Below are 60,948 nucleotides of genomic sequence, written 5' to 3'. Positions count from 1 at the left end.
TTCTCTCTATTCCATCTTTCTAAAGAGGTTAGTTCCCTCAAAGAACCATTGCTTTTTCATTAAGAACCAAGCAAGTTCTTAATAATTTATTTGGCAAGACTCTTGGCATCCTTTGGGGCCCATTTATGAGAAGTTTGGGCAAAGGCTTTATATGATTTGGTTATTGGTATTAATTTTACGAGTTTCAGAGTTAAAGTAGAATGGCTTATGTAAGGATACTTGGGAGATGCTAGGAGTCTGATGCTCTCATCCGAATTCTGAATTGCTTGTTCATAGGGATGTCTGCTATATTTGCAGAAGCAAGATTGAACATAGGATTCACCTCCTCTTTGAGTTCACCTTCCCTAGTCAAGTGTGGAGGAAGATTTCAGGTGATTGCCTAGCTGATACTTGTATCAAATGTAGGGATGGGATGTTGGTTTGGATTATTGGTTTGAATGGTGAAGGTTTCTGAATTATTCTCAGTTTTTTAGCTAGGGATGTCTCTATCTATTATCTTTGGTTGGAGAGGAATGCTAGTGTTTGGCAAAGTGAAAGGAATGAGGAAGCACTGATCCACAAGATTAAAAAGGCTGTGAGGTTTAAGTTGGCTGTCTAGCTCAAAGAAAGTCCCCTGTTCTGCTTTGAATAGAAACCTGTGCTGCTTGTAGAGGCTTCCTAACTTTGTTCATGAGGGGCTTAGTTAAAAAAAAAAAAAAGTGTTTTTTTTTTTTTTGGCTGGGAAATAAACATTTTAGGACTGAATCCAAACTTACTAGGCTACATCTTTCCGTAAGGGCATAAGGCATTTAACAAACCTCAAAGGCTGGTTATATATAGACAAATTATCAGCAAACTTTGACAAAATTGACCCCATTTCAAGCTCATTGGCTGCATTATTTGCAGCTCTTCTTGCCGACTAAAATTGGAAGTTCAAACTCTGATTTTAGCACTTTGATATCTTCAATAATAGTTGCAATCTCCCATTCAGGTTCATGGTTTAGTTCTGTCAAAAGCACCTACGCAATATTTCAAATATCCTTCAATAATTGCTTGCTTATAACCTTCCTGTTTTGTAATGAGTATTGCTAGCCTCACTGCCATTGCATCCAGCAACTTTAGGCTTCCCTGCTTGATCCAAGCTTGACCAAGCAACAACAATAACAGTCTTAGTCCCAATCTTTTTGGGGTTGGCTTATAGTCAGTCACATGTATTCTTTTCTTCCATCCTATCATTTTTAAACATTGCATTGCCATTCAATTTAATCTGGTTGTCTGGTGGTTTGCGCCATCTTTCTTACTGTTGGTTTCTGTTTACAATCAGTGTATGTGTTAAACCTTCTGCGTATATTTTAGTCATCTGCATCGCTTTATGTAGAAGGCTGTCCTAGTGTCCCTGCCTTTTGTTAAAGCAAAATTGATTCATCAACTTCCTTAATTAGGAGGTCTACAACTGTCACAACACTTCTTGAGAACTCTTCTTTTTCCAGTATATCGTCAACAAGCTCTACGTGGGGTTCAGTAACATTCACATTATAAATGTCATAGTGGGGTATGGTATTATGACGTCTGAATGGTTAAAGAAAGACTGGTCTTTTTCATAAAATTTGTTTATACTTTACATCTAGAATGTTTGAAGTTAATGCTGTTGAAGGTCTTTTTCATATACTATTATGTTTAAGGTTAATGCCGCTATTTCCTGCTTTAAGTCTGAAGCATTTGTGGGTTTGGTTATCTTATCTTAATCCGCAATTCCAAAGGAGAAATAATAGTTGCTTCCTGTGAAAGAAAGCATAAAAGAGAACTTTTTTGTAGTCCGCTGCTATGGTGATGAGGAAAACTGTACTTTTCTATCAATTTATGGGATATTCTAAACTCATAAAATGGTGTGCACTTGGGCTGAAATTGGGGTCTCCTCTCTGCAAATCACCTTAAAACATGAAATTTCACTCTTAAAAAAAGAAAGAAAAAAAAAAAGAAAGAAAAAAAAGCCCAAAAACAAAAGTTATTGCAACCAAGGAAGACATTCGGCCATGTCAGCTTCTCTGTAGAAAAAATTCTCAGAGAAAACCTTAAAACTGCTAGATCAAATGACAACACAACTAACAAATAGAGACTGGTAAGTAGTGTTAAGCAATAAACCCAACTTATCCAAAGATTTTAGACAAGAAATTAAAAAGAAGCTGGAAAAACCAAAACAAAGTCGAAGGAGCAAACTCTTAAAAAGTAAATATAATATTTCCTGCGAGGCCAAGAATAATTGTATGAACAATCTACTAGTAGTCTCTAGTGGCCTTCCATGCTCTCTCTCTCTCTCTCTCTCTTAATAGTTAATAAGATAGTATTATAGGTATAAGTCCCAAGGCAATTTTGATTTCCCAATTGAATTCAACTCATGACTGTTTGATCGATAACCAAAAAGAGTTGTATATTTTTCAAGGATAAATAAATAAATAAAACTATATGGCTAATTACTATTTTTAGAATAATGTAATTCATGTCGAGAGTCTTGTAACTCAATTAGCAGCTCATGGTGATCTAATGAAAAAGTCCGAGATTCAAACCCCCTCCCTTGATGTTATTGAATAATAAAAAATAGAAACAAAAAATAAAAATAAAAAAAGAAGAAGAAGAAGCAACTTAAAGTTTTTAACTTTTAGGTTTAACCTCATAGGAGTATAGGACACCCAAGTCGTGGGCTCTCTAAGTCTAGGATGTGACAGCAATTAGGAAATGCCAATTTCAATTCACCACATCACTTATCTTTGGTATTTTATAGGAAGGTACCATAAAAATTTAGCTAAATGCCAAGATAACACTTCTTTATATATATATATTTTTTTTTTAAAAAAAAAAAAAATATTTTTTTCAAAATAAATGAATGAGATTTTAGAAGGGTTTATTTTATTTTATTTTTTTTATTATAGAGATTTTATAAAGGTTAATGAATTTAAAACTTACCATCTATTGATACCAATTTATTATGACTTATTGTTAGTTATTTTTTGTTCGTTGGTAGAGACTAAAGTCCTTATATACTTTGAAGTCTAAAGAATGAAAGAAAAAAAAAATTAAGGATTTTTTAGAAGAAAAAATTGAGGTTAAAAAAAAAATATAGTTTATAAAAATTGATGCATGTAAGCTTAACTTAAAAAAATAATAATAAAAAATTAAATAAAACTGTACATAAATAAATCAAAGAAAACCATTTGATTCATAGCTTGTGATGAAGCCGAAAATAGTATCACCAGTGAGTCACACGTTCCTCGTACGATCAAACGGCACCTGCACAACGAAAAGGAAGAACCTAGCAGAGAGTACCGGTGTGGTACCGGCCAAACACCCTCCGAAGGTCAAGTTAGAACTATTCTCACTGCTCTAGAGTGCTAGAGAGGGTAAATTATGCGTACCGTGTTTTATAAGGGTGCTTGGGTTTTTATAGTAGTAGATGGTTGACCTCTCTTCCTTGGAGTAGAAGTCTTTTCCTTATAGGAGTCTTCTTGGGCGTATTTTACGGGATTCTTTCCATATAGGAGTCTTTAGGTTCCTTGAAACGCGGAGAGCAAGTTATTTTACTTATATATGTAAACGGGCAGTTCAATCAACTTGTAGACCCACGCCGTCAGTTTAGGATAACCCCGTCTGCCCAAGTTTACTCCCGTCTGCCTAATTACTCCTGTCAGTCTAATTTTACTTCCGTCAGCTTCAGGATGCCCGGTTACATGTGTGCTCTTCCTTTACTCCCCTGTCAGCCTTGAAGACTTGCTGACGGTACAGTTCCCTCTCGTCAGCTTTGTCAAGCTTGCCCGTCACCCTTATCTAACTAGTTTTATCCTCATCATCTACTAAATTTATATTATGGATATATCCTGCACTGGTAGATTCAGATTCACAGCTTATTATTCTCTCTTTTTTGTAGGTCTGAGGCAAAATGTATCAAAGTCATTGTGAAAGAGATATTAAATAAATTGAGTAATACATTCTCAGCAGATACTGTTGGACTAGTAGGAATAAAAACCCGAGTTGAGAAATTGAAGTCACGCTTAGCTATGGAGTCAAATGATGTTCGCATTATGGGAATTTGGGGGACAGGAGGAATGGGTAAGACAACTCTTGCTAGAGTTGTTTATGGTATGATTTCCAATAAATTTGAAGCTTGTAGTTTTATCGCTAATATTAGGGAAGAATCTAAAAAATGTGGTTTACATAAGATACAACAAATACTTTTGAGGGAACTTTTGAATGATAGAGATTTGAAGGTACACAATGATCATAATGGAGTTCTCATGATAAAAAGTAGGTTACGTAACAAAAAGATCCTTCTTGTTCTTGATGATGTAACTGAATTAGACCAATTGAAGAAGTTAGCTGGGGAGAATTGTTGGTTTGGTTCAGGTAGTAGAGTTATGATAACAACAAGAGATAAGCATTTGTTGGTGTCGCATGAAGTAAAAGAAATATATGAGGCTGAAGTCTTGAATCATGAGGAAGCTCTTCAACTTTTTAGTTTGAAAGCTTTGAAAATGGACCATCCACCTGCAGATTATGGAAACCTATCTCAAGCTTTTGTAAATTATTCTAAGGGTCTTCCTTTGGCCCTTGAAGTTTTGGGTTCTTTCTTGTTCGGAAAAAACATTGATGAATGGAAAAATGGATTGGATAGGCTCAATGAATTTCCTGAAAGAAGAATTCTTGATGTGCTTCAAATAAGTTTTGATGGACTACGATCAACAGAAAAGGAAATTTTCTTAAATATTGCATGTTTTTTTAATCACATGTATCCAGATTTTGTCATAAAAAGACTAGACTATCTTGGGCTTTATCCTAAAATTGGATTAAAGGTTCTCATTGATAAATCTCTAGTTAAATTGCATAATAATCAATTGTGGATGCATGATTTACTACAAGAAATGGGGCGAGATATAGTTCATCAACAGTGCCCTAATGACCCCGGGAAACGTAGTAGATTATGGTTGTTTGAAGATATTGACAATGTGTTGACAAAAAATACGGTAATGGGTTATTGAAAGAAACTAAGCATATATCTTATTTTATTATTCAACATAATTTTTTTTTATAAAGAATGATATGGAGTTTAAATTATATTAGTCTAGTAATAATATAATACATTTTATACTAATCCCTCTTATTCTTATTAATAGGGAACAGAGGCAATTCAAGGCATGGTACTAAAGTTGCATGAACCAAAAAATGTATATTGGAATCCTGAAGCCTTTTCAAAGATGCAAGATCTAAAATTGCTTGAAATTTGTGGTGTTTAACTTATGCATGGTCTCAGACATCTTCCTAATAGTTTAAAAATTCTTGATTGGAGAGGGTACCCTTCAAAATCGTTGACATCAAGTTTCCAATCAAAGGTAATTTAGGTACCCTTATACTACTTTTTTTATAATAAGCTTGTTTGTAGAAGCTAATTATTTTACTCTTTTTTCTTTTTCTTTTTCCTTTTTGGCTTTTAACAGAGTTTTGAGAATTTGAAATTCATTGAGCTAAGTGAATCTCAAAAACTTATTGAAGCCCCAGACATCATTAAAGTCCCAAATCTTGAGAGTTTGGTTCTTGAAGGTTGTATAAATTTACCTAAGATTCACCCATCAATTGGAATTCATAAAAAGCTTATCATTCTTAATTTACAAGGATGCAAGAATCTCACAAGTCTTCCAAGCAAGTTTGAAATGGAGTGTCTTACGGACCTTAATCTTCATGGTTGCTAAAAAATAACAAGAATTCCAGAATTTGGGAGAAACATGAAACATTTACAAAGTCTTCTATCGAGTGCTACTGCAATTACAGCACTACCTAAGTCAATTGAGCATTTGACTGACCTTGTTAGTTTGAATCTAAGTGAGAGCAAAAATCTTGTGTGTTTACCTCATACAATTTTTAATTTTAAGTTTATTAGATTCATCATTCTTGCGAGATGCTCAAAACTAGATAGACTGCCAGAGAACCTAGGGAATGCCGAAAGTCTACAGCGGTTGGATTTGAGAGGAACTGCTATAAGATAGGTCCCTTCTTCCATTGGTCTCTTAAAAAAACTTAAATGGCTATCTATCTGTGGATGTAAGGGGTTATCATCATCTAATAAATTGTGGTATGAGGTCCTCCCGTTTTATTCAATGCCAACAAGTCCTCATCCCATGGACTTGCTATTCTCTTCTCTATCTCTATCACCTGCATCTTGTTTGACCGAATTGGATTTAAGTGGCTGCAATCTCAAGGCAATCTCCAATGATATTGGTTCCTTATTCTCTTTATATGGGTTGGAACTAAGTGGAAATGATTTTGTTTGCCTTCCGGAAAGCATCATTCGACTTTCGAAATTGAAACGGATGAGGTTGAATAATTGCACAAGTCTTCGATCATTGCCAAAGCTTCCATTGAATATTGCCGAAGTTGAGGCAGAAGGTTGTATCTCACTGGAAATGTTAGCAGATCCATTAAAACAAAGTGATTCATTGGAGCCATCTCTCTATCTTCATAATTGCTTTAAATTGGCTGACAATCAAAGCTGCATAGACTGGTTTATCTCAGGGATAAAAAAGTCCCTCAAGCTCTCTTCCTCTCTCCCTCTCTCATTCCTAGAAAAGAAATATAACATTGTTATTCCCGGAAGTGAAATTCCTGAGTGGTTTAGCCACCAAAGAGTGGGGAATGAAGTGAAAATAAAACTACCTTCTCATTTGTATAAGAAGGTGGGAATTGCTATTTGCGCTGCGTTTAGTACGCATTATGTTGTTCCAGATCTAATCTACTCTCTTCCCTGTTCATTGACAGTCAAAGGAAAAACACTGCTTGCTAGTAGCTGTTCCTTAATTGATAAGGTTTTATCAGATCACCTTTGGCTAGGCTATGTGACTCCTCAATTCTTAGACGAGAACTTTAATAAATTATTGTCGGAAGGTGATGCGAATGGATTCAGTCAGATTAGAATTGAATTTGAAACCTATGACTCAATCTGGGAGGTAAAAAAATGCGGGTTGCGTGTGATTTACAAGAAAGACATAGAAGATCTTGACCAAACAATGGTCCAGTGTAGCAACAGCAGCATCACTCCTTATGGGGACTTGGATGTTTTCCATCATAATTTCAACAATTCGGCAATGGTAGTGGAATGTCACAAAGTCAAGCGCAGTCATGATGATTGTGACGGGGCTGGAGCCAGTGGAGAAGGAAGCTCTAATGACATACCAAACCCAAAAAGGATTAAAAGGCACACAGAAACCCATGGTAACTCTGATTGTGAGGAGTCAAGTGAGTACAAGGAATGTGATGAAGAGTTAAGCGACTGTGATGCTTAATCAACGTTTCAGTAAGTCACTATCTTTCCTCTGTTGGTTTATGCATTTTCTTTTTCTTTTAGTGTTCAGTTTTTAAGGGATTGCCCACCACATGTTTGACTAGAGTTGTCAATGAGACTCCTAGCTATTTGACAACAAAGAATGGCAAGAAAATGCTTCTGTTGGTGTTTTAAAAGCAGAAGAAATAATGTGATTAAAGTGAGTAAACATCAAAACTAGAAGTTTTTGCTGCCAAATCTCATCTTAAAAAGTCATCTTTTTCCTTTGCATTTTCTTAGCTAGACTTTTTCTTTACTTTTCTTTTCTTTTTCCCTATTCTATTTTTTCCTCCCCAGACATTTAGGAGCTTAACAGAATATATATAATGTCAAGTTCGACTGGAAAGGGTGCTATAGCCTATCACATGCATTGCCTCCTTCATCTATAATATAATTACCTCATTGATCTATGATATTAATACTTCAAAACTCATTTTATAATTGCTCTTTACTTATGGAAGTATTTGACATATGATTATTGTTCTTTGGCTCTTGATGTTCTTGAAATTTTCCAGGCCCATTTCAAATCATGACCAAGGCCAACCACCCATGCCCATTTCACATGTTCATATTTATAGTAATCAGACCCATGCAGGCAAGCAAGTATTTAACAAGATTGAAAATGGGATAAGGTAGTATGCTTAGATTTGTAAACCTTGCTTTACTTGTTATTTTTGTTTTGATGCATTACGCCTACAATTATATACCTTTATAGTAAATTGATAATATACCTTTATAGACATCCAAGTATGTACATATGGTTCCAATTTTTTTGCATGTCAACAAAGGGGTGTCTTATGAAACTGTTTAGGCTCTGTTAATGTTGTGGCAGATGTGCTAGTCAAAGATACTTTTAGCCCAGATGGATGTGCAGGGTAACTAACAATTCAAAAAACAAACAAAAGCCTAAACAGCCAAGATAAGCAAATCTAGACCTTTAGAGAGGGTTCAACTGCAACCGATCCTATTGGAGGAGAGCTGCAAGGATAGGGGATGGAAATAGTGGGGATCCAATTTCTTTTTTTAAAATAGAGAATGTGCATGTTCATAGCTGCTTGTGAGCAGTCAAGTGAGTGATTAGTGACCTGAGATTTTTTCATTGGAAGGAATTTTGCGATGTGACCCAGAAGGTTAATCAACTTTTTTCTCTCTATCACCAGTAAGTCACCATCCTTCTTAATTTGAGTTTTGTTGATTGATGCATCATCACTTTTTGGGTTAATTTTAACTGCAAAATAGTTTCTTGCTAGCTGTACCTTAGTTAATTATTGGGACTTATTCAAACTCCCATCTGGCTTGTTTCCTTAATCAAAAAACACGAAGCAATACTCCTAGCTAATTTAATATGCATATAAAAAACATGGTCTTATGAAATAAACAATGATTAGGGTCATCTTGGTTTAGTGATTGTGTTACTTGTTTGTGCTGGTTGCCCCCTCGATGTTGGATTATTGGACTATTTCATGAGGTGAAACTGTCACATGGCTAAGAGACAAAAAGATAAGTGCAGTCTTTTGTATGCTTTTTACTCTCTCATCATTGTTATAAAAAATTTCAAGGTGCAAAAACAATATATGCATGCCACTACAAACATTACAATCAAAATTAATTTTATCTCGATACATATTATATATGTGAAGTCATGCATAGATCGCAATCAGAATGATTAGTCTAGCTAGGGGTAGCATCTAGCTGCCTCCCTAGTTGAAAGTCCTCTAGAGTTGTGTACTAACCTTCAATCAAAGATAATGCTTTTTTTTTTTTTTTTTCTGTTTAAGAGAATAGCTGAGTTTTTTGTTCTAGTTCTTGTTCCTTTTATTTTTGTTTTGCTCTAAAAAATCTTATTATTTTAAAGTATGACAACAATTATATAACTTTTCCCCACCCCACTTGCTATATAGCTAAGATAGTCAGGATTCCAATTCTAAAATGTACAAACTTTAAAATCAAATGTAGTTATAAAATTTAAAATCTTCAGCAATGAGGAACTTGATAATAACTTTTATGAGGAATTAATTTGGATATTTAAAATTTCTGTAAAGAACAAATCATTAAAACAAGTTCTTGATTCATCCAAATATCAACATTACTGACAATTGATCGCTTCAGAATAATTAAGTCTTCCTAGAGGTTGTGTTTAGCTTCCTCCCTTGTTGATGGTTTTTTAGGGTTGCTAACTAACCTGAAACCAAAGCAGATGCTCTTTTTCTGATTAAGAGAATAACTGCTTTTTCTATTCTTTTCTTTTTATTTTTTGCTTTTGCTTTTCTCTGAATTTTTTATTATTTAAAAGTAGGACAACAATCATAAAGTTACTAAAATGATTTTTATTAGCAAGTTTGAGGACATTGTTATTGCAATTCTCATAATGCAACAAACTTTAGAATCAAATCATGGTTAGTGATTGTTCAAAATTTTCAACCATGAGGAGCTTGATCATAACTTACCTTAATGGGGAATTAATTTTGATATGCAAAATTTATTCAATGACCAAATCATTACCATGTTCTCAATATATCCAAATATTGTCATGTTGTTGACAATTAATCAGCAGTAATATTCTTGGTGAACTGCTTAAACTATCAGCGTTGGGAACCTAAGCTTGTAACTATATGTTAATAGATTTTCCATCACCAACTAATTGAGATGCTCTCACAGGAGACAATCTTCAAAGTTAAAAGCATTTAGTCCAATTTTATGTGTCACCAAAACAATGTTTTGAATGACTGCATATTACTCAATTGTTAGATCTGTCTTGTCAGATCTGTGATTTACCATAAGAGAAGTGTGTTTGGATCTATTATTAAATGGCCTTAGCCATCTGATGCCTTTATTTTACAATGTTGGGAAACTATCAAAGACTTCATCTTCGCATGTAATGCTTGTGAAGAAGAATTGGTGAGACCTTTATAATATTTGAATTTCATTTTTAAAGTGTCATATCTTTCTTCCTTTGATTTCTTTTTTAGATAATTCTTTCGTTCATTCTTTCTTCTCCTTCCTCTTTTAACTCCAGAGATTTAGGAGTTTAATAGGTGCCCTGTGACTTATTTTCTCTATTGTGCTTTCTTACATATATAATTTAGTAGACAGGTATGACCACATGTAAGTGCCCCGTTACTTTTTAATAGTAATAGTTTAAAATTCTTTTCATACGTAGTACTGCTCTTTAATTGTTTAAGCTTTTACCAAATGAATTTTTCGCTATTTCCTCTTGATGTTCTTGAAGTTTTCTAACTTTAATACCTTTAACTCTGAATGAAATTATTGACTGAAATTTGCACTTACCCATTTCAGATCGTGACCAGGGCAAAACTGTTCATGCTCATTTCACAGGATAAAACAAAGCAGAAGACTTATCTCCATGGGTAACTTAGCTTGGTTACCCTATCAAAGTGACTCAACTAGAATTAGAATCAAAGGATAACAGAAGTTAAACCTGAGCGTACGACAAACTTAGCCATAAATTACTAACCTAATTCTCTGGTGCATATTCAATTCGGCAAGCAACTGTGCAGAAAAGGTTGAAAAATACAGAAGGTATCCTGCTTTGATTGGTAAGCCCTGCTCTAGATGTATCTTTGTTTTTGGCTTGGTTTTGTCTTTTTAGTCTGATGTTTGTATTTTGTAGTGGAAAGATCCTACAGTTTTATTTTGATGTGTTTTGTCCAGAATTTAAGTTTAGTCATGTATGTGTGTGTCAATGTTTTTCAGTAGTACAAAAAATATATTTTTCTAGGTTATAAGAACCATACTTTGGCTTGAAAACAGGACCTGAATAGAGAGCTGTACTCACCAGAAGTGGCTGCTCAAATTTTAGCTATCTCTATCTCAAGCTGTGGAGTTACTGATAAGCTGCTATGGCCTTATACAACACAACATAGTGAGTGAAACCAAGTGTCTTATGCAATGAGGAAGACAACTTGGATCATTTATTCCTGAAGCACAGTCTTGCTTGGACTGTATAACCTCAACACAGTGATATTTGAGGGTGCAAAAAAGTGTACTTATCAGCTAATGCTCAGTAAAGCTTTGTTTTGTAGGTATGCACAAGCCTATGATGCACAACATGTTGATTAGAGTAACTACTGGAGAGTACCAAGGCGAGTGTGTCCAGTCGTGGAGGGATGGCAAGTGTTGCTGACAGTTGAGGGGCACTGGCAGAGCAGATGCAAATGGGGTTGTTTTGCCTATGAAGCTAAATCATGGGCTGGCAGATAATTTTTCAGGCTGTTCCAGTAATGCCGTATGCAAACGAGCGGAAGCTTACTGTTTGAGAAGCATATTTTCCAGGTTTGTTTTGGTTAGTGGAAGATTGGAGAACCTGTGGAAAAGAAGAAGGTTCCTTGGCAACTTGCTATGTTGATTGAAGAACACAAGTGCAAGGAAGTTGGAGAACAGTGGTGTACATTTGCTATGCATGGGAGTCACTAATGAGGCTAGAGCCCTGGTTACTCTTGCTTCTAACTCTTTTATGAACATTTTTTGGGCTTGTAACTCTATCACTGGAGAGTTAACTTTAGCAGTCTAGATAATATATAGCCAATTTGTTTCAATAGTGGGACTTTAGAGTTACTTTCAGCAAAATTGTTCATGTTTAGTTGATATTCATCACATGTTAATAGATAGTCAAAATTGCCAATGAGCTGGGTAGCTCAAATTGTATTTTCGTCCCTCCAAATTATGTACCAAAAAGTAATCATGAGGCTCAAAGGTAATTTACGCACCTGACACATTTTTTATTTTTTTATTTTTAAGTTCCATTAAACTGTTAGGTTTTGTTGAATCTTTTTTTTTTTTTTTTAATAGTTATTTCAGAGGTTAAAATCCATCCAATTAAGCAAGCCTCTAAAACTTACGGAAACCCGTGTCTTCACTCAAGTCCCAGTCCTTGAGAAATTGGTTCTTGAAGATTGTTAAAATTTATCCAGGTTGCACCCATCAATTAAAGTTCATAACAAGCTAACTCTTCTTAGTCTAAAAGGCTGTAAAAACTTAAAAACTCTTCCAAACAAGTTGGAAATGGAGTCTCTTGAAACTCTTATTCTTTCTGGATACTCTAAAATTAAAAAGAATCCAGAATTTGTGGAAAAGATGCAATGTGTATAGAAAGTTTACTTGGATGGAATTGCTATTACAAAACAACCCACATCAATTGGGCATTTGACCGGCCTCGCTTTATTGAATGTAAGAGATTGCAATAGTCTTGCATGTCTACCAAGCACACTCTTTAATTTAAAGTTGCTTAAAGACATAAATATTTCTAGATGCTCAAAACTTAACAGACTGCCTAAGAATGTGGGGAACGCTGAAAGTATAGAGAAGTTGGATGTGAGTAGAACTGCTATAAGAGATGTGCCTTCTTCCATTAGCCATTTAACTAGCCTTGCTTTATTGAGTATAAGAGATTGCAAAAGTCTTACGTGTCTAGCAAGCACACTTTTTAATTTGAAGTTGCTTAATGAAGTGTATATTTCTGGATGTTCAAAACTTGAGAGACTACCTGAGAATGTGGGGAACGCTGAAAGTGTAGAGGAGCTGGATGTGAGTGGAACTGCTACAAGAGAGGTGCCTTCTTCCATTGGCCTCTTCAGAAATCTTAAAGTGCTATCTTTTTGTGGATGTAAGGGGTTATCATCATTTCAATCAACATCTTGGTATGATCTCCTCCCTTTTTCTACAAGGCCAAAAAGTCTAGATTCAGTGGGATTGTCCCCTCTATCAGGTTTGTGTTCTTTGACCAATTTGAATCTAAGTAATTGCAATCTCAAGGCAATCCCCGATGATATTGGTTGCTTATTCTCTTTAAAAGATATAGAGTTAAGGGGAAATAGTTTTGTTTGCCTTCCTGACAGCATCGATTGACTATGTAAGTTGAGATACATGGATTTGGATAATTGCACGAGCCTTTGATCATTGCCAAAGCTTCCATTAAGTACTGTAAAAATTTTGGGACATGGTTGTAGCTCACTGGAAATGGTACCAGATCTCTTAAAACCTAATTCTTTATGTGAGGTAGAGCTTTTTCTTTCAAATTGCAGTAAACTGGTTGACAATCAAGGTGTCACTGACATGTTTTTTGCAATGACAAGAAAGCACCTTCAGGTCTCTCTCTCTAAAGAACTTGCTTTGTATGTTTCAGGGACTCTCTCTTGACAATAGATATGACGAAGAAGATTGGGATGGGAGTTATGAAATCATTATTCTAGGAAGTGTGATTCCGAAGTGGTTTAGGCATCAAAGTATATGGACTGAAGCGAATACAAAAGAACCTTCTTCTCTTTTGTGTGATGAGTGGATGGGGATTGCTATTTGCGTTGTATTTTGTTCTCTTCCACGTCACCAAATCAGCCACGCTAGTCCACTTTCCTATAAGTTGATAGCGAATGGAAAAAAAGTGTCTACTACACTAGGTATTAAGAAAAAGGTTCCTTTATTTGATCATATGTGGCTAACTTTTTTGATTCATCGATACTACAAAGAGGACATAAAATTACTGAAGGAATGTGAAGCAAATGAATTCAGTCAGATTAGCTTAAAAATTGAAAACTGTGATTCATGCTTGGAGGTGAAGAAATGTGGGTTTCATATGGTATTCAAGAAACACATGGAAGATCTCAACAAAACTATGGCTTAGAGTAGCAACACCAGCATCATTCCTTATGAGGACTTTGGTGTTCTCCATCATAATTTCGTCAATTCAGCAGTGGCAGTGGAACGTAACAATGCAAAGCGAACCCATGACAATTATGATGGGGCTGGACCTAGTGGAGAAGGAAGCTTTAATGATCTACCAAACCCAAAAAGGATTGAAAGGGTCACAGAAATTATGACCCATGGTGACTCTGATTGTAAGGAGTACATAGAATGTGGGGAGGAGCTCAGTGAATGGCAGGAATCTAGTGAAAGTAAATTGGAAGGTTGATGGAATTTAAAAAGTTCAAATACTCTGTAAGTCAATGAATCCAAACTAATTCCTATATTTTCTCTTGATTACCTGTAAGTCATTGTCTTTTTTCCTTTCCTTTGGCATATACCTTGTTTGATTTTATTTTAAATTTTTAAAAGTATATTGCGAGCTGCAGCTTAGCTTTGCTATTGGCACTTATTCCAACAACAACATCATTGAAGATTGTTGAACTCTTTTTTCTCTATATTACCTGTAAGGTCATTGCTTTTCTTCTCAATTAAAGCTTTTCATTGGTTGCTCTGCATTATCTTCTCTCTTCTTCCTTTTTCCCTTCCATTGGACGCAATTACTTAATTAATGTTAACTTCATAATATAATTTTGCTATTTGTGTTTTAGCTTCATTTTTGGCACTTATTCCTACTCTCATCTGGTCTGTTTCCTTGATCAAATAACACAAATTTGTAAACCTAGCTAATTAATGCATATTATTAAATTTTATGGATTGATACAATTGATAAAAAAAAAAAAAAAAGCACCCCCTTTCTTGAAGCTACTCATATAATATAAAAGTAAAAGTAAATAATAAAAAAACACATTTTTATAAAATAAACAATGATTAGAGTAATTTTGGCTCATTGATTGTGTTAGTTGTTTGTTTTGGTTGCCCCCTTGATGTAGGATTATTGGACTTGTTCATGAGAAGAAACTGTCATATGGCCAAGAGACAAGAAGGCAAGTGCAGTCCATTATATGCTTCTCATTTTCACTCGCCGTAATAGATTGCAAGGTAAAATCTGTACTCTTGTTGCCTATATAGTTCATCATTTTTAAAAATTTTCAAAGTGCAAAAACAATATAGCAAACATTATAATCTGAATTAATCATTATGTCATTTCTTATCATATATGTTAACTCAACTATAGATCGCAATCAGAATGATTCAAGCTAGATGTAGCATCTAGCTTTCTCGTTGAAGGTTTTCTATGGTTGTGTACCCACCTTCAACCAAAGAAAGTGCACTTTTTCTGTTTAAGAGAATGACTGGTTTTTCTATTCTTGTGTTTTTTCTTTTTCTTTTTGGTTTTGCTTTGATATTTTTCTTATTTTAATATAGGATAACAATTATAGATGTTATAAAAATTATTTGTATTAGCATGTTTGAGGACATTGGTAATGTAACTCTCATAACTCTCATATGTTTAAATTTTCAAACATTCAGAGTTTGACCATAACTCTCATTGGCATGAATGTTAAGAAAGTATAGAACATGTAATTTAACAGTAGGATTTTCAAAATATGAATTCTATAAAATGTTATTGGGTGGAACATGTAATTTAACAGTAGGATTTTCAAAATATGAATTCTATAAAAAGTTATTGGGTGGTGTAACATTAATTAAAATTATACCATGTGTAACTTGAACCCAGCTTATATATATATATTTGATCTCAGTCGAGTTTAAAAGAAAATGGGTGCTATGACACGAATTTTCTTGATAATTTGTAATATTAACAGTTTTAAACTCTTTTTAATATGAAGCAGCTCTAAATTTTGTAAGTTTTTAGCACAAGACTTCTGTGCTTTTGCCTATTGAAAGTTTTCTACCTTTCTAAAACTTTCACTTTGAAACAAATTATTGACTGAATGTTGTCCTACCCATGTCAAATAATGACCAAGCAGAGCTGAAACAAACCAAAAGCTCTATCTCCAAATCGTAACTTAATTAGGTTATACCTTGTTAAAGAGACTCGACTAGAATTAGAATTAAAGGACAGTAGTAGACATGAGAGAAACCCAACCATACAACAAACTTGATTATATATTACTAACCATATCATCTGAGCCATATTTGTCCTTACAGTAATTAGACTTAAGCAAGCAAGCAATTGTGTAGACAAGGTTGAAAATTGGAGAAGGTAGCCTACTTGGATTGGTAAGCACTCCTGTTCTAGTTGCTATCGTTGTTGTACTATATCTAGAATTTAAGTTTTCTCACTTTATTCCCATGGGGTTTGTTATTTTAGCAGGGTGTATTCTACTTTATACTAGAAAAAGATGCCACACTTTGATAATCAATGTCATTAATTTTTTAGAATTTTATATTTTTTTTAGGGTAGTCAAAACAATCTACATCTGTTAATAGGTATTTAAAGTTATCTTTACACTTTGACTTGGAAACAAGACCTGGTTAGGGAGCAATACTCTCCTGAAGTAGTGAAGTGATTGCTCAAATTTTAGCCACCCCTATCTCAAGGTGAGGAGCTACTTATAAGCAAATATGGCCTCAGTGTAACACGTGGTTGATATCAAAATTAAGCTACCATTGAAAGTAGGGTGAACTCAGGTAAAGGATTCTCATTGGAGGGTCATAGCTCTTAGATGGACATATATGTGGGAATTGAAGCTTCCTTTGAAGTTAATAATTGTTATGTGGAAGTTTGTCATGAGGACTTGCTGATTAAAACAGGATAGTGAAATTAAACATGGTGAGTGATAGTAATTGTGTGAGGAAGAGGAAAACTTAGTTAATTTATTCCGGTAGTGCAATCTTGCTTGGGTTGTATTGTTTGGATAGATTTGACCCTTAGAACTGAGTTCATTTCTCCTTGCTCTTTGAAGCGGTGGTTGGCTCAGTGGATGGAGGATCCAAATTTTCAAAAACAGGAATATATTATGTCCTCTAGATTGATGTTTAAGGGTTCAAAATAGCTTCTAAAGAAGTGCAAATGCTTTGTTTTGCAGGTCTGCACAAGTCTCTAATGCACAACAAGCGGATCAAAGTAACTATAGGAAAGTACCAAGGCAAGTGTGTCAAGTTGTGGAGGGTTGTAGGTGTTGCTGACAATTTAGGGACACTAGCAGAGATAGTGTGAACGGGGTGGTTTTGGCTTTGTAGCCAAATCAAGTGCTGGCAGGCTGTTGCAGTTCTTCCATATGCAACCAAATGGCATGCAGCTAGATGCCCCTCTGTTCGGAAAGCATTAACTAAGGCTATACAGCCTGAATTTTTAGATTACATTTTCAATCTTCAGATATTATAAATTCTCCAAAAAAGAAATCTTTCAAATATTAAAAATAATTTGAAATAGTTACATCTTAAATCAGCAATAAGTCTTCAACTGCCTTTTAAATCCCAACCCCCCCCCCCCTCTCTTCCCCCGGCCCTCCTTCCTTTTCCTTTTTTTTTAATCTTTTTTTCAAAAAACGCGGCGAGATTTCTCTTCTTGGCCTATCCCTAACGATTTTTGGGCATTTGCTATACCTTCTGGATTTGCAATACAACAAATCATATAAACTACATTACACATCAAAAATCAACTATTCTGTAACAATCATCAATGCATTAATGGAAGGGAAACATGTCGTCAAAGGTTTGATCGCATGACACAAATTTTTTTTTTTTTTTTTTTTTGACTTTCAAAGAACTTGAGTGCAATCATGAGACCAAGATTAGCATTTTTTTTTTTTTTTTTTATAATAAGCATGAGACAAAGTTAGCGATTGTTTGAAAAGATCAAACCAAAATATAGAATCAAGAGAAATGTCTACCAATTCTAAGTTTAAAAGTTTTGCAATTTAAATTACTTGATTGGACATTGAAAATCTCTCTAAACCAGTTGTATTCCTTGAATTTATATTTCTTAGTACTTCTAAAAGATGTAGGAGTCAAGCCCATTGTAACTTCCAGTGAAGTTATAGACTTGATAGCCCCAAATGCATTGAAAAAAAGTTCAGACCTTCCACAAGCATATTCATTATGCTGCAGAAATTGCACAACTCTAGGTTCAGTGAAAGAAATAGATTACTAGAAAAAAGAGAAATAAAAGAGAGAAAAAAGAGCCGGGGGGAGCAGAAACAGAAGCCGCAAAGGAAGACTAGGAAAAAGAACCCTCAAAAGTAATTAAGAGTGACATCGTTATCTTGTTCGATAGAATTTGTAATATATCCCATCTTCTCTGCTACCTATAAATGGCACAAAGAAATCAATACTCACCAAAGAACTGAGTGAAAATGCGCGTAAAGAAGTTCAAGTTGCGGGAAACATTGTAGGCCATGGCAGGCGGAAGAGGTTTCACAATGGTGTCAATGCTGAATACTCATTGAAGAAACTGCATACACAAAACTCAAAAGAAGTACCATATCACAAACTCAATTATGAACGGATTTAGATGCAAAATTATACAAAGGAAGCAGATGGAAGAAGAAAAGAGGAGTAAAGATATTATTGAGAGCCAAACAAACATAGATGTAAATTGTATAATTCCAAGCAATAAGTGATGGATAGGCTATAAAAGTGTCAATCGACAGAAAAACAGAACATGACAAAAAAGACTATCAATTAATTGATACGCATCCTACAGACATGCCCTTGCCCATAATAACAATGTGGATATTGATGGCATTCACACACACAAAAAAACCCTCAAATCAATTTCAGTGATCTACATCTTAGATGGCACAAATATGTAACTTCACTTCATAAATTGAGCCTTCAACCATATTAAGAATCAACTATATGAAGCCTCAATAATAAGAGGCTTCAACCTCATGTTAATTGCATTACCACTTATAACAAAAACTTAAACTATTAAGAAATAGTAGATTTAATCATATGACCATTATTACAACACTTTCTCTCACGTGTGGGTCTATACTCCCCTTTAATAAGTAGAGCCCAACAGATTTAATTTTGAACTTTTTCTAATTGAGAGGGTGGAACAAATATTGGGTTCGAACTCAAGACCACCTACTTTGATACTATAATAAACTATCAGATGTTCCCAAAACTTAAACTGTTAGAAAATAGTGAGCTTAATCATTAAACCATTATTCTAAGTGTTTGAAACAAAATGACCTACCATGGTCTATCAACTTGAAACTATATAGGGTAAAAGTTCTCATCCGCTACAAGAATACATTTCTTCTTTCTTTCCTTCTATTTTCAGTTTTCTTTGCTGGCTAGAAGTTATCAACCACTACTACAATGGGTTATCCCCAGTTGTATTTCTAATTTGGTTTATTATAGTAATACTGAGGTTTTGAGTAGTTTAACCCAGAGATATCATAGAGTTGCAACACATTGGCCAACTGGTAGGAGCTCACATCCCCAAATTATCCTTAAAAAAATTAACACTCTCTCATATAACACACAACTCAAATCTATTAAAACACAATTGAGAACAACTAGGAATCCCCCAACACTGCAAAAGGGTACACTACTAATGACAAAGACATGAACTTTAAACAACCAATAGCAAGTAATCAAGAAACTAAGAATTGGGTAAGCAAAGATACACAAATTTAACCAAGTAATCCAGAATTTTCTCAACTGGGTAACCAAAGAAACAAAATTTAAAGCAAGAAATCAAGAATTCTCTCAACTGGGTAAGCAAAACAAAACCAAGAAACAAAAATGAAAATCACGACAATAGAGACCTGGTAGTTACGTTGAAAGCTGTAGCGAAGTTGGGGGTCAATCTTGACGAGGGAATCATCATCGTAACCGTCATGGTCGTGATGAAGGTGCATCACTGACTCGGCTTCAGGCTGCTGCTTTGTGACTTTGAGCTTCGCATCTTGGATCTCTTCGGCGGCTTCCACTTCACCCCTCCATGGCCCCGATGACTCAGAGGCTGTTTGGATTGCTAATTTTGGTAACTCAATTCTCAGTTTCTATAACTCATAACTCAAAAATGGTGGGACCCATAACTCAATATCCGTTTGGCAAACGATAACTCTGTTTCCATAACTCTGTTTCCATCACTCAATTCTCTGATTTTTGAGTTATGAGTTATGGAAACTGAAAACACATTTTGGCTGTTTTCAGTTTCCATAACTCATAACTCAATGGCATTTCCATAAATAAACACACATGGAGGGACCCACAGCCGCAACTTTTGACCATTTTTTTTTTCCACTTTTCTTTCTTCTTTCAGTACTAGTCTCCATTGGCTTTCTTCTTTCTTTTTTTTTCTTTTTTTTTTCTTCTTCTTTCACGTTGGCTGGGTTCTTTTTTTCTTTTTCTTTTTTCTTCTTCTTTCACTGGTCTTCGTTGGCTGTTTTTTTTTTTTTTTTCCTCTTCTTCTTTCACTGGGTTCGGTTTCTGGGTTTTTTTTTTTTGTTCTTTCACTGGGTTCAGTTCTTTTTTTTTTTTTTCTTTTTTTTTTTCACTGGGTTTGGTTTCTGGGTTTTTTTTTTTTTTTTTTGGGTTCAGTTGTTCTTTCACTAGTTTCGGTTTCTGGGTTTAGTTCTTTCTTTCTTTCTTTTTTTCTTTTTTTTACTGGATTCGGTGAGTTGTACTGAAAAAAAAAAAAAAAAAAATCTAACAAAGTGACAGGTGTGGTGCCCATAAATAGTATGAAAAATATTGAGTGATGGAAATTGGGTGATGATGCCAAACGGGTGTGAAAAATTGAGTGATGAATGATAAGTGATGAGTTATGAGTGATGAGTGATGGAAATTGAGTGACGGAAATTGAGTGATGAAATTTTCTTGTCCAAACAGGCTCTCAACTTCTTCTTCTTCCCAATTGCCATTTTTATTCAATCGGAGTTTACACAGAGAGAGAGACAGATAGATAGATAGATAAGGTTTGTGTTTGGCTATGTGGGTTATTATTGCTTGTATTCTATGTTAGGTTAAAGCCCATTCCTGTTTAGTGTAACCTTTAAATAAAAGGGAATAATTATAGACTTAAACTTGATGTTTGGTTAGGGGCATCTAATTGATAAAGATTTTTTTTTTTTTTTTGGAAGGAATCTAATTGATAAAGATTAATGTTACAGATACAATTTATTAATTTTTATACGGGTCCTATTTTTATTTACTTATAATAACCAGGTACTTTGACAATTGCAAAATTTTTTGTACATTTGGACTTATTGTTTTTCATGAATATGATGTTTTGGAATTTTAATGCATGCATATGTAACTATAGTATACCTTCTAAATCTATAAGTTCCTAAAAAAAAAATACTAATCTATAAGTTCCTCAAAAATGTGAGTTAATAATGATTGCTTAGGTCAAGTCATCAAATTGATTTTGGGTGAGTCTAGATGCACTTTACTATTTAAATTCCCCTTGAGCTATTTGCAATAAAACATGGGAATGTATCTTTTCAAAATTACTGTAATTGTAAATGTTTATTTAAACCAAACGATTTGTCAATTAGTAAAAGTTTCAGCATAATTGACAAATCGTTTGGTTCAAAACCGTTCTGTTTTGCTTTGACCTATTTATGTTTTATCCTTTTCTAGACTTTTTGCTATTGGGCTTTTTATTGCCATCTGTGAACATTGGTTTTGGCCCATTGATACTTAGCTTATTTGTGAAATTAATCAGTTATTTAATAGTGTTATTTTTTTACCACATCATTGCCTTATTACTTAACACACCACCAGACCTTTTGTCTCTTCAACTTTATCTTCTCTAAAATAAATCAGATTTTTAAAATTTAATATGATCTATGAATAAATCCAGGATAGACATTCAGGCAAATTTCTTGAAAGTTACAGAATGGACATGGGGTGCATTACAAATGGAATGGCTGAGTTCTTATCCCAAGAAAGGACCATAAAAACTTGATTTTTCTCAATCCTTGTCTCCTTTGTGATTTTTTTTTACCATAATGATGATAGAATGGTAAAAAATTTCCACTATACAATGTTGGACGACAAACTATGGTGGTTGTTAGTCATTATCGGGGGAAAACATTAATTGTTTTGATAATTGTTCAACTGTAGTGCATGTCACTTTGTTTACCCTTTTTCTATGTTGTTGGTGATGTTATTGCCAGGCTAAGTTGATGACTTAAAAAGGAACCCATGATTTGCGATCATCAGAAGAATAATTGTTTTATATATATATAGGATCTTAAAAATAATTATTAAAAATGATTATTCCATTCTTTTCTATTTTGTTTACTAACTGATATTCTATTCTGGAATGTCCCTCTTTAAAAGCTTAATAACATAATTTTATAATTTTTCAAACTAGTCCTTTATCATTTGAAAAGTCAATACTAATTTCCATTTGCTTTATTTAAGTTTTAATTTTAAGTCTGGTAGCTTTATGTGTGTGTGTGTGCGCGTTTTTTTTTTTCCAGTTTTAGAATTTAATAAAAAAAATTTTCTTTATTTCCAAGATAATATTCCCATAAAAAGTATTTTTTAAGTAAAAAAACAAAATGGGAGAGAAAGTACTAATAAACCAATGCAAAAAATATTTGAATTTGTATCATAACGATTCAAGGTAAATATATTTTAAAATAGTTTGATAGCTAGCTACATCTTTATTATATGTCTTGTTCGTGTTATAATGAATTTGATGTAAAGTTCACTCAATCCTCCTGCTTCTAGGTTCCCAAATCTAAGGATTCTAGTACTTAGATTTGTAGAGTTTGCAAACTCTAAATCTCTCCCCACCCTCCTCATTGCCCTCCCTATCCTCATTTTAGAAATCCACAAGCAAAACCTCATTTTGTTTGCATGACAGGTTTTTCAAAATGAATAAAGTAGAATTCCATGAATTTATGATTGCAATTGAGGATAAAGTACAAAAAGTTAACAATGTCACTAATTGTAATCAACAAATTAGATGAAGATGCAAGAGGCACACACCATGAGTTAATAATTGTGATCGAAGAAAAAGTTCAGAAAGGTAGTAATGTCACTAATGGAAATCAACAAATACTGTGAATACTAGATAGTATTAAACACTACGTATTACAAAGTGGCCTTAGCTATGTGCTTCCATTGTTTTGCAATGTTAGGAAAACATCTTACACCTCATCATCCCATGTGATGCTTATGCAAAGTCATGGGTGAGATCTTAATAGTATTTGAATGTGATTTAAAAGCGACATATCTGATTGTAAATTAGATTTTTCATTCCTTTCTTTATTTTGTTTCCCCCTGATATATTTTTTTTTTCTTCAGACATTCAAGAGTTTAATAAAATATATGTAATGTCAATTTTGAATAGAAAGGCTGGTATCAACCTATCACTTGCATTGCCCCATTGATCTATAATATTAATAGTTTAAACTCATTTTATACATAACATTGCTCTTTAATTATGGAAATTTTTACCATATGACTTCTATGCTTTGGGCTCTTGATATTCTTGAAATTTTCCAAACTCATTTCAAATCATAACCAAAGCAAAACATCCATGTTCATTTCACATGTTTGTCTTTTTAGTAATTAGACTCATGCAAGGAAACAACCGTGTAGACAAGGTTGAAAATTGGAGAAGGTAGTCTGCTTAGATTTGTAAACCCTGCTCTTCTTGTTATCATTGTTGATGCATTATGTCTAGAATTTAAGTTTTTTCACATTTCCATTGTTGCTTTGTCATTTTAACTTGATCAAATACATTTCATAGTGAATTGATAAACTTGTCATGGTATACATGATCTGAAAATGGTAAAACCCTGAAATATTTAAAAGTAGATACCAACCATTCTCCCTTGCTATTAATACCCAAGTCATCACTTAGAATACATGGAAAATTTCCTTGTAATAATATGATCACAATATTTTATTAGTTGTCCCCAAAGAAAAAGTGATGTCATATGAAAAGAGATAACAAAAGTGTGAATTCTGTTAGTAGAATAGAAGAACAAGAAGTTGATAGCTGTCGTCTAGTTGCTATTCAGAGTTCTAAAGTGAACAGCATTAAGGTTAATTATGAAATCTTTGCTGAAATATATGCTTCCTCACCACTTTTTAATTAGATGGTCAACTTTGTGCGTCAGTTCTGCTTATTTTGGCCTTTGAGGGTGCAAGTTTTCTTATTCTAGTTAGACAATTTTCCTATTAATTAGTAAAGTGCTAAACGGTCTGAAAATGAAATCCACCTTGAGCATCTTTTTCTTTTTCCTTTTTAATAGGTAGATAGTATGGGAGGGGGAGGTGGGGTTCGAACCACAAACATGGGTCATCATAAAAGATGTCATTACCACTGGACTGTCACTTAACTACCCCCCTTTTCTTTTCCTTATTTACTTCAGGGGTCTACCATCTCTTCCATTCTTGCATCATCGACAGACTGTAATTTAGAAACCATTTCAAAATTCCCGTTACTTGAGACAAACACTTTTGTTTCTGATTTCTGGGTAGGATTTTTTTTTTATTGGTATTTCTGACTAGAATTTTTATTACTGGTTTGGGGGATTGGTCAGCTAAAGAGGCCATAATGGTTACCATTTGCTCGTGAGTCGTGACAGTATTTAACTAATCTTAAACTACATTTCCTTTTAATCCTTGCCTCCCTGTCCCTTTCTCAGCCCACTTTCATTGCTTACTAGGCAGGCATTAGCTCTCCTAAACTTGATTTATTTTGGAAGATTAACTTTTAACCTGTTCTCTCTATCATTTTCTTTTCTCAGAAAAATCACAGAACAGGAAAGCAAGAGCTGATGAAGTCAGTGCAAGAGCTTGCTTCTCAAGCAGCTTCTCGAGCCAAGGCTGAAGCTGCAAAAAACATCACACCACCAAAGTCGGCTTATAAATTTGAGGCTTCTTGGCGGGGACTCTCTGATGACAATGCTCTACAGGCTTGTTTATTGAAGGTAAGCAATAGTGGTTTTTATGTGATTTAGTACTAGAGAGATTCATGTTTCTGTTATCACATTTAAATACATTAATAGCAATATAGATTGCTAAGCATGAAAGATTGATATGTATTTATAGGCATAGTCCCTTTCTATGGACATAATTGTTGGTTGATGTACACAATGCCCGATAGACCTAAACTTCCTCTTTGGATGGTCCCCAATAAGTAAACTATTTAATTGATTGTTAGCATCTGCTGACCTGATCTTTTAATTCTAGGGACTATTCCAAGAGGTTTTCACATTCATATGTAGTAAAGCAACCGGGAAATTTTCCTGGCCAGTTTGTCCTAGTTACAATACTCATGCTTTCTTTTATGCTATTTTTCCTGTTTCAGTTATTTCGATGATGTTGCCACTAATAGTTGTTATTTTCGCTTTATTAGGCTGTATCTCCAACTGCATTGTCACAGATATTCAAAAATGCTTTGTCTGCTTCCCTACTAGTTGACATTATTAAATGTGTTGCCACCTTTTTCACGTAAGTACATATCTATGAATGTCTTTTTCCAGATTGTGTAATTTCTTGTTTGTGCTCTGTATAGTGCTTACTGCCCTTGTTCTTTATACTTTTGGTAGTGAAGAAATGGATCTGGCTATCAGATACATAGAAAATTTAACTAATGTCTCAAGATTTGACTTGCTTATCATGTGCCTTTTATCTACAGATAGAGATGGTAATATACATTAGCAAGCTTTTACAGTTTTTAATAAATTTACTGTGATTATGTGTCGTTTATTTTATGTTTTTTGCATATCAAGTTTTATCCTACAGTGCCTTTTAGCTTTCATGTTATTTGGGTGCAAGTTGTCTTGTATAAAGGCATTGCAAGTTGTTAAGATTTACATGTTATTTGGATGCAAATTTATAAAGGCATCTTGAGCCTCACTTCAAACTGTTGGAGTCACAATGGGGACGTGCGTTTGGTTGAGTGCTTTTCATTGTGTTAGCCTGCATGGTTGGACCACCCCCAAGGTACGGTAGAAACAGCAAGTACAAGAAATGAGTTGGTATATCTGAAATTATGTCAGTTCCAGGTTCCAGCTAAGGGCCAAAGTCTATATTAATGTATACAAATTATGCCATAGTCTAGGACTAACAAAAGGTAAAATCTTGCAGGATATATCTTAGACCATGGATAGGTAATAATAAGTCACTGCCTTTCTGATCATTAACCTTTAGGACACAAATTCCTCGAAAGCTTGAGCTCCTTTTTTTGCCCTGCATGCGAATAAGGAGAGAAGGGGGAAATGGGGGCGCTCTTCTAAATTTGTCCAGTAAAAAAATATGATTCTGACCTTATTGAGAAGGCAAGAGTTAGCATCCACTGGGTATATTAGGAAATCTCAAAATCTATTCATCTAGGGTGCTGATCTTTGTTGAACTATGAATGCATAAATGTACTCATATTCTGGATTTGATTAGATATTTAGATGTGTATGTGTTCTATGTGGAAATATACATAGAATGGACACATATGGTGAGAAGTTTATATGGTTAAGAATCTTTGAGATTTTCATCGACAAGTGAGTCTGTGCAGCTAAAGTTTCTAAGGATTTAAAGGCTATTGTGCTTAATAGGATAATCAGATACACATTGTTGTTGGTTCTCTACAAAATTATATTCCTTGTTGCAAAAGAGTGAAACTAAAGTAAATTTCTGATCTGCATTCTGGTGTTTAAATTTTCCTTGGATTAAGTTTAGTTCTTTTGTTAATACTGAATCATTTTCTGAACAGATCTCCACAAGATTTGGGATGAAGTATTTTGTAGCGAGGCAACGCCAATTGAGTATGCGGAGATGCTTGATAAACTTCATTCAAGATACTGCCTCAACCGGTGACAGGCGTGTTCTAAAAGAGATCTTAGGGATGGTCTTTGTACTATCACATTTTCATTTTTTGTCCTCAGCCATCATAACCCTAAATCACTTACTTAAATGTTGAAATGCTCCACCACTATTTGGTCTACTTTGTGGACCTTCATAAAAACAATCCATGAAGGTTTGAAATATGTTCTTTTTCATCTGGTTTGTTTACATAATCCTTTCAGGTCACGGCTATGATCCATTGTTCCGAGTTTGTGCATGTGTACATAGGTAATTGATTTTGATGACATATTAAGCCTTGATATCACAATCTCCATTATCTTATCCATTATTACAAGAATTATCATTGGGATCCAAATTTTGAGAATATTGACTTTAAAGACATATTCAATCAATCAATCAATATAGTAGGAAATTCTGTCATGTGGTACACTTTTTGAAAAGAAAATTGAAACACTCTCTAGCGTCACATTAAAGATCAGAGAAAGATGCTATAATTATCAGAGAAAAAGGCTATAATTATGAAAAAAATGAAAATTACATCCTAAAATAATTTTTTAATAATCTATGAACGGTGACCTTAATTATATTATCAATTGAAAAGTAGATGTTAACAAAACTTAAATATAAAAATATTAATTGGTTTCCCAAAAAAAAATATTAACTTGTAATTTTGTACTTCAAAAAATATGAAAAATGGCTTCAATTAAAAAAATTATAATATAGAAAATTAAATAAATATTATTTAAATGATATTCAACAAAAAAAAAAAAAAAATACATATTTTTCCCTCAAACTGTATGCAGCCAATCTTGGTGAAAAGTTTCAATTAAAATTGGTAAAAATACTGACCATAAAAGTATATAATCATGCACAAATTTATAATTTTACATAAATACAAATTCACAGTCTCTTTTCAAGATAAAAAAATTTATTGGTAAATAGTGGATAAGAAGAAATGTGGTTTGAGCCAAAAACATAAAATACCATAAAAGATACCATTACAATTAAACTTATCACTTAAGCCCCACCTCTTTCGTATAACTTAGTACTTAAAACATATACCAATTCACAAGTTTCAACTTATTAATATGTCTTACTATTATATTTTCTGGATAAAGAGATCAGTGAACATGATAGTAAACACATCAAACAAATTAATTATAAAATATTCGTCTTTTTGATAGTAATGGAGTGGGGCAATATATATACCTTATATGAGCCTAAGTGAGACATTGAGACTTCTTGTTGCTAGGACTAGCCTTCCTCCTTTGAGAATTAAAAAATATTTACCTTTGGCTGACTTTATATAAGGCCAAATCAATTATTAAAAAAAAAAAAAAAATCAAATCATATACTTTTTTTTTTTTTTTGAGAGAGAGTTATAACAAAAGTTGGGTCCTTAAAAATTGAAAAATGTTTCTATATATGTGTGTTGCATGTTATTTGTTTGGCTTTTATCATATGAGTTATTAATTATATTATATAAGGTAATTTTCAATTGAAAACAATTAGACTTATAAAAAAAAATATTGGATAATTGATTAAAAAAAAGGCATTGGATAATGTAAGCGTAGTTTTTAGGGCCCAGGCCCAGCAAGTAAGCGGTTCTGGCCCAAAAGACCTTAGACAATGAATTTGTAGAGAGCGGGTTACAGAACTAGGGCTGGACGAAGTGAACGTTAATTAGCTATATGCCATGCAACAGTCTGAACGTGAGAATATTTCATTTATGTTCACAGAATACCGGTCTGAGGAGACGTATGAGTGCACCTCTTGCTCTGATTAAAGATTACATAATTCTTTAATCTCTCTCTCTCTTTTTTCCCTCTAAATTTTCCGATCCCCTCTTCATGGGGATCTCCTTCTCTTATATAGCCTCCTTGAATTGATAAGAGCCTTACACTTGTTAACTATCTGGACCTTCACTTGAGTGCCTGTCCTATCGGACATCCACCTTATCTTTCTGTAAGTTGCACTGGCCAATGTAACATTGTTCGCCTGTCTTCTCCACATTAATACGGCTGAAAAAGTAGTTTCCTTGCATTTAATGCGACAGTTGTGGCTTCTCCCTGGACGTCTTACATTTTCCTCTTTCCTGCTGTGTGAGGCTCATCCTACTACCCACGTTTGTCTGGGATGGTTCTTCACTGTGGAGGGGGCGCACATTGGGCCCGTATTGGTGTGTCCGAGGAGACATTCCTCCTCGGACGTCTTTTTAACTAAACTGGGCTCAACAGGATTGGGCTAGAAGTCTTTTGGTCCCCCTTTCCCCTTTTGGTCTTGGTTGGGCTCCGTGCGGGGCCCAAGGCCCATTGTTGACTTTGGGAATTTTACCCCTACAGATAATAAACAGAACATTTTATTTTGTGAAATAATCACAAAATAAACACAACTTAATTATCTATAACACATATCTTTAAGGTACATTATTTTTTGTAATCAAAATTATCTATTGTCCATCAAAACATTATCTCTTTGCTCTATAAGGAGAGCAAACTCCTAAAATAGAAAAAGTTGGAAAACTTTTGTAAATTTCGAAAAGAAAAATAAAAAGTTAGAGGATCCTAAAATCATATTCAGAATCATTACTCGATTTATAATGTTCTTTTTTGTTTAAAACTTTTTTATTAGTACTTCTTTTATTATAAGCCTTTTGATCTTTAAAGTTTAAACGGCTAGTACCATATATGTACTTCTTTTACCATTAGATCTTTTCTACGTTTGATTCTTTAGAAAAGAAGAAGACATTTTCTCATTAAATGTATTGTAAATAAATATAAGTTTAAACAATCATGCAAATTTTTAGAAGATTTTATCTTATATAAATAAATAAAGAGATAGTATTATTTAATTAAAGAGATAAACAATAATTCATCAAAAGATAAAAGTGAGGGGGAGGAAGATGATCATGATAAGTAATACTATAAGATTATCAAACCAAAAAAAAAAAAGTACAAACCGTACAGTACATCATACCTTTTATAAAATAACATAAATTAGATAAATTAATTAAAGAAAAATTTTAGGAGGGAAAAAGGAAAAAAAAAATTTATTAATCATTTATATTTAGTTTTTTTAATGAAAATTTATATTTAGTTTTTTTAAGAAGAAAATATATATATTTATAATGTTTAACTTTTTATCAATAAAGCTATATATTCTATAAGTTTATAATAAAAAACTTTGGATATTTACCTTTGGTGATTACATGAGTCATGGGATTTGAGGTTACTCCAGATTTTTATCATTCCCACTATTTTAGCCCACAGATTAGGTTTATTCTTAGAAGATTCACCTTGACTCTACTTATATATATATAATCATCCCCATGAAAATGTTTTTCTTATAGTTTTTTATTTTATTTTATTAAGAACAAAGTAGTACTAGTTAGAATTATTTCAACATGCTAAACCGCATACCAATGTCTCTCCTGTCAAAAATGGGTTAGGGTGAGTTTGGTTCAGTTTTTTGAAAAAGTGCATAATGAAAAAGTGGAGTTTTCAAAAAGTGCATAATGAAAAAGTGTTTTTTCAAAAAGCTGAGTGTTTGGTAAAAACTGTTAAAAAGTGTTTTTTAAAAAAGTTGAGTGTTTGGCTAACACTTATAAAAGTGGTAGTTTGAAAGATAAATTACCAAAAAGGACAATGTATATAAGAGAGTTTATTTTATACTTAAATCAATATTGTGAAATTATTTTTTTTCTCACCAATATTAGCTAATAATAACCTACCACTTAAGATTTATTGTGAAAGTATTGTGATAATTTATACTGATTTTAATTTGAATGTACTATTATAATTATTTTTTTCAATTTCTAAACAAATTATTTTTTTTCTCACCAATATTAACTAATAATAACATACCACTTAAGATTTATTGTGAAAATATTGTAAAAATATTGTAAAATTTTTTCTCAATTTTAATTTCTTATTCTTTATTTTATGTTTCCCTTATTTTATTTTATTTTATTTTTTTATCCATATTTTCTTCTTTTTTTTCCCTTTTTTTCTCATCCACACACATACCCTTCATTTTTTTTCTTTATTTTCTTTTTTCCTCCCTTTCCCTGCCACTTCCTCCACACACGTGCCCCTACCTTTTTTTTTATTTATTTCCTTACTTTTCCTTTCCACTTACTCCACACCACTCCAGAATGTTCCACTTTGTTCAAACCCCTCTCTCATTCCTCAAGCTGGCTCAACGTTCTCTGCATCTCTTTTTTTTTTTTTTGACACTTCGAAGCTAATGATGATGATGAAGAAGATGATGATGAAGAAGATGAAGATGATGATGATGATGATGATGAAGTCTCTGCATCTCTGCATCTCTTTTTTCGTCATTTTTCTTTATTTCCTTATTTTGTCTTTCCTTCTTTATTCTTTTTTTTTTTTCACACTCCAGAGAAGAAGAAGATGATGATGATGATGATGAAGATGAAGATGATTGAAACATAAGGATTTTGGGATTTTGGGTTTTTTTTTTCTATGGATTTTGGGTTGATTTTGAGTTGGGTTTGGGATGGGTTTTCCGATGGGATTTGAGTTAATTTTAAGTTGTTTTTGTGTTGATTTTGAGTTATTTTTGGTTTGGTTTTGTTGATTCTGTGTTCGGAATATGAAAGGTTGAAATGGGTTTTGTTGAGTGTGGGGATAGACCGGTGAAGAAGCAGAGGAAGACGAAGAGGAAGAACTAAGTGATGGGTATTTCGGTATTTTTAATATTGCAACGGTAATATAACAAAACGTGCTGTGCGCGTTTTGATTTATGGACTGCTCTCGGTCCATTTTTGTTCCGCGTTTTCTCTTCAGTTTTTCTAAAAGTTCAAAACGCAACTTTTATAAAAAAGTTGCGTTTTGAACTTACCAAACGCAAATATGGGCTTAGCTTTTTTGAAAACGCCCGTTTTGGACTGAAAAAGTGGAACCAAACGGGCACTTAGTGTGAAATCGAATTGCAGGGTGAAAAGGTTAAGGTAAGTGTTGTTGATGCTAAGATAAATGAGTTACAATCTTCATTTAAGGCTTTGCCGAGGCATGTTGTAGGACTCGATGTTAAGATTGTTCCAGTTGAATCTACTTAGTGGGAGCATTTTGATTCTTTATGTTGGGACTAGTTGCTTGGTCATCCATGTTTTGCTACTTAGATCGTTTTCCTTGTTCCCTCTTGCAACAATCTAAATCAATTTGGAAAAAGTAAAATATGTTTAAGTAGTTCCATAATGATAAAATCATGAACATATCTATGTCATAATAAAATTACATAACTAATATTTTATATGTTTAATAACCAATAGCACCACTACAATTGACAATTTCTGTGCGTAAGCATGGGTTACACACTAGAATTAACTAGTGTATAGCCCCGTGCATATGTACAAGTACATTGAAAAACAATTGCAATTACATGGTTCAATTCAAATTATACATGGTATTAGCTTACATCTTTTTTAAACCATGCATTTTTAAAATATGTAACGGTTTCTCATTATATGTGTGTGTGTGTGTGTGTGTGTGTCTCTCTCTCTCTCTCTCTCTCTATATATATATATGTGTGTGTGTGTGTGTGTGTGTGTGTGTGTGTGTAAAATTTAGAGTTTAATTGGATTTAGACTTTTTGGTTTTTATACCCAATAATTCCCTTGCTACCAAATTTAAAAAATTAGATGGACATGCAACACAAAATTGGACTTCAATTGGATTTGGCCTCTTTGATATTTACACTCAATAATTTATTTGACACAAAAATTAAAAATTAGATAAGACACATGGCGCAAAACTGAGAATCTAATTGGATTTTCTCTAAACTTTGGTTTTTAATATATATATATATATATATTAATCACACACATGTATGGATTCAAATTATACCTAGTTTAAGACTTAGACATTTTTTAAGTCATAGATGAGTCTTCCTCTCTCTCTCTTAATTTTATAATTTTTATATACACGTGATTTTACTCTCTCTTTTTTATCCTTTCTTTATTAAGTTTTGATGGTTTATTTGTATAATAATCTTCATCTTTTGCACAACATTATAACTCACCCAGAACAAAAAGTTTAAAAACTTAGAAAGGACACGTAACGTAAAATTAGATAACAATTGAAATCCAATTTAGAATCTAATTGGATTTTCTTTAATTATTTATATAGTCATAGATGAGATTACCCTCTCTCTCTCTAATTTTTTTATTGTATCTTTATTTTTGGATATGTACATGAGTTTATTCTTTTTTTTTATTGGGTTTTTGATAATTTATTTATATTAGACTCTTTGTCTTTTGCACGACATTAACTCACCTATAACAAAAATTTTAAAAACTTAGATAGGACGCTGAAGCAAATTTAGGCAATAATTGGAATTTAATTTAGAATTAAATTAGATATTTTTTTTTTTAATAAACGCCCAACTTTTGGATGTTAGTTCTAAATATTTGTACCATCTGAGATTCTGAACTTGGCAAATTTCTGAAAGCTAAAATCTGATGAAGAATGATGGCTTGTCCACATTTGTGGTGGTTCAGTGTTTGGTGTTCATTTCCTAGTAACTATAACTAAAAAAAAAATATTATGTTTGTAAGTTTAAAGTTTAGCTAATTGTGTTCTGGTTCCATATGCTTATGTATTTTCAGGTTCTTGGGATTTCACAATCAATTTATGGACGTCAAATGACTTGGACAATGGTGGTCTATTCTAAGGATATATTGCTACTATACTATCCTATCCAGAAAGATGCTTTGAGCAAATTAGCTATGACTTGGACAATTAATGTATTTTCATGCTATCTCATTTACTATCAAGTATTAACATATATGTATGCTGCAAACAAGATTTGGGAAAACATATTCCCCGGCAATTAGCTACAATGATGGATGCTACATCCCAATTTCTCGTATATTACTATTGAGATATTGTTTTTGTTCATAGCACACTATAGGAGAAATTTGAAACCAAATTTATGTCAATCCTGGAAGAAATGTACCTTCATAACACCAACAATTATATATGTATATGAATGAATCTGGATCTGGGTTTTGCGTATAGATTTGGAACTGTATGTGCAATTTTGGGAAAAGTTATGGGCTTTTTGCATTTTACATTGCAAATTTAATGTTTTCTTTTGACAACCATTTGGATTTATGCTTTGTTTAACATGTATTTTGTTTTGCTTTTGCAGATTTAATGTTTTGACTTGGTGATTATTAAGTTGTAATAGACTTTGCCAATCTAAACCTTATGTTTTAAAGAAATCTTTGAACTTTTGGATTTCAATCACTAATAAGAAGATATCATTTGTCTTTATCATGTGCAATACACATGACTCACTTAACCCAACTAATCAAGTTAGTCACGTGTATTACACACGACAGGACACATGTCATTTTTTTATTGCTACCAAACATTTTGGAAAGAATATGTGTTGTCAAGTGTCAACTTTTATTGGATAAACTTTTATCAATTAATTTTATATATTTATTTCTAAACAATAATAAAAGAAATCCTCTAAACTCGCGCTTGTGTAAAGGGGATAGGTCACAATATTTAGTTTGAATAAAAAATACATTTCCACAAAATAACATTATACTTAATAGAAAGTATTTAAAAACTCTAAAAACTAAGACCTCAATAGATGTAATTGAGAAATTTAATATGGTCATTAAAGTTATACTTCCAATCAAACTCACATGCCCATCAATTCTCGGATTTTTTAAAAAACTAACTACAAAACCCAAACAATATTATTAGTTAGCAAACGTTTCAAACTAATTTTGTTTATAACAATTCGAATTCAGTGGACTCGATTTAGGAAAAACTGATGTGGAGAAAACATGGAACTCGAGTTCAACGAACTCGGTTTCCATGTACAGAAATTGAGTTCATTGAACTCGGTTTCCATGTACAGAAACCGAGTTCAACGAACTCGATTTCCATGTACTGCAACTCCACCATCGTGACTTCTCCCTTCGATTTTTGAAGTTCCGAACCCGAACCCGAGCTGGTAGCTGAGACTGTCGTCATTGTGAAATGGGTAAATCAACATCCTCTCTGCTTCTTATATGCAATCGTTTGATTATTAGAGTAAGCCTTCCATTTCGTGCTTTTACTTCTCATTATTGTTCTACTATTAGCGAAAATGTGAAAACCCCATCTCAGAAACGGAATCAGTTGTTGAATTCTGTGAGAGATCACTGCAAATCTGGAACCTTTAAGAATCTTGATCATGCCTTAGGTCTGTTTGATACAATGCTTCACATGCGCCCTTTGCCTTCCATTGTAGATTTTACTCAATTGTTGGGTGCGGTTGCAAGAATGAAGCATTACTCCGTAGTAATTACTCAAATTAAACGAATGGAATCATTCGGAATCTCTCCCAGTGTTTATACTCTCAATGTTTTGATTAATTGCTACTGCCGTTTGAGACGGGTTGATTTTGGGTTCTCTGTCTTAGCAACAATTTTGAAACTTGGTTATCAGCCAAATCATATAACTCTAACCACTCTTGTCAATGGGCTATGTCTTCGAGGTAATATTCTTGGAGCTGTGAGGTTGGTAGATGAAATGGAGAACAAGGGGTACCAACCTAATGCAATTACTTGTGGGACGATAGTAAACGGTTTGTGTAAGATTGGCCAGACTGGTGTGGCTATTAGGTTGCTCAGGAAGCTTGAAAAAAGGAATTTTGCACAAAATGTGGTGCTGTATAGCACGATCATTGACAGTTTATGTAAGGACAAATTGGTAACTGAGGCTTTGAACATTTTTTCTGAAATGATGAGTAAAGGCATTCAGCCAAATGTTGTCACTTACAGTTGCGTAATTCAAGGTCTATGCAATTTTGGCCGGTGGAGGGAGGCGTCTACTTTGTTGAATGAGATGGTGCAAAAGAAGGTCATGCCAAATGTACAAACATTTAGCATATTGGTGGACACACTTTGCAAGGAAGGGATGTTGACTGAGGCAAAAGAAGTTTTTGATGTGATGATTCAAAGAGGCATTGAGCCTGACAAAGTCGCTTACAATTCTTTGATTGATGGTTATTGTTTGCAAAACCAAATGGATGAGGCAGTTAAGGCATTTAATATGATGGTTGAGAAGGGTTGTTCACCGGATGTGTTTAGCTATAACATATTGATCAATGGATATTGTAGAAGTAAAAAAATTGATGAGGCAATGCGTTTGTTTCATGAAATGTCCAACAAGGGAGTGATTCCTAATGTTGTGACTTACAACACTCTTATTGATGGGTTTTTCAAAGTGGAGAGAGTCCAAGCTGCACTGGAGCTATTCAATACAATGCAAGCTTGCGGCCAACATCCAAATCCCCAAACCTATGCCATCTTGTTAGATGGATTTTGTAAGAATAGACGAATTGCTGAGGCAATGGCATTGTTTCAGGAGATGGAAGAAAAAAAGTTGGACCACAATATTGTGTTTTACAACATCTTGATTGATGGTTTCTGCAATGTTGGGGAACTTACAACTGCAAGAGAAATCTTTAGCGGTCTTTTTGCAAAAGGATTGCAACCTAATGTTTGGACTTACACTATAATGGTCAAAGGGCTTTGCAAAGAAGGGCTAATTGATGAAGCGATCGAGTTGCTTGAGAAAATGGAAGGCAATGGTTGTTCACCTAACAATCACACATACAACATATTAATCCAAGGGTTATTGCAACATGGTGACACAACAAAGGCAATGAAATATCTCAAAATGATGGTTGACAAGGGATTTTCAGCAAACGCAACAATTGCTGCCATGTTTATTGACTTGTTGTTGTCTAATCAAGTAGATGAAAATATTCGAGAGCTGCTTCCAAAGTCTGGGTGAAGGTTATTTAGTTTCTCAAGATCAAAGACAACTTTTATATTTTAACCTATCACTAGTCATTATGTGAGTGGTATATTTGCTTTGAGTAAAATTCTATACTTCTTACAAGATGGTATTTCTTTTCATTTATGTGCCCAAGATTGTTTATTCCTTTTATTGTTCGATCTTTTGTTGCAATTTTCTTGTGCATGCATGTTGTTGCTAAACCTTTTGACTAGCCATTGGGTGTATTATATTGCCCACTTAGGTGGATACTCAAGAGTCCTAGTTTGAGACTAGATTCATAGATCTTATTTCTTGTACTAGTTAGCTATACTATGTTCCAACCATTACTCAAAGTTTTCCAATTATAAAAACTAGTATTCCAATTCAAATATAGCCTAAATATCAAACCTTCAATAGGTATCCTCCTCTCCCCAAACCAGCCCCAAAATTCTTAAATGCTTAGCGATTAGGTTCTGGACCAAATTATATCTTGAATCAGTTTCAGTTTTACAATAGTAATCCAATTGTAATTAGCTAATCAAATTTAGTCTTAAAACACGTCATAGGTGCTTGCAAGTTAAACTATTGTTTTAAAACAACTATGAATTGAGTTGTCAGACCTATGCAATATCAATCAGTTTAAGATACTTTCTGTTTCACTTTCATATCTTTTAGTTTCCTTTTGTCAAAATGCTAGATGAAGTTTGTGTCAACCCTTACTAATTTTGATTCCTGTCCTGTTTGCACTTACCACTATTTGAGTGTTACTAGGGGTTCTTGAAACTTTATTCATTTGAGGGTACATAGGATAATAGTTTTAAAGTAAGAATGTCATCATTAGTAATTTTATTTATTTTTATATCATACAGCAGTTGTGAAACAAATAATAATTAGTTTGGCAATTTGGTTGCTTCATGCCTCCCTCCCTTTAGGATAAATCCATATTGTTTTACTTTGTACTGTAATCATATCAACATATTGACTAATGATTAATGGGACATACTAATGTTAAAGTGCATGGGAAATCTTGAATTTTTTTTTTTCTTTTACGTAAGAAAGGCTAGAATGGCCTTGTAGACAAGCCGATTTGTCCTTATTCTAGAAAATGATAGTAATAGTATGAACTATGAAATCTTCAAATATTTCCTCTTCTATAGACAATTGACTGAGGGAGGTTAAAACCAAACCATGTTTGAGGATAGTATTGAGTGAAAATGGTTAAGGTTGTGTAGGTTCAATAGTTAAAGAGAAATCTATTAATTTGTTTGGAATATTTGTACAAAAGGCACTATTTATTAGATCTGCAAGAAGGAAAAAAAATAATTATACTATGCTTGAGCCTTGTGTTTTGGCTTGGAGGTCATTATCGTAAATATTGTACATCACCTCCATCCCTACAGCAGTGGAGGATAAAACTGACTAATGGGGGTAATGATAATTGTAAGGAATATCTTGATTTTTCATTCATTTTTGCAGGGGAAGTTATAAAACTTGTGGTGTTTCAGGTACAAATCTGATTTTTAGTGAATGCTCATCAATGTTGAGGCTGTCCCATTCTTCTGCATAATTTTTGTTTTTGCACTTGCAGGGAAGCCTTTGATAGGCAACAATAATCTATAAAAGGGAAGTTAAATCAAGGCCTGTGCAATGTATGAGTTGACAAGGTATTCTGTTAGTGTCAGATTGTACATCAAAGAACACTAATCACAACTTATCATCTCATAAAGTGAAAAAAGTTTTAAAATTTGTTATGAATCTAAAATTTTTGTCATGAAAAAAGTTTGATTTTAAACATATGTGGAGATATCTTTTCTCAACACGCTATATAACTATAGAAGGGACTGTGAATATGTCATTTTTGTCACATAATTTTATTTAGAAAATATCTAAACATGTTTGGAGCGGATCTTTATCGTCAACTTTTCTCTTATAAACACAAACACTGCCTTTGTTTTGCTAGACACAAAATCACAAAAGAGAAACACTAATTTGTACTTGTTACTCATGAGTGGCATATACTAGTGTGTGTGTGTGTGTGTGTGTGAGAGAGAGAGAGAGAGAGGGCAAGTGATATACATAACACTTAATGATATCAAAGGTCCATGTATATAAGCACACATGCACATGATGGTGTTGTCTGTTACATATGAGTTTTAATAATAGAACCCTCCCAATATTTAGTGCAGAGACTTTGTTGTTTGTAACAAAAAGTTCCCTTGTTTATAAGTGTGTGCGTGTCTTTTTTATTAGTGAGGTTTTAGATATACAGCTTATGTATGTATTTATGTAAATTTTGTTCATACCCGCTAGTTCTTAGTATAAGTCCTAGCGTTGGTATCACCAATTCTAATTCTTGAACCACATTGCAATTTGTGTGGTCTGCACTTTGCAGTAAGAATTTGTTGGGATGTACTAAATTTTTTTGTGAATTGTTGACAGTACTGGTAGACTAAAGTGGGTTGCTTATCTAGATGTTTAGAAGAATCAAGTTTAGAAATTTATTGGTGAATTTTATAAAATTTTGGGTTCATGTTGCTAGCTCCCGTTGAATTTCATTAGGCCAACCAGTTGTCCATGTTTATACAATTCTTTTAGTCTTAGGGACGTGTTGTGACTTGATGAGTTTGATGCCGCCTATGTGAGTGAAATTCTTGGATTTCATAAGCAAGTTCTAGCACAAGTATTCTCTCCTTTGCTTAATTCTGTAATTAGAAAGGGAGGAGTGGAAAAAGTTAAAATCAATAGTTGTGAAAGATATCAATGCTTAAGGAAGTACTGGTTTATTTTGATTTTAATGAGAAATTTTTGTATGTCCATGCTCTTTGTTTTTGCAGGAAGAGCTTAAGAATACTACTATTAAAATGGCTGAACAGAGTAAAGTTCTTAACACCCCTGCGGCAGAGAAACAAACCAAAAGAGAGTTGTTTGATGCGCTATGGCAGGAACTTGAGTGAGTTTTAGTGTTTTTTGTCCTTTTTAAATTTGTCTTTAGAGGTAGAAATAGCCTCCCAGGTGCGCACTAAAGGCATTCACTTACTTTTTGGAAAACTCATAGCTTTTATGTGGTTGTGAAAAGGCTTTGGTCATCTGTTGGACAATTGTCATTATCTTAAAGTTATCTTAGCAGTATCAATTGTTAAATAGTGACTGAGTTTTCAGTACCTTGAAATTTCCTTGACTTTGTCAAAAATTAATAAGATGACCAATCCATTGTAACCAATTTTGATGATTAATGTGGATGGATATATGAAAATAATGAATGAAACTTTTTTTTTTGATAATTTATAAGACTTTTATTCAACAAGAAAAACACAAACAGCCATTACAGGTGTTCATGATGGTGAACACAAAAAACAGCAAACAAAAACAACTGAAAACAGAAAAAAAGAAGTAACTTAAGTGGCACTACTAAGGGTAGAAAAGAACTCCAAAGCAGAAGAATAATTTGAATAACCCCAGCATTTAGCCCATTCAAAAAGAGTATTTTGGCTGAGCGCTTGTAACTTATCAAGCATTCTCTCCAGAACCTCAAAAGAGCGCCGGTTTCTTTCCAACCAAACAACCCACATCAAGCAACCAGGAACCATATTCCATACGTCCGAAGCATATTTTCCCAACCAATTACTCCAACAAGACACCAAACTCTCCACAGAACCTGGCATGACCCATTGAATCCCAAAAGCTTGTAACATTTGCACCCACAAAGAATAAGCTACCAGACAGTGAATGAGAAGATGGTCCACAGATTCCGCAGAACAGCAGCACATACAGCGCCTATTCGCCAAAGGGAGGTCCCGGAGCATCAAATTATCCAAGGTAAGATTCCGGCCATGTGCTGCGGTCCACAAGAAGAAAGCCACCCTCTTAGGCACCTTGACTTTCCAAATCCCCTTCCATGGGAAGTAAGGAACTGTATCCCTGATCTTATGATAGAATGACCGAGTATCAAACTTACCATTCCTATTAAGACACCAATGGGGTCTGTCCCACCCAATACCACTTGGGGTCCGAGACTGAATGAGTTCTAGGAAAGAGAAGGCAGCCTCAAATTCCCTCTCATGAAAATTCCTTTAAAATCTCACATTCCAACATCTACTACTTCCATCCTCCTGATGATCCAACAAGTTAGAAATACAGGCTTCCTTGTCACAAGAACACACATATAACTGAGGATAAAGTATTTTAAGAGAAATCCCCAACCCACCTATCATGCCAAAAACGAATACGAGAACCATCATCCACCACAAAAGCTAAGTGTTTGGAGAACCTCTCCTAAGTGACATTAATACCACGCCAAAGGCCACACCCGTGTGCCCTTCTACAATCTTTAGTAGTCCACCCCCCTTGACCCTTGCCATATTTGGTGGCAAAAACCCTCTGCCAAAGACTAGTTCCTTCTTAGCCAAACCTCCATAACCATTTCCCTAATAGAGCTTGGTTGAAGTGACCTAACTTCCTAACCCCCAAACCACCCATCTCTATAGGTGAACACACCTTCTCCCAAACCACCAAAGAATGTTTAAAACACTCCTCCGAAGGCCCCCACAAGAATTTCCTCTGAATACGCTCCAATCTGTCAGCCACAGCTACAAGGATGGTAAATAAGGATAGATAGTTTGTGGGAAGACTAGAGAGGGTACTCTTCAAGAGAGTAAGCCTACCACCCTTAGACAAATATAGACGCTTCCAACTAGCCAGCTTCTTCTCTATCTTCTCCCAAATGGGGTTCCAAATGGATGGTAAATAAGGATAGATAATGAATGAAACTTGAAAGTGTGTTTAGCAATTTTGGGTAGATACCCTGTATGTGGGCTGAATCCATGTGGGTAGATACCTTGTATGTACATACCTTAGGTGGTTCAAAGCTTAAATCAACTCTCTGTCAAACTTTAGTAATGCACATGAGGATAGAGCTTTCTTTGTCCATTGCCACTTTTTTTACTCTGAACCTGGGATCTCTAAATGGATCTGTAGGAACATCTCACATTGCCAACATGTGTGGTTTGTTACAATGTCATGGTTTAGAAGGGGCTTCCAATGTGTGACAATACTAATTTTATGGCACTTGTGACTACTGAAGCTTCTGTAACTTATAATTTTGTATCGATTTCATACAGAGCTCCAGTGCTGGAGAAAGCTTCTAAATCTGTTTGGGAGCTAATTTTGGACACTAATGGTCTGGGGAAGGAAATTAGTGAGATGGTTGAAAAGGTATTTTCTTGATTGAGTGGCCGTTGTTTCCCCTGCCAGACGGTGAGACTCATACTAATAAAGAAATTGAGAATGAAAAAGAAAAAGGAAAAGGAAAAGGAAAAGAATGGGCTAATGAAAACATAGAAAAGGAGAATTCTCCCTCTTCATTAAAGAAAAGTAGTTTTATTGAATTGAATGCAAGAGGTGCATGTGAAGCTGCAAGCATATCTGGTAATCCTCCAGCCATACTAGAAGATTCTAGTAAATCACCCAACCAAGTTTGAAGACACGAGTCACTATGTCATGCCAAGAGCCTTGTGGCTCAATGCCATTACTGTTTTTCTCAAGAGGAGAACCTGGGTTCAAACATCACCTCCCCCACTTGAAAGTTACAAAAAAAGGCCACTATGCCAGTTCCCATTTCATTACTTATCAACAAGAGTAACTTTGTCAAACGAGCTATTTATAACAGATGTGGGGTGGTGCAAATCTGGTTATTTAGTCTAGATTTTGATTTGTCATCAGTTTCTCAATTCATTTTAATGGAATAAAATTAACGTTATTATGCTATCTAATTCTTTGGTTGCAATTCTTTAGGCTATCTAGTGTTTCGTATTATCAATGAGGTACTTATTTGGAATAAAATCATTTAAGTGAACTTGGCAACTGATGTCTGAAACTATGTTTGCACAACCATTGTGCTGTATGATGTTAACTTGATTCATGCAGTTTATACCATAGCAAAGTATTGTGAATATTTCTATGAGGGATGGTTGTATTTGTTGCTTGAATTAGTTAGTGCAGAATTTAGATGGACTTATTTTGTAAACAGCATACTTGCACTTGAGCATATCAGATCTCATTTAGTGATTCATTTTCACTATCACAATGAAATCTCATTTATGATTTCCACTGCTGTCCTCTGGGGTGCAAAGTTGCTGCAGGAAATAATATGTAATGATATGTTTTTTCTTGGTAGATTGAAACGGATTATATCTATCTATCTATATATATATATATATATATATTTGAGCCTAAACTTATTGTACAGAAAAATTAAAAGAAAGCTGCAGCAGTGTATGGCCACTGTATGGAGGTTTCTGATTCAAAGTAGACCAGGTTTCACATTATCCGATTTCAATCATGCAAGAATCTCCATTGTGCGGTTGGAAAGTATTTCAGAATAAAATCAAGTCTGGATACAGGTTCTTATATGAGGCAGAGGCATGTTCTTTCCCATATTCATGGAACCTGTTCCCAATTCGTTTGTTTGACAGGTTCTGTAATCTGGTAAGTTGGAACATTCTTTGTAACAGGGCATGCTTTACAGTTAAGGGTGGTAGGTCTGTCATTGTTTGGAATAGAGGGTATCACGTTTTTTTTCTTCAAGGACTTCGTTTTTTGGACACAACTATTTTTGGATGCAACAAAAAAGAAAAGTTTATTTGAAGATAATAACATAAAGTTCTAACCAGCAACATAGTCATTTCCGACCCAAATATGTTCATGAAACTATTTGAGGCAAGATTGGCAAATTGTTGGGACTTGGGATTCTTGCTGCACAGCTTACTTGGAATGTCTTCAACTAAGGACTCTGTTTTCCATTTGATTTGTTGCCTTTGATCATTTGTTGCCTTTGATCAAATCTTCCTCCCACTGTGAATGGCGATCGTATGCGATGGAAATTGACAAAGAATGGGGCTTTTGATATCCGTTCGTTTTACAATAAGTTGAGAAGCCTCTTGCCCATTATCTTTCCTTGGAAAGGTGTTTGGAAGGTTAAGGCTCCTCGGCGTGTTTCCTTCTTTGTGTGGACTGCTGTATGGGATAGGATCCTTACAGGTGACAATTTGAGGGGTAGAAGGATGGTTTTTGTTGATTGGTGTATCATGTGCCGTTGTAATGGGGAGACAGTGGATCATTTGTTACTTCATTGTGATAAGGCTTATCGATTGTGGAGTTTGGTGTTTAGATCTTTTGGGATTTTTTGGGTCTTGCCAAGATCGGTTGCGGATACTCTATTTGGTTGGTGGAACTGGCCTGGAAAGCATGTGTCTAGCATTTGGAACTTTGCTCCTTTATGCTTGATGTGGTGTCTTTGGAGGGTGCGAAATAGGACTTTTGAGGACATGGAAAGTTCGGATGACCAGTTATTGGCCTCTTTCAGTGGCTCTCTGTTTGACTGGTCTAGGGCCTGGGGACTCACCTCTAGTGATTCCCTCCCTTTGTTCCTTAGCTCTCTCCTGTTTAATTAGTTTCCTCTCCTTTCCCTCTTTTTTTCTTTTTTCTCTTTCTTTCCAATTGTACTTTTCTCTTTGCCTTATGTTTTTATGCATAAGGTAGTTTCTTGAATATATATCTTTATTACATATCAAAAAAAAAAAAGATCATTCTTTCTAAAAAACTCAATATTTTTGGATATGCGCATGAGTTGCTTGTAGAGCTCATAATCTTTGTGTATGTGATGCACGATGGGAACTATGAGTTATAATTATACGATGCGATGATATTGTCACACTGAGTCTTTTTGCTAGATTGGACATTATGAATATGAGATAGGATTGTTTATAATCGGTATCCTGAAATCAGTTTAAATACTAAATGGCTTTTGTGTTTGTTTAGCTCAACAGGTCCTATGCTTCAACATTCTTGAGTTGTAATCTCTGCATGCATCCATTATCATTAAATATTGATGTGACAGTAAAAGATCACACTTTAAAATAGCAAATAATGTAGCAATAACAACATCACTAGTAGGGGACATAGTCATGTCACAATTGAAATCTTAGCGGATTAAGTTTTTGAATGTCAGATTACAATCATTTGAGTTCACTTTTTATAACAAGAGGACAGTATTTTCATTTTCCAGGTGAGTGACCCTTGATATAAAACTGATTTCACTGCAATTTTCCTTTTCACAACTTGAAATTGTTTTTATATTTATTGTAGAGCTCTTATAGACATTTTTGCGTACTTTTTTTGCAATTGCCAAACTGGCAGAGCAGGAGTGAAACAGCTCTTTAGTAATGAGCTAAAGTTGTACACGCTATGGAAATTTGTATGTTGCCACGAATGTCTCAGATATTTTTAATGAGTTGGACAGTTGGATATATTGGGCAGTATAATGACTTCTGTTTGCAGAGTAGATGTTGATGGAATCTAGAGATGATAGCGAAAAGGGAAGTGGGATTAGAATTATTAATGAAAGTTGATGTTTTATTCTGCTCTCATGTTCTCTAAGCTGATGGTGTATAGTTTCCACTAAAATAGCATCCTCAGCTAGATATTTATTTTCTTTTAGTTTTTGACTCCTCGTTTTTATGACATTCTATTATTGTTCTTAAAATAACTTAAATTCTTTTTCCAGGAGATTCTTCAGAAGGTGTCTGGACCACCAAGAAGTTCTGGGCAAGGAATGCAGAAAGTAGCAAGTTTAGGGAGCAAGGCTAATGGAAATAGTGTTCATCCAGTACCAAATAATATTCAAAGGTCAGGAGTGTCTGCCGTTCAAGGTCACACCAAGGTATTAGCCATTAGAGCTTTAATCATAATTTTGAATGCCATAATATGTGAATGAAAAGTTTCATTTAATAAGGCAAAATGGGAAGCCAGCACAACTTGATTGTTTCCTGCATTTGATAGCACGTTTATGTTCAAATTAATTGAAACTTACTCTGTGGAACACCATTAAGCACAGAAAGGAATTATTTCATGGTAATATAACTTTAAGTCTAATATATTGCTGCTTCCTTTCTTGGCTTTTTGTTGGCTATCATCAATAAATGTAACTCATTATATTTATTATCTTTTGTTCTTGTCATACGATTGTAGGTTAAGCTCCACATGTGATTGAAAGACATAAGGTAAACAAATGATTATTTTAGATGGAAACATTGCTTAAGAATATGTAGACCATTGGAGTGATTCCTAACCCTTCCCCCCACCCAAACCAAAATAAAAAAGGAAACCCTAAGAAAAGAAGTTACAAAGCCTATCTGGCTAAAACTTAATTGTTTCTCCTATTTTATTCTATTTTTCTATTAAACCAATGTTGGTAAAAGCGAGGGGCGCACTTAAGCGCAAAGGCCTCTTGGAGCCTAGGCACAAAGCGCAAGTGCGCGCTTGATTGAAGTGAAGCGCACATTTTTAAAAAATAATTTTAAAATTTTAAAAACTATTATTAATGAGACATGCAACAATCAAATGATCCAATTATCATATAAATTGAAATAAAACTTTTTATGCAATTCATATAACATTTAGATATACCCTACTTTTGCAATTTTAACACAAAAATTGCAAGTCAAGTCATTTTATTTTATTGGATAAGCTAGCTATCAGAACTTCCATGTAATATCCTTTCTTAAATCTCCTATATCTATAATGCCCTATGACTAATTAGTAATATTAGTTAATAATTTAATCACTTAATGACTATAACTCTAGAAGAATTAGTTTGCTATGTTCAAAATCAACCACTAAAGTAACTAAACAATTACCACATATATTATATCATACGTTTTTTTGTTTTTTTGTTTTTTTTTTTTTTTTCATGAATGAGCTAAGAATATGAGGACATTGCAACATGGTAATTGGTACCAAGGAGCTAGGTGGGTTACTGTTTCAAGGAGAAAAAATAAAAATAGAGAAGATTTGGGAGGTTGTGGGTTGGGTTTTAGGACAAGTTATACTCAAAATATTTTTTTTTTGATAAGTAATTTACACTAAAAATACACAAAATCAATGGTTTATATCAATAATGTCAAGATCCTATTGCTTTAATTCAGTTTTGGTTTTTTTTTTTTTTTTTGAAAAATATAAAAAAGCTCCAAAAAGCGTGCTTTGAGCTTTTTGAAAAAGCGCAAAAAAGTGCGCCTAAAGCGTGCTTCTTTGAATGAGCTTAGCTTTTGAGGCAGAAAGCGCTGGAGCCTTGGGGCTTTGAGCTTTGAGCTTAAGCGCGCTTCAAGCGTGCTTTTAACAACACTGTATCAAACAGATGGGACAATAATCGAAATAGGATTTGTTGGTCCTTGATGTGTGTTTTGTTGTGTCTTTTATTTCTTATATATTTGATTTAGAGCTTGATTTTTTTTTTTTTCCGAAGTGTGACATTATTTTGAAACATAATATTTGTAGTATGATCTCATTTTATGTCACTTTTAAACTACATTGACAGGACAATGTTGAACAGTTTTCTGGGAGGGCATCTGTATCTGTGGAGGAAAGAGATAACAAAAGTGTGAATTCTGTTAGTAGAATAGAAGAACAAGAAGTTGATGGCTCTCGTCTAGTTGCTATTCAGAGTTCTAAAGTGAATAGCATTAAGGTTAATTATGAAATCTTTGCTGAAATATATACTTCCTCACCACTTTTTAATTAGATGGTCAACTTTGTGCGTCAGTTCTGCTTATTTTGGCCTTTGAGGGTGCAAGTTTTCTTATTCTAGTTAGACAATTTTCCTATTAATTAGTAAAGTGCTAAACGGTCTGAAAATGAAATCCACCTTGAGCATCTTTTTCTTTTTCTTTTTTGATAGGTAGATAGTATGGGAGGGGGAGGTGGGGTTCGAATCACAAACATGGGTCATCATAAAAGATGCCATTACCGTTGGACTGTCACATAACACCCCCCCCCCCCCCCCCCCCCCCCCCCCCTCCCCTTTTTTCTTTTCCTTATTTACTTCTGGGGTCTACCATCTCTTCCATTCTTGCATCATCAACAGACTGTAATTTGGAAACCATTTTAAAATTCCCGTTACTTGAGACAAACACTTTTGTTTCTGATTTCTGGGTAGGATTTTTTTTTTTATTGGTATTTCTGACTAGGATTTTTATTACTGGTTTGGGGGATTGGTCGGCTAAAGAGGCCATAATGGTTACCATTTGCTCATGAGTCGTGATAGTATTTAACTAATCTTAAACTACATTTCCTTTTAATCCTTGCCTCCCTGTCCCTTTCTCAGCCCACTTTCATTGCTTACTAGGCAGGCATTAGCTCTCCTAAACTTGCTTTATTTTGGAAGATTAACTTTTAACCTGTTCTCTCTATCATTTTCTTTTCTCAGAAAAATCACAGAATAGGAAAGCAAGAGCTGATGAAGTCAGTGCAAGAGCTTGCTTCTCAAGCAGCTTCTCGAGCCAAGGCTGAAGCTGCAAAAAACATCACACCACCAAAGTCGGCTTATCAATTTGAGGCTTCTTGGAAGGGACTCTCTGATGACCGTGCTTTACAGGCTCGTTTATTGAAGGCAAGCAATAGTGGTTTTTATGTGATTTAGTACTAGAGAGATTCATGTTTCTCTTATCACATTTAAATACACTAATAGCAATATAGATTGCTAAGCATGAAAGATTGATATGTATTTATGGACATAGTCCCTTTCTATGGAAATAATTGTTGGTTGATGTACACAATGCCTGATAGACCTAAACTTCCTCTTTGGATGGTCCCCAATAAGTAAACTAATTAATTGATTGTTAGCATCTGCTGACCTGATCTTTTAATTCTAGGGACTATTCCAAGAGATTTTCACATTCATATGTAGTAAAACAACCAGGAAATTTTCCTGGCCTGTTTGTCCTAGTTACAATACTCATGCTTTCTTTTATGCTATTTTTCCTGTTTCAGTTATTTCGATGATGTTGCCACTAATAGTTGTTATTTTTGCTTTATTAGGCTGTATCTCCAACTGCATTGCCACAGATATTCAAAAATGCATTGTCTGCTTCCCTACTAGTTGACATTATTAAATGTGTCGCCACCTTTTTCACGTAAGTACATATCTATGAATGTCTTTTTCCAGATTGTGTAATTTCTTGTTTGTGCTCTGTATAGTGCTTGATGCCCTTGTGCTTTATACTTTTGGCAGTGAAGAAATGGATCTGGCTATCAGATACATAGAAAATTTAACTAATGTCTCAAGATTTGACTTGCTCATCATGTGCCTTTCATCTACAGATAGAGATGGTAATATACACAGGCAAGCTTTCACAGTTTTTACTAAATTTACTGTGATTATGTGTTGTTTATTTTATGTTTTTAGCATATCAAGTTTTATCCTACAGTGCTTTTTAGCTTTCATGTTATTTGAGTGCAAGTTGTCTTGTATAAAGGCATTGCAAGTTGTTAAGATTTACATGTTATTTGGATGCAAATTTATAAAGGCATCTTGAGCCTCACTTCAAACTGTTGGAGTCACAATGGGGACGTGGGTTTGGTTGAGTGATTTTCATTGTGTTAGCCTGCATGGTTGGACCGCCCCCAATGTACGGTAGAAACAGCAGGTACAAGAAACGAGTTGGTATATCTGAAATTATGTCGGCTCCAGGCTTCCAGCTAAGGGCCAAAGTCTATATTAATGCATACAAATTATGCCATAGTCTAGGACTAACAAAAGGTAAAATCTTGCAGGATATATCTTAGACCATGGATGGGTAATAATAAGTCACTGCCTTTCTGATCATTAACCTTTAGGATACAAATTCCTCGAAAGCTTGAGCTCCTTTTTTTGCCCTGCATGCGAATAAGGAGAGAAGGGGGAAAGGGGGGTGGTCTTCTAAATTTGTCCAGTAAAAAAATATGATTCTGACCTTATTGAGAAGGCAGGAATTAGCATCCACTGGGTATATTAGGAAATCTCAAAATCTATTCATCTAGGGTGTTGATCTTTGTTGAACTATGAATGCATAAATGTACTCGTATTCTGGATCTGATTAGATATTTAGATGTGTATGTGTTCTATGTGGAAATATAAATAGAATGGACACATATGGTGAGAAGTTTCTATGGTTAAGAATCTCTGAGATTTTCATCGACAAGTGAGTCTGTGCAGCTAAAGTTTCTGAGGATTTAAAGGCTATTGTGCTTAATAGGATAATCAAATACACATTGTTGTTGGTTCTCTACAAAATTATACTCCTTGTTGCAAAAGAGAGAAACTGAAGTAAATTTCTGATCTGCATTCTGGTGTTTAAATTTTCCGTGGATTAAGTTTAGTTCTTTTGTTAATACTGAATCATTTTCTGAATAGATCTCCACAAGATTTGGGATGAAGTATTTTGTAGCGAGGCAACGCCAATTGAGTATGCAGAGATGCTTGATAAACTTCGTTCAAGATACTGCCTCAACCGGTGACAGGCGTGTTCTAAAAGAGATCTTAGGGATGGTCTTTGTGCTATCACATTTTCATTTTTTGTCCTCAGCCATCATAATCCTAAATCACTTAACTTAAATGTTGAAATGCTCCACCACTATTTGGCCTACTTTGTGGACCTTCATAAAAACAATCCATGAAGGTCTGAAATATGTTCTTTTTCATCTGGTTTGTTTACATGATCCCTTCAGGTCACGGCTATGATCCTTTGTTCCGAGTTTGTGCATTTGTACATAGGTAATTGATTTTGATGACATATTAAGCCTTGATATTACAATCTCCATTATCTTATCCATTATTACAAGAATTATCATTGGGATCCAAATTTTGAGAATATTGACTTTAAAGACATATTCAATCAATCAATATAGTAGGAAATTCTGTCATGTGGTTCACTTTTTGAAAAGAAAATTGAAACATTCTCTAATGCCACATTAAAGATTAGAGAAAAAGGCTATAATTATGGAGAAAAAAAAATGAAAATGACATCCTAAAATAATTTTTTAATAATCTATGAACGGTGACCTTAATTATATTATCAATTGAAAAGTAGATGTTAACAAAACTTAAATATAAAATATTAATTGGTTTCCCCCAAAAAAAAATATTAACTAGTAATTTTGTACTTCAAAAAATATGATAAATGGTTTCAATTAAAAAAATTATAATATAGAAAATTAAATAAATATTATTTGAATGATATTCAACAAAAAAAATAAGTACATATTTTCCCCTCAAACTGTATGCAGCCAATCTTGTTGAAAAGTTTCAAATAAAGTTGGTAAAAACACTGACCTTAAAAGAATATAATCATGCACAAATTTATAATTTTACATAAATACAAATTTGCGGTCTCTTTTTAAGATAAAAAAAATTTATTGGTAAATAGTGGATAGAAAGAAATGTGGTTTCTTTCAAATCATCATTAATTACTTTCTTTTTACTCTCTTTTCAAATACATCAATTTACCTTCAAATCGTCATTAATTACTACTCTCATGGTATCTTTCAAATCATCATTAATTACTTTCTTTTTACAACATCTACACATCAGCCTACTTTGCATCTTCAAACAGGTTTTTTTTTCTTTTTTCTTTTTTTTTTGGGTCCAACATTGTCTCTACAGTATCTAATTATGTATTATTATCTACTGGGATGATTTCATAATAATTCTATGGAAGTTTGGTCATGTACAATGTGTTTTTCATCTTTGTTTATATTGGAGACCTCACTTGTGGTGGTAGTAGTGGTGGTGGTGATGGAGAAAGAGTTCAAGATTAATCAAGTGGTGGGCATGGCCATAGTGCGAGCATAGGAGCTATTTTGGAGGACATGGAGCTTAGAGGAGAAGGAAGCTAGCGCCATTGAAGTGTCAAAAGGGTTTTCTTTGTTTTTCTTATTAGGGTTTAGGTTTTGGACTTGTCTACAAGAAGAGAAGCTACATATACATATAGGGAGGGAAGAAAAGATCTTATATTGTCAAGGATTTTTTTTCTTTGTGATTAGGTAAGTATTTTTTTTTTAATAGAGTTATTTTCATTTTAAAAAAAGAATCATAAAATATAGACGAAATTTATTAAGAAGAAATCCTTATCTAACTTGAGAAAGAAGGAAAGATAAAAAGATAAATTTTATTAAACGGAAACACTAAACCAAATATAATGAAATAAGACTCACAATTCCTCGAGGAGTTTTATTAAAAGAAAAGACATATTGTTGACTTAATAAAAGAAAGAAAAGATGTTGTAGTTATTCTAGTATATATCTACACCTTATTACCACCACACCTTATTACCACCGCACACCCTTGGTGCGATGGTCACTCCACAAGTATAAGTGCTTGTGGGGTATGGGGGGTAAGGGTCGAGGTTCAAGTCTCCAGGAGGGAGTTTTTACACACATATACACTTAGATTAGGTTAGAGTAGAATTTCTATCTTGTATAAAAAAAAAAAAAAAAAAAAAAATCTACACCTTATTGATTGATTTATTGCTGAATGATGAATGGTATTTATATCAGCAGTGGAATTGGTTGTTTCATAAGTCACAAATTAATCTTATGGATAATATATATATATATATATATATAGTTTATCATTGGTATACATTTAATCTTATATTTTTATTTTCTCAAAAAAAAAAAATCATATATTTCTAAAATGGGATGTTTTAAACCTTAGACTTCAATAAATATACTTAAACAAACTCGACCCTCACACATGAGATGCACATTTATAAAAATATGTGGTTTTAAGGTGTCTCATTTAAAAGTATGAGGTTTTAAGTTTTATGTGTCCCAATGAAAAAACTATGGATTTTTTTTTTATTATACTAAATTAACTTTTAGTTCACCATTAGGAGCTGTTCTTGAATATGAGAGGATAAAATCCCCCACCCTTCTTGTGCTAAAATATCAAATTAGCAACAAAGAATAAAGATAAAAAGAATACAAGAGGACTTCTTGTTTATGTCAGAAAGTATAATTCGCTTTCATTTATCAATATATATATTTGGTATTCACTTTGATATAATTGAAAACCAAATCAAGACATTTTGATTTCATATAAAATAATGGGAAAACCAATGCCTTTTACTTATTTGTACCAGATTGAAATATTCTTAATTTTCTATCTCTCATCTTGTAATCTCGAAAAGAGCATGTCTCAAATTGTTTTGAAACTACAAAGATTCTTTTCGAGTGTTACTTTTTTGAGACCATAAGCACACCCAAAAATAATAAACAAATAAATAAATAAATAAAAATTATTTTCTATCATGATTATTCAGCACAATTTACTGAAATATTGGGGGAAGCAAATATGGAGAGCGTTTGGATTCGGCTGAAAAAAATTGCGTTTGCGTTTTGTCTGCTTTTTTTTTTTTTTTTTTTTTTTTTTTTTTTTTTTTCACGCGTTTTGGAGCGTTTTGGGTGTTGCGGCTACTGTTCATGTACTGTTTAATGAACAATAGCCGCAAACTTTGACTTTTCAAATTTTTTTGGACCAATCACAGCACATCGTATACTGTTCACGGACCCACAAATTTCACTTTTCAGCAACTTTTTCATTAAAAATGGGTCCCACGATACTATTCACACATTTAAAAATTATTTCGCTACAGTGTTTTTCAGTTTTCAGTTTTCAGTTTTCAGCTGTATCCAAACGGACCCATGGATTCATTTTCTCACAGTGGGTATTCTACCTTATTGTTTTATATATAAATATTGAATGACAAAATAGTTTGGTTTTGGGGACTTGAGAGGATGTATACATGCTTAGCTCCTACATATAGGGGTGAACTTTTCCTCAAAAAGACTAACATCTATAATATCAAGAGAAGAGCTTTTGAGATCAACAAATTCAAGAGCTTTGCTTTTGATATCATATAAATACCATTTTTTTTGCTGTGTGTGAATATACTAGTATTTTCCCTATCTTGAGGCATGATACACATTTTGGATATGAGTCATAAACACCATATTGTTGGAAATCCTCAAAAAAGACTCTAAATCGAAATTCCCATTGATGATTCTCCAGCATATATATATATATATATCTAAATCCAAATAATATTCCTCATTGCGTTGGACGAAGTCAACTAAACACAACCTCCCTTCTTCATGTTCTGCCAAATACAAAATCTTCGAAAGGTCGTGCGTGTCAACTTGTGGAGGTAGACTGATTTCTTGGAATGTTTCATCACTGACATTAAATGCTGCAATGTGATGATAATCTAACCAGTATAGATTGCCATTAATACAGAATGTTTCGTTATTATTAGAAAAATGGTAGGACGTTGGGATGTCGATAAAGATAATCCTCCACGATGAATTTGAATGACCCACGGTTATTATTGCAGCCATGAATTCAGAATAGATGCTCAAAACATTGTATTGCTTTGTTAGAGGAAAATATCCAAATCCAAATACTATAATAGACCTCCTTTGCGAATCTGAAAAAGTACAATCATTATATCGTACTTGGAGACTAACAAACTCTCCTGTGGTGGGATTAAATACATCAAAACCTTGGCCATCGCTCAAGCAGATCAAACCATCCAAGGAATATACATGGCCTATTCTCCGGAACTGTGGATAGATGTTAGATGTATATAAGTCTTTTTCCAATAAAGTCTTAAAGCCACCTCCTACTTGTAAAGAACGTATTTCAAAGGAAATCTTGCAATCACGAGAATTACGATGGGTGTGCAAGCAGATGATCCCATGAGATGTTTCCCTTAAGCGCTTTAAGTGTAAAGTTCCAAATTCACTGATTAACACAGACCATGCTTTGCACACGCACTTCAATCTGAACACACAATCCAGTGGAAGCAGTGAGAGTATATGGAGGATGATTTCATATGGGAGAGAATCATATTTTTTTCTTCTTTGGCTCGGCTAGCTGAAGCTCAGTAATATACTAATGTGTAATAGTCGTATACATATATAAAAAATTTAGGACTCCCACGTAGTTTACAATCTAAAAACAAGGAACTGCCCATAAGGTGAGCTACAATGACTCAACTACCCAATTTATTAGGACTCTTAACAACTAAAACGTAAAAACAATCTCTAACGTTAAGATAATAACAACAATAGCAAATAACAAAATAATAGCAAATAACAAACTCTAATGTTAATAAAACAATACTCGTTACTCTTTTTTTTTTGGATGAAAATCAAGAAGATTTTGTTGAAGCAGAAACTATACAAACTACACTAAATATCCAATTAAACATGCTCATCTATAACTACATCAGAGAACACTTGAGGGGTAGAGCCCAAAACAAAAGAACCCGCCAGCATGTTTGATAAAGACCAGGTTGCTAAGTAGTGGGCCGCATTATTTGCTTCTCTTGGAACCTAGTTAAAATTTATATTTTGTGAGAGATGCGCTAGCCTAATTGTATCATCTCTGTTTTGCTTCTGAGAAGCCTCCACACAAACTTTGGCATCACTTTCCACAATAAAAGAGTAAGCGTCCAACTTCAAGTCTTGTTGAGTTGCCCAATTGATGGCTTCAGCTTCGGCTTGAAGTGGGATAATGATTTCCACCCTTTTGGACATAGGAAAAACCAATGTCCCTCTCCACTCTCTCGCCACAATAGCCACATAAGACTTGTTTTGATTGACTGCAGCATCACAATTTATCTTGATGACTCTTTGCTCTGGTCTAGTCCATCTTGCATTTCTCATTGCGTGCTCCCTCGTAATGACTAGGTTTCTAGAGAATAAATCATAAATTATCCTATTGCATTATAAATAAAGTATATACAAATATAGTTATATTCTATTACATAGCATGAGTATGACTATATCTTTTGACTCTTTTTCTTCTGAATCTAATTTTCAATAAATTTGTTATTATCTCTCACATTCTCTTGTAAAAAATTATTTTTTTTCTCTTGATTTTTTCTTTCTTGCATATATACTTTAGATTGATATCATTGTGTTTTTTTTTATAACTCTATTTGGGTTAATACGTTTTGGTATTGTATTTTTTGCTCCCCAACACAAGTATTATTGTCAAAATTTGTAGCATAATAAACAAATGCAAATTTTGTTAGTGTATATAATGTATGATTTATTCTCTAAAATGTACTAGAGATAATTTGTTCTCCCTAGAGATTGACCTATCTAAAATTATTTTCCATCTCTCTATCTCTACAAATATATTATTATATTATTTTAATTTTTTTTTTTGGGGAAAAAATTTAGGTGTGTTTGTTTGATATTATTCTTTTTTCAAGTGATCTATATTCTTCAAACTTTTGTAGAGTGTGTTATGTTTTTTTTTCCCTACAACTAAAACTTTTTTATGTTTTAAATTAATTATTTAAATTTCTCATTCTTTTAAAGAGATTATCATAATAATAAAACTTCACCACAAATTTACAATTGATATTACTCAAATAAATGATAGATACATTCAATTGCATAGTCATGTAAATTGTATTTTAATATAAACTCAAATTCTCATTTTCAAAATATCTAAGAATTAATTCAAACCAAAACGATAAGAGGAAGAGAAAGTACATGTGATAAGGAACTCGAAAAACACACCACAAGAGAGAGAATGTGAGAGAATTGCAAAATTATATAAAAGAATATGAGTAGAAGAATATTCAAAAGAAAATATATAGTTGTAAAAATTAAATTATTCAAGTCATACTACGTAATAAAATAACATTATATCATTATATAATGTCATAGGATAACATCTAATAATCAAAGAAAATAAAATAAAAAAGATAACAAATTAAAATACAACCAAATCGTATCAATCCAAAGTAGAGTTAAACATAAAAATTCATCAACCTAAATTAGAGGTGCAATAAAGAGATAAAAATCCACCAAAAGAATATATATATATATATATATAGAGAGAGAGAGAGAGAGAGAGAGAGTCTAGGATGCCTGAAGTTGCTTAGGCAAAGGCAGTGAGGATTACAGTCCTCATTGCAAAGCAGGAAGGTTATAAGCAGGTAATTAATGCAGGAGAATCGAAACATCGCATGGATGCGTTGACAAAACTAAACCATGAACCTGGATGGGAGATTGCACCAAATATTGAGGATATCAAAGAGCTAAAATCGGAGTTTGAACTTTGTACTTTTAGTGGACAAGAAAAGCTGCAAACAGTGCAGCTCATGAGCTTGCAAAGTGGTCAATTTTGCCAAACACTGCTAGTATTTTATCTATATCTAGCCTGCCTTTGAGGTTGTGAAATGCCTTATGAAAAGATGTAGCCTTGTGAATTTAATTACTGTTCTGAAATGTTTCTATTCCAAAAAAATAAAATAAAAAAATAAACTAAGCCCCTCATGAATAATTTTCTACTCAAAAGCAGAAGGGGCTTTCTTTGAGCTAGCAAAGTAGCTAGCCAACTTAATCGTCAGCCTTTTTAATCAGGTATATATATCAGTGCTTCCTTGCATTTTTGCCAAACATTATAGCATTCTTGTCCAACCAAAGATAACAGACAGAGGCATTCCAAGCTAAACAACTGAGAATAACCCTGAAATTTTCACCCTTTACAAAAATATGTCTAATAATCCAGTCCAACACCCCACCCTAAACCATTGATAAAAAGCATCAGTCAGGCAATCACCTGAAATCTCCCTCCACACTTGACTAGCGAAGCAGCACCTGCACTCAAAAAAGAGGTGACTCCTATCCTCAATCTTGCTTATGCTTATGCGAGAATGGATGAGGAAGTCTCCAGTCCAACCCCAAGATAACAATCTATCCTAAGTAGCAAGCCTGTTTCTGATTGTTGATTAGCAAATAAAAGAAAACTTATGAACTTCTCTTTTGAACCACTCTACTTTCCACCATACAGACTAAGGCTTCTTTACTCTTATCATCTCCCAAGTATCCTTCCATGACCCATGATTAAATACCATTATTGAAAGGAATACACAGGTCGTCAGCTTCAACCAGATTAAGAATGAGCCAGCAATTCTGTATTTTAATGAGAGCATTATATTTTGCGAGGAGTAGCTTCCATGAGCCACTCTATATTAACTCTGAAGCTTTTAATACCACTGGCTAAATCATATAACGCCCTCGGCCCAAACTTCTCAAACATGGGCCCTAATGGATGCCAAGAGTCATGCCATAGAAATATAGAGTCACCCAATCCTAATTTGAAATGAATCTTACGCCCTTCCACCACTCTCAATTGAAGGATTTGCCTCCAATTCCAGGAACAGGACTAAGGGATGGGAACAACCCATACAATCCTCTCTTTGATCAAAACTTATTAACCCAAACTAACAAAAGTGAACTGCTCTTAACAAACAGATATCAGAAACGCCTCAAGACAGCAGCCTTATTCCAATTATCTAAGTTCACCACATCCAAGCCACCCTCAGTTTTAGGAAACATTAGATTTCCAAGGCACTTAACTCCACTAACTTTAGAATCCTTTCCAGTCCTACCAAGGGCTTTGAGCTTTTGTTCAATTCCTTTAATTACTGACCAGCTTCGCCTTCCTATTTCTTTTTCTTCTTTTGCTGTAGGGCTCCTTCTCCAAAGTCCAACTTCTCATCTTGATCTTACAAACTATATACCATTTTAAAAAAGGTGTGTGTGTGTGCGCGCGTGTCTAGACCATTTTGAAAACTTGAGTGTCACCCCAAAGAAGCTTGATGTTAGTAATGAGAGTTGAACACTTGAACTAAAGCATTTTTTGGTGAGAAATTATGTGTTTGAAACAATTTCATGGAATTATCTCAGATGTACATTTGCCAAGGGTGAGAGTGAGGTAACAAAGACATACCATATTGAACTCAACTCAAAGTGCCATGATTTCATATTTGATTTCGTAACAAGAATCAAGCCACCCTACATAGAGTATTCAAATTCAAACAATTTTAAGCAATATGTCATCTACTAAGAACTTATAAGCATTACAAGAATTTTGATTATAGCCATTCCAATAAAGCAACAACATCTAAATAAAACTCCAGTAGAGTTTAAACACATCATTTTAAAATCCCAAACATTCATTCAAACCAGTCAAAGGGACCTCCCTTTCATGAGGTGTGGTTGTCAATAGATTGTACTAGCCATGTAGTTAAATGTGTCCGATGTTTATATTCCAAGCCAACCATCAAAGAGTTACCCTAGAGATAAAAAATTGCACAACCATTCTCACAACTTACCAGCTAGCTAGTTGTGATTGAGGCAATGTCACTTTTGTATGAACCCTCTAATAACATCATTTTTAAATTGCAACAATTATGTCATGAAAAGAGTTACAAAAAAACCCTTATTTTGAGTATGAGTTCAAACTAAGAACTAAATCAATCCACATAAAATTTTCAAGCTCAAACAATACCAAGCCATATGTTATTCAGTAAGTACTAATAAGCATCATAAGAACCTAGATCATAACCATTCCAACAATACAACATCATCTAAATAAACTCCGTTAAACAAAAGATTCTAAAATCCAACAATTCAAATTAACGACCTCCGCTTTATAAGGCGTGGTCTCATCAAAAGATTAGACTACACATAACACATGCATCTAAGTAGGTTCCACATTTATATTCCAAACTAAGTTATTAGCCAACCATCAAAACCCCCCAAAATAAAACATATAGAGTAACACACACAAAATTTCACAACTTTTTTCATCACCCCATAGAGTGACACACTAATCAAAGTGACAGTAGACCCATATGAAAATAATGAAAAAAGCTTGAAACTTTTTAGTGTCTCTAACATGTTGTTTCTTCCTCTATGGGCTACCTGCTTAAACCCATCATCATGAAATGCTCGAAGCCATTCCACAGCCTTTTCAACATTGCGTTGTACTTCATCTATCCCCTCTATGTATTCATCCATAAGTACTAATGTTTCCTTCATCATTTCTCTAACTTTAACACATTCTAGCCCAAATTCTTCCTGCTCTTCTACTACAACTTCCATGGCTCTCAGCTCTTCTTCTTCCTCCTCAGTAAGCTCTCTGCCTTTTGGTTTTGAAAGTTCTTTTTTAGTCATCTTGGTTTTCCAGTGGCTTTTCATTGTTGTTGCTTTTGAAGAAGTTGAAAAAGAATGAGCGAGAGATGGTGGTGGGCATGGGTTTGATGAGAGAGTAGTGGGTAGTACGGACATGGAGCTTGGAGAAGATGGAAGCTTTGGTGAGAGAGAGAGCCATTCCTGAGGACCAAGCTGATGAGGATAAAACTAGTTAGATAAGGGTGACGGGCAAGCTTGACAAAGCTGACGAGAGGGAACTGTACCGTCAGCAAGTCTTCAAGGCTGACAGGGGAGTAAAGGAAGAGCACACATGTAACCGGGCATCCTGAAGCTGACGGAAGTAAAATTAGACTGACAGGAGTAATTAGGCAGACGGGAGTAAACTTGGGCAGACGGGGTTATCCTAAACTGACGGCGTGGGTCTACAAGTTGATTGAACTGCCCGTTTACATATATAAGTAAAATAACTTGCTCTCCGCGTTTCAAGGAACCTAAAGACTCCTATATGGAAAGAATCCCGTAAAATACGCCCAAGAAGACTCCTATAAGGAAAAGACTTCTACTCCAAGGAAGAGAGGTCAACCATCTACTACTATAAAAACCCAAGCACCCTTATAAAACACGGTACGCATAATTTACCCTCTCTAGCACTCTAGAGCAGTGAGAATAGTTCTAACTTGACCTTCGGAGGGTGTTTGGCCGGTACCACACCGGTACTCTCTGCTAGGTTCTTCCTTTTCGTTGTGCAGGTGCCGTTTGATCGTACGAGGAACGTGTGACTCACTGGTGATACTATTTTCAGCTTCATCAGTTGGCGCCGTCTGTGGGAAACGTAGCGCGTTCTCGCTTCCTAGACAAAAGAGTTACATGGTACTCACTCGCTCAATGGCGACAACCAACGACGCTCAAGAAGAAGAAGCCCCTACGACTGCTCTTGAAAGACAGGTGAGGACACTCGCCGCTGCCGTAGAGCGCCTCACCAAACAAAATCACGACCTAGAAGAGCAACTGAGACAGAAGAATGCAGCCCCCAACAACCAAGGAGCAGAGCAAGAGGGAACTAGCGCCGACAGGAGAAATCAGGAAGGCCCCCAGGCCAGCAACGCCCCGAGCAAACCAGAACGGCAGAACACGAGCATCCCCTCCCTCGCAGAGATTGCTCCGCCACTTGTTATCGCGGAGATGCAGGCCATGAAGGAACAAATGGAGGTTATGATGAATGCTCTCAAGGGACGAGTATCAAGCGACCTGGACGACCTTGTCAACCGAACTGACTCGCCGTTCACCGCCACCGTCAACTCCTACCCTTTACCAAGCAAATTCCGCATGCCACAAATAGACAGTTATGACGGGGTCAAGGACCCGCTGGACCACCTGGAGACCTTCAAGACCCTAATGCACCTTCAAGGAGTAGCGGACGCCATCATGTGTAGGGCCTTCCCCACAACATTGAAGGGCGCAGCGAGAATTTGGTTCAGCCGACTGGCACCAAACTCCATCGGCACCTTCAAAGAGCTCAGCGCTCAGTTTACCGCACACTTCATTGGAGGCCATCGATACAAGAAGTCTACAGCGTGCTTGATGAGCATGAAACAGCGAGAAGATGAA

The 60,948-nt window shown here is 34.3% G+C and overlaps 4 protein-coding genes, 2 long non-coding RNA genes and 1 pseudogene across 17 annotated transcripts; 4 read left to right on the top strand and 3 right to left on the bottom strand.

Moving 5' to 3' along the window:
- Positions 1-3,580: 3,580 nt before the first annotated feature.
- Positions 3,581-12,058, top strand: LOC115979281 (TMV resistance protein N-like). Of its 10 annotated transcripts, XM_031101278.1 has the most exons (8): positions 3,581-3,750; positions 3,899-4,991; positions 5,142-5,357; positions 5,463-6,695; positions 6,778-7,312; positions 7,855-8,498; positions 10,637-10,896; positions 11,111-12,058. In XM_031101278.1, exons 2-3 carry the CDS (start codon positions 4,029-4,031, stop codon positions 5,259-5,261), a joined length of 1,083 nt encoding a protein of 360 aa, XP_030957138.1. In that variant the 5' UTR covers positions 3,581-3,750; positions 3,899-4,028; the 3' UTR covers positions 5,262-5,357; positions 5,463-6,695; positions 6,778-7,312; positions 7,855-8,498; positions 10,637-10,896; positions 11,111-12,058. The 10 variants fall into 10 exon arrangements, with proteins under 10 accessions (XP_030957138.1, XP_030957137.1, XP_030957132.1 ...); XM_031101277.1 differs by having other exon boundaries at positions 5,463-7,312; XM_031101272.1 differs by lacking the exons at positions 3,581-3,750; positions 3,899-4,991 and having other exon boundaries at positions 5,271-5,357; positions 5,463-7,312; positions 7,855-7,971; positions 8,446-8,498.
- Positions 12,059-17,447: 5,389 nt separating this feature from the next.
- Positions 17,448-20,787, bottom strand: LOC115980240 (annotated as a pseudogene).
- Positions 20,788-23,839: 3,052 nt separating this feature from the next.
- LOC115979473 lies at positions 23,840-24,727 on the top strand. The gene is made up of 2 exons (XR_004089064.1): positions 23,840-23,934; positions 24,643-24,727. It is a non-coding gene; the product is annotated as an uncharacterized LOC115979473 (long non-coding RNA).
- Positions 24,728-34,615: 9,888 nt separating this feature from the next.
- Positions 34,616-36,684, top strand: LOC115979839 (putative pentatricopeptide repeat-containing protein At1g12700, mitochondrial). Of its 2 annotated transcripts, XM_031101899.1 has the most exons (2): positions 34,617-34,723; positions 34,973-36,684. In XM_031101899.1, the coding sequence occupies exons 1-2, from the start codon at positions 34,720-34,722 to the stop codon at positions 36,520-36,522; spliced, it is 1,554 nt and encodes a 517-aa protein (XP_030957759.1). In that variant the 5' UTR covers positions 34,617-34,719; the 3' UTR covers positions 36,523-36,684. The 2 variants fall into 2 exon arrangements, with proteins under 2 accessions (XP_030957757.1, XP_030957759.1); XM_031101897.1 differs by having other exon boundaries at positions 34,616-36,548.
- A 1,411-nt stretch (positions 36,685-38,095) lies between these two features.
- LOC115979840 lies at positions 38,096-50,121 on the top strand. 2 transcript variants are annotated; one of them, XM_031101900.1, is made up of 9 exons: positions 38,096-38,174; positions 39,352-39,457; positions 41,625-41,718; positions 45,068-45,223; positions 46,877-47,026; positions 47,765-47,947; positions 48,376-48,470; positions 48,569-48,666; positions 49,730-50,121. In XM_031101900.1, the coding sequence occupies exons 2-9, from the start codon at positions 39,369-39,371 to the stop codon at positions 49,831-49,833; spliced, it is 969 nt and encodes a 322-aa protein (XP_030957760.1). In that variant the 5' UTR covers positions 38,096-38,174; positions 39,352-39,368; the 3' UTR covers positions 49,834-50,121. The 2 variants fall into 2 exon arrangements, with proteins under 2 accessions (XP_030957760.1, XP_030957761.1); XM_031101901.1 differs by lacking the exons at positions 38,096-38,174; positions 41,625-41,718 and adding an exon at positions 42,752-42,990 and having other exon boundaries at positions 39,429-39,457.
- Positions 50,122-52,629: 2,508 nt separating this feature from the next.
- On the bottom strand, positions 52,630-54,350 carry LOC115980239 (F-box protein At2g07140-like). The gene is made up of 3 exons (XM_031102516.1): positions 54,291-54,350; positions 53,557-54,246; positions 52,630-52,704 (listed from the first exon to the last, which is right to left on the bottom strand). Exons 1-3 carry the CDS (start codon positions 54,348-54,350, stop codon positions 52,630-52,632), a joined length of 825 nt encoding a protein of 274 aa, XP_030958376.1.
- A 101-nt stretch (positions 54,351-54,451) lies between these two features.
- LOC115979614 lies at positions 54,452-59,773 on the bottom strand. The gene is made up of 2 exons (XR_004089114.1): positions 58,133-59,773; positions 54,452-55,072 (listed from the first exon to the last, which is right to left on the bottom strand). It is a non-coding gene; the product is annotated as an uncharacterized LOC115979614 (long non-coding RNA).
- Between the last annotated feature and the right edge of the window lie 1,175 nt (positions 59,774-60,948).

Source organism: Quercus lobata, chromosome 3 (assembly GCF_001633185.2).
Source record: "Quercus lobata isolate SW786 chromosome 3, ValleyOak3.0 Primary Assembly, whole genome shotgun sequence".
In the NCBI taxonomy this organism is placed as follows: Eukaryota; Viridiplantae; Streptophyta; class Magnoliopsida; order Fagales; family Fagaceae; genus Quercus; species Quercus lobata.
The sequence above is the reverse complement of the archived record's forward strand: the minus strand, read 5'-3'. Positions and strand labels throughout refer to the sequence as shown.

Excerpts from the sequence above, each read along its gene's own strand:
- LOC115979840 (XM_031101900.1), top strand. The coding sequence starts at position 39,369 with ATGGCTGAACAGAGTAAAGTTCTTAACACCCCTGCGGCAGAGAAACAA. Across the intron at positions 41,719-45,067 it reads TTAGTGAGATGGTTGAAAAG|GAGATTCTTCAGAAGGTGTC; the intron begins GTATTTTCTTGA and ends TTCTTTTTCCAG. Across the intron at positions 47,948-48,375 it reads TACAGGCTCGTTTATTGAAG|GCTGTATCTCCAACTGCATT; the intron begins GCAAGCAATAGT and ends TTGCTTTATTAG.
- LOC115979839 (XM_031101897.1), top strand. The coding sequence starts at position 34,720 with ATGGGTAAATCAACATCCTCTCTGCTTCTTATATGCAATCGTTTGATT.
- LOC115979281 (XM_031101274.1), top strand. The coding sequence starts at position 6,120 with ATGCCAACAAGTCCTCATCCCATGGACTTGCTATTCTCTTCTCTATCT.
- LOC115980239 (XM_031102516.1), bottom strand. The coding sequence starts at position 54,350 with ATGGGCAGTTCCTTGTTTTTAGATTGTAAACTACGTGGGAGTCCTAAA. Across the intron at positions 54,247-54,290 it reads GTCCTAAATTTTTTATATAT|CCGAGCCAAAGAAGAAAAAA; the intron begins GTATACGACTAT and ends AGCTTCAGCTAG. Across the intron at positions 52,705-53,556 it reads ATCACATTGCAGCATTTAAT|GCAATTTTTTTCAGCCGAAT; the intron begins GTCAGTGATGAA and ends CAAAACGCAAAC.